This window comes from Rutidosis leptorrhynchoides, chromosome 9 (assembly GCF_046630445.1).
Source record: "Rutidosis leptorrhynchoides isolate AG116_Rl617_1_P2 chromosome 9, CSIRO_AGI_Rlap_v1, whole genome shotgun sequence".
Lineage (NCBI taxonomy): Eukaryota > Viridiplantae > Streptophyta > Magnoliopsida > Asterales > Asteraceae > Rutidosis > Rutidosis leptorrhynchoides.
Window position 1 is genome coordinate 154,205,789 of NC_092341.1, and position 72,089 is coordinate 154,277,877.

Here is a 72,089-nt window from a genome sequence, read left to right on the forward strand (position 1 = left end):
CCAAGGTCTAGTTTAGCGTATAGTGAATATGGCATTAGATTTATACTAGCACCTAAGTCTGCCAATGCTTCTATTGAACTAAGACTACCCAGAAAACATGGAATTGTGAAACTTCCTGGATCAGATAGTTTTTCTGGTATCTTATTCAACAGCACTGCTGAACAATTAGCATTCATGGTAACAGCCGAGAGTTCTTCCATTTTCTTTCTATTTTAGCATATCTAGGCATTCCTGAAATCACATCAATGAATGGAAGATTTACATTTATCTGTTTAAACATATCCAAGAATTTAGATTGCTCGGCTTCAAGTTTCTCTTTCTTCATTTTACTCGGGTAAGGAAGTGGTGGTTGGTATGGTTTAACATAAGGTTTAGCCTTAACTGTGTTATCTTCATTAACCTTTTCAACTACCGGTTCTTTTTCCTTATCTTGATCAGGTTGTGGTTCTTGTGGAGTAGGAATAGCTTCATCAGAAGTTACAGGTATTTCAGGTGGTTTAAGTGTTGTACCACTTCTTGTGGTAATGGCTTTAGCTGTTTCATTCCGGGGGTTAGCATTTGTATCACTAGGTAGACTTCCCGGTTTTCTTTCACCTATTAACCTTGCTAGGTTACTTACTTCTTGTTCCAGATTTTGAATAGAAGCTTGTTGATTTCTAAATGCTTGAGCATTTTGTTCATTAGTTTGTTTCTGAGATGTGAAAAACTGCGTTTGAGTTTCAACTAGCTTCGTCATCATATCTTCTAAATTCGGCTTTTTATCATCGGTTTGTTGTGGTGGTTTGTTTTGAAAATTAGGTCTTTGCTGGTTGTAAGTATTATTGGATAATTGTTGATTGCTAGGACCTTGTTGGTTGTTGTATGAAATATTTCGGTTATAATTCTGGTTTTGATTGTAAATCGGTCTTGGCGGTTGATAATTATTCTGATAATTATTTCCAGGCCTTTGGTTTATGTATGAAATATTCTCTCTTTGTTCCATTGTTAATTCAATACTGAGACAATCTTTTGTCAAATGTGGTCCTCCACACTGCTCACAACTAATTCGTATTGAGTGAATATCTTTAGTCATCTTTTCCATTCGTCTCTCAACAGCATCTATCTTTGCGGAAATGGAATCTAAGTCATGGCTAGAATCGGCTCTAGCTGCTTTAGATGATCTAACGATATCTTTTTCTTGGTGCCACTCATGTGAGTGGGAAGCAGTGTTATCAATAATTTTGTAAGCATCAGTTTCGGTTTTCTTCATAATAGAACCACCAGCTGCTATATCTATGTCTTTCCTTGTAGTGATGTCGCATCCTTGGTAGAATATTTGTACTATTTGACAGGTATCTAAACCATGTTGCGGACATCCTCTTAAAAACTTTCCAAATCTAGTCCACGCCTCATATAGAGTTTCATTTGGCTTCTGTGTAAACGTAACAATTTCTGCTTGAAGTCTTACGGCTTTAGATGCAGGAAAGAATTGTTTAAGAAATTTTTCAACTAAAACGTCCCATGTATCAATCGCCCCTTCAGGTAACGATTCCAACCAATCTTTGGCTTCTCCTTTTAAAGTCCAGGGAAATAACATGAGATATATCTGTTCATCCTCCACTTCTCGGATTTTAAATAGTGTGCAGATCCTATTAAAGGTACGAAGATGTTCATTTGGATCTTCCTTCAGCGCACCACTAAATTGGCATTGATTAGTCACCATGTGTAGAATTTGTCCTTTGATTTCATAATCTGGCGCATTAATGTCTGGATGAGTAATTGCGTGACCTTGGCCAGTGCGTTTAGCTCTCATTCGGTCTTCCATACTTAAAGGTTCCAGATTCTCCATAATTGAATTTGTTGAATCGGAATCACTAGAGGATTCTGATTTAATGGTTCGTTCCTCAACAATCTCTGTTTGAATGATTGGTGGTTCCGGAGGAAAATTTAATGGTTCAGGATCTATGAATCGTCCCTGAATATTCTCCGGATTCTCAATTGTGAGGTCGGGTTCAAAAAAAGGATTATCGGAAATTTGAACTGGAGTACTTGGTCGACTGGATGACGATTCTAAAGAAAAATCAACGGCAGTAATATTTGCTAAATGTCTTGATCTAGTTACAGGTGGTGAACGCACAAAAGGTGGTGAACGTCTTGCTCAGTGCATTCACTGAATATCCTATTAGTTTTTAAAAGGAAAGAAAAATTATAATAAGTTATCCAATCAATAGACTTTTCTAATTTTGCCCACGTTTCGAATAGCCAAAAGATGCAGCAGAGGGGCAGGATTCGTTTGGTCTCAATATAATTGAGGACTGTTTGTGTAGTGACCCGAACTTTTCCATGTTTATATATATCAATTGAGATTGATATTTACATGATTAAATGTTTCCAACATGTTAAGCAATCAAACTTGTTAAGACTTGATTAATTGAAACAGGTTTCATATAGACAATTGACCACCCAAGTTGACCGGTGATTCACGAACGTTAAAACTTGTAAAAACTATATAATGACATATATATGGATATATATATAATTAACATGATACTATGATAAGTAAACATATCATTAAGTATATTAACAATGAACTACATATGTAAAAACAAGACTACTAACTTAATGATTTTTAAACGAGACATATATGTAACGATTATCGTTGTAAAGACATTTAATGTATATATATCATATTAAGAGATATTCATACATGATAATATCATGATAATATAATAATTTAAAATCTCATTTGATATTATAAACATTGGGTTAACAACATTTAACAAGATCGTTAACCTAAAGGTTTCAAAACAACACTTACATGTAACGACTAACGATGACTTAACGACTCAGTTAAAATGTATATACATGTAGTGTTTTAATATGCATTTATACACTTTTGAAAGACTTCAATACACTTATCAAAATACTTCTACTTAACAAAAATGCTTACAATTACATCCTCGTTCAGTTTCATCAACAATTCTACTCGTATGCACCCGTATTCGTACTCGTACAATACACGGCTTTTAGATGTATGTACTATTGGTATATACACTTCAATGATCAGCTCTTAGTAGCCCATGTGAGTCACCTAACACATGTGGGAACCATCATTTGGCAACTAGCATGAAATATCTCATAAAATTACAAAAATATGAGTAATCATTCATGACTTATTTACATGAAAACAAAATTACATATCCTTTATATCTAATCCATACACCAACGACCAAAAACACCTACAAACACTTGCATTCTTCAATTTTCTTTATCTAATTGATCTCTCTCAAGTTCTATCTTCAAGTTCTAAGTGTTCTTCATATATTCTACAAGTTCTAGTTACATAAAATCAAGAATACTTTCAAGTTTGCTAGCTCACTTCCAATCTTGTAAGGTGATCATCCAACCTCAAGAAATCTTTGTTTCTTACAGTAGGTTATCATTTTAATACAAGGTAATAATCATATTCAAACTTTGGTTCAATTTCTATAACTATAACAATCTTATTTCAAGTGATGATCTTACTTGAACTTGTTTTCGTGTCATGATTTTGCTTCAAGAACTTCGAGCCATCCAAGGATCCATTGAAGCTAGATCCATTTTTCTCTTTTCCAGTAGGTTTATCCAAGGAACTTAAGGTAGTAATGATGTTCATAACATCATTCGATTCATACATATAAAGCTATCTTATTCGAAGGTTTAAACTTGTAATCACTAGAACATAGTTTAGTTAATTCTAAACTTGTTCGCAAACAAAAGTTAATCCTTCTAACTTGACTTTTAAAATCAACTAAACACATGTTCTATATCTATATGATATTCTAACTTAATGATTTAAAACCTGGAAACACGAAAAATACCGTAAAACCGGATTTACGCCGTCGTAGTAACACCGCGGGCTGTTTTGGGTTAGTTAATTAAAAACTATGATAAACTTTGATTTAAAAGTTGTTATTCTGAGAAAATGATTTTTATTATGAACATGAAACTATATCCAAAAATTATGGTTAAACTCAAAGTGGAAGTATGTTTTCTAAAATGGTCATCTAGACGTCGTTCTTTCGACTGAAATGACTACCTTTACAAAAATGACTTGTAACTTATTTTTCCGACTATAAACCTATACTTTTTCTGTTTAGATTCATAAAATAGAGTTCAATATGAAACCATAGCAATTTGATTCACTCAAAACGGATTTAAAATGAAGAAGTTATGGGTAAAACAAGATTGGATAATTTTTCTCATTTTAGCTACGTGAAAATTGGTAACAAATCTATTCCAACCATAACTTAATCAACTTGTATTGTATATTATGTAATCTTGAGATACCATAGACACGTATACAATGTTTCGACCTATCATGTCGACACATCTATATATATTTCGGAACAACCATAGACACTCTATATGTGAATGTTGGAGTTAGCTATACAGGGTTGAGATTGATTCCAAAATATATATAGTTTGAGTTGTGATCAATACTGAGATACGTATACACTGGGTCGTGGATTGATTCAAGATAATATTTATCGATTTATTTTTGTACATCTAACTGTGGACAACTAGTTGTAGGTTACTAACGAGGACAGCTGACTTAATAAACTTAAAACATCAAAATATATTAAAAGTGTTGTAAATATATTTTGAACATACTTTGATATATATATGTATATATTGTTATAGGTTCGTGAATCAACCAGTGGCCAAGTCTTACTTCCCGACGAAGTAAAAATCTGTGAAAGTGAGTTATAGTCCCACTTTTAAAATCTAATATTTTTGGGATGAGAATACATGCAGATTTTATAAATGATTTACAAAATAGACACAAGTACGTGAAACTACATTCTATGGTTGAATTATCGAAATCGAATATGCCCCTTTTTATTAAGTCTGGTAATCTAAGAATTAGGGAACAGACACCCTAATTGACGCGAATCCTAAAGATAGATCTATTGGGCCTAACAAACCCCATCCAAAGTACCGGATGCTTTAGTACTTCGAAATTTATATCATATCCGAAGGGTGTCCCGGAATGATGGGGATATTCTTATATATGCATCTTGTTAATGTCGGTTACCAGGTGTTCACCATATGAATGATTTTTATCTCTATGTATGGGATGTGTATTGAAATATGAAATCTTGTGGTCTATTATTATGATTTGATATATATAGGTTAAACCTATAACTCACCAACATTTTTGTTGACGTTTTAAGCATGTTTATTCTCAGGTGATTATTAAGAGCTTCCGCTGTCGCATACTTAAATAAGGACAAGATTTGGAGTCCATGCTTGTATGATATTGTGTAAAAACTGCATTCAAGAAACTTATTTTGTTGTAACATATTTGTATTGTAAACCATTATGTAATGGTCGTGTGTAAACAGGATATTTTAGATTATCATTATTTGATAATCTACGTAAAGCTTTTTAAAACCTTTATCTATGAAATAAAGGTTATGGTTTGTTTTAAAAATGAATGCAGTCTTTGAAAAACGTCTCATATAGAGGTCAAAACCTCGCAACGAAATCAATTAATATGGAACGTTTTTAATCAATAAGAACGGGACATTTCAGTTGGTATCCGAGCGTTGGTCTTAGAGAACCAGAAAATTTGCATTAGTGTGTCTTATCGAGTATGTTAGGATGCATTAATGAGTCTGGACTTCGACCGTGTCTTCTTTAAAAATGATTGCCTAACATTTTTGTTGGAAACTATATATTATTAACATGTATATATTATGTGATATATTAATCTCTTAACATGTTTGATATTGTGTGATAGATGTCTACCTCTAGCACAAATCCCATTGACTCACCTAATAATAACGAAGATTCAAATATATATTGGACTGATTCACAAGTTCCCGAAGAGGAACCGGAAGAAGAATCAGAACCGGAAGAGGAGGAACCGGAGGAGGAAATAGAACCGGTGGGGGAAATAATAAAACGGTTAAGTAAAAGAAAATCCTCAACCAACCGACCAAGGTTAATTATGGTCAATGGTGTTTCCGCCAAGGAAGCAAAATATTGGGAGGATTACCAATTCTCCGATGAATCGGATTTCGACGAGAATTCCGATGATGTTATAGAAATTACTCCAACTGAATTTAAAAAGGCAAAAGAAAATAATAAGGGAAAGGGCATAAAAATAGAGAAATCTAATTCCAACCCCGATGAACTTTATATGTATCGTCAACCCCCAAAGTCCTTAAGTTGTAACAATGACCCGGGAACCTCTAAACCACCAGGTTTTTCTAAACCAATGTGGATAACGACGGCTCGTATTAGGGGAACATCATATATCCCTAGAAACTTGGCAAAACGAACCAAAACCGAACAAGAAGAAACGAGCGAGTCGGAATAAGATAGTTATATTCGTGTGGTGTAATATATGTAATATAGTGTGCTTATGCTTTATGATATATGTAAAAATTGCTTGTATTAATAAGTATTTTTTTTTATGAATCTAACTCTTGTCTATTTTACAGTATAAAAACACAAAATGGATAGACAACCCAATATTTTAAGAGACCTACCCGGAGACATGATTGATGAAATCTTGTCTAGAGTCGGTCAGAATTCCTCGGCACAACTATTTAAGGCGAGATCAGTTTGTAAGACATTCGAAGAACGTTCCAAGAATGCCTTGGTTTATAAAAGGCTTTCGTTCGGAAGATGGGGGATATCACATTGGGAAATCCATAAGTTACGATGTGTTTACTTTGACGCATATATTGCGGGGAACCCAAATGCTATTTTACGCAACGGGTTAAGAAATTATTTTGACTCAGTATATCCGAATATAGGACTTCGTGATTTAGAAAAAGCGGCTAACATGCAACATAAAGAAGCATGTTATGCTTACGGGTTAGTAATGTTCGCTTCTCACCAAAGTGAGAACAAGAACATCGGGCTACAACTATTAAACAAAACGTTCCCACAAGTGACGGAGTGGGTAATTGGGGTAAGAAATGAGGTTTTTAGGTTATTACGAGACTGTTGGTCATTACGTAACCCTCGTCCCTTTGACGACGTTACAACACGCTGTCTTATCAACGGCCATAACGGTTATGTTCCACAAGACCAAGGATGGGAAGTAATCCTAGTAAAACCAGAATACATGACTTGTTTCTGGACGTATGAATTACGTGTCTTTATTGCCTTTGCTGAACGACTTGTGTACTAGCTAGAATTATCTTCACAACCATCTTGTATCAAATTTATTGTGTGCTATATTTCATGCTATATGTAAAATAAGCGGTATTTTAAGTTTGTAAAATATTGTGTAAAAGTTTGAACGCGAAATATTATTATAATCAGTTTTTCATATAGAATTGTAGTAGTTGAATTGTATATTAGCTACTAAGTATGAACTTAACGGGTAGGTACTACCCGAATTTAAACTTATAAAACGCTAATATGAAGAAAAAGCTTTTATAAATGAGTTCATATTATGCTACTAAATACTATTAACTACTCTTAATATTCTGTATGATTAACTTGTTCCATTTGACTATTTTGAAGGAAATGGCACCGACTACTCGACACACCGTGAATATGAATGAAGAGGAATTCCGTACTTTTCTAGCTTCAAACATAGCCGCAGTACAGGCTGCGCTACATACCAACAATAACCTTGGATCTAGCAGTACAGGAAATCGTGTAGGATGCACCTACAAAGAATTTACTGCCTGCAAACCTTTGGAATTTGATGGAACCGAAGGACCGATCGGATTGAAACGGTAGACCGAGAAGGTCGAATCGGTGTTTGCCATAAGTAAGTGTACTGAAGAGGACAAAGTGAAGTACGCTACGCATACCTTCACAGGTTCTGCGTTAACATGGTGGAATACCTATCTAGAGCAAGTGGGACAAGACGATGCGTACGCACTACCGTGGTCAGCATTCAAGCACTTGATGAACGAGAAGTACCGTCCCAGAACCGAGGTCAATAAGCTCAAGACAGAACTTAGAGGGTCATGAACCCAAGGATTTGATATTACCACATACGAAAGACGATTCACAGAATTGTGCCTATTATGTCCGGGAGCATTCGAAGATGAGGAAGAGAAGATCGACGCGTTTGTGAAAGGATTACCGGAAAGAATCCAAGAAGATATAAGTTCACACGAGCCCGCCTCCATACAACAGGCATGTAGAATGGCTCACAAACTAGTGAACCAGATTGAAGAAAGAATTAAAGAACAGACTGCTGAAGAGGCCAATGTGAAGCAAGTCAAAAGAAAGTGGGAGGAAAACGGTGATAAGAATCACCAATACAACAACAACAGCAATTACAACAATAATCGCAACAATTATCCCAACAATCGCAACATCAATCGCAACTACAACAAACGGCCCAACAACAACCACAACAACAACAACAGCAACTACAACAATCATCCCAACAACAATAATAACTGCAATAACAACAACAATCAGAAGCAGCTATGCCAAAGGTATGAAAAGTATCACTCGGGGTTCTGCACCAAATTTTGCAACAAGTGTAAAAGAAATGGTCATAGCGCGGCGAAGTGTGAGGTCTACGGACCAGGGGTTAATAGAACGAAAGGAACAAATGGTGTCGGAACGAGTAATGGCGGAGCAAGTAGTGTCGGAGCAAGTTATGCCAATGTAGTTTGTTATAAATGTGGAAAACTGGGCCACATTATTAGAAATTGCCCGAACCAGGAGAACACGAATGGACAAGGTCGCGGAAGAGTTTTCAATATTAATGCGGCAGAGGCACAAGAAGACCCGGAGCTTGTTACGGGTACGTTTCTTATTGATAATAAATCTGCTTACGTTTTATTTGATTCGGGTGCTGATAGAAGCTATATGAGTAGAGATTTTTGTGCTAAATTAAGTTGTCCATTGACGCCTTTGGATAGTAAATTTTTACTCGAATTAGCAAATGGTAAATTAATTTCAGCAGATAATATATGTCGGAATCGAGAAATTAAACTGGTTAGCGAAACATTTAAGATTGATTTGATACCAGTAGAGTTAGGGAGTTTTGATGTGATAATCGGTATGGACTGGTTGAAAGAAGTGAAAGCAGAGATCGTTTGTTACAAAAATGCAATTCGCATTATACGAGAAAAAGGAAAACCCTTAATGGTGTACGGAGAAAAGGGCAACACGAAGCTACATCTTATTAGTAATTTGAAGGCACAAAAACTAATAAGAAAAGGTTGCTATGCTGTTCTAGCACATGTCGAGAAAGTACAAACTGAAGAAAAGAGCATCAATGATGTTCCCATTGCAAAAGAATTTCCCGATGTATTTCCGAAAGAATTACCGGGATTACCCCCACATCGATCCGTTGAATTTCAAATAGATCTTGTACCAGGAGCTGCACCAATAGCTCGTGCTCCTTACAGACTCGCACCCAGCGAGATGAAAGAACTGCAAAGCCAATTACAAGAACTTTTAGAGCGTGGTTTCATTCGACCAAGCACATCACCGTGGGGAGCTCCTGTTTTGTTTGTCAAGAAGAAAGATGGTACATTCAGGTTGTGTATCGACTACCGAGAGTTGAACAAACTTACCATCAAGAACCGCTACCCACTACCGAGAATCGACGACTTATTTGATCAACTACAAGGCTCGTCTGTTTATTCAAAGATTGACTTACGTTCCGGGTATCATCAAATGCGGGTGAAAGAAGATGATATTCCAAAGACTGCTTTCAGAACACGTTACGGTCATTACGAGTTTATGGTCATGCCATTTGGTTTAACTAATGCACCAGCTATGTTCATGGACCTTATGAACCGAGTGTGTGGACCATACCTTGACAAGTTTGTCATTGTTTTCATTGATGACATACTTATTTACTCAAAGAATGACTAAGAACACGGTGAACATTTGATAAAGGTGTTAGAAGTATTGAGGAAGGAAGAATTGTACGCTAAGTTTTCAAAGTGTGCATTTTGGTTGGAAGAAGTTCAATTCCTCGGTCACATAGTGAACAAAGAAGGTATTAAGGTGGATCCGGCAAAGATAGAAACTGTTGAAAAGTGGGAAACCCCAAAAACTCCGAAACACATACGCCAGTTTTTAGGACTAGCTGGTTACTACAGAAGGTTCATCCAAGACTTTTCCAGAATAGCAAAACCCTTGACTGCATTAACGCATAAAGGGAAGAAATTTGAATGGAATGATGAACAAGAGAAAGCGTTTCAGTTATTGAAGAAAAAGCTAACTACGGCACCTATATTGTCATTGCCTGAAGGGAATGATGATTTGTGATTTATTGTGACGCATCAAAGCAAGGTCTCGGTTGTGTATTAATGCAACGAACGAAGGTGATTGCTTATGCGTCTAGACAATTGAAGATTCACGAACAGAATTATACGACGCATGATTTGGAATTAGGCGCGGTTGTTTTTGCATTAAAGACTTGGAGGCACTACTTATATGGGGTCAAAAGTATTATATATACTGACCACAAAAGTTTTCAACACATATTTAATCAGAAACAACTGAATATGAGGCAGCGTAGGTGGATTGAATTGTTGAATGATTACGACTTTGAGATTCGTTACCACCCGGGGAAGGCAAATGTGGTAGCCGATGCCTTGAGCAGGAAGGACAGAGAACCCATTCGAGTAAAATCTATGAATATAATGATTCATAATAACCTTACTACTCAAATAAAGGAGGCACAACAAGGAGTTTTAAAAGAGGGAAATTTAAAGGATGAAATACCCAAAGGATCGGAGAAGCATCTTAATATTCAGGAAGATGGAACCCGGTATAGGGCTGAAAGGATTTGGGTACCAAAATTTGGAGATATGAGAGAAATGGTACTTAGAGAAGCTCATAAAACCAGATACTCAATACATCCTGGAACGGGGAAGATGTACAAGGATCTCAAGAAACATTTTTGGTGGCCGGGTATGAAAGCCGATGTTGCTAAATACGTAGGAGAATGTTTGACGTGTTCTAAGGTCAAAGCTGAGCATCAGAAACCATCAGGTCTACTTCAACAACCCAAAATCCCGGAATGGAAATGGGAAAACATTACCATGGATTTCATCACTAAATTGCCAAGGACTGCAAGTGGTTTTGATACTATTTGGGTAATAGTTGATCGTCTCACCAAATCAGCACACTTCCTGCCAATAAGAGAAGATGACAAGATGGAGAAGTTAGCACGACTGTATTTGAAGGAAGTTGTCTCCAGACATGGAATACCAATCTCTATTATCTCTGATAGGGATGGCAGATTTATTTCAAGATTCTGGCAGACATTACAGCAAGCATTAGGAACTCGTCTAGACATGAGTACTGCCTATCATCCACAAACTGATGGGCAGAGCGAAAGGACGATACAAACGCTTGAAGACATGCTACGAGCATGTGTTATTGATTTCGGAAACAGTTGGGATCGACATCTACCATTAGCAGAATTTTCCTACAACAACAGCTACCATTCAAGCATTGAGATGGCGCCGTTTGAAGCACTTTATGGTAGAAAGTGCAGGTCTCCGATTTGTTGGAGTGAAGTGGGGGATAGACAGATTACGGGTCCGGAGATTATACAAGAAACTACCGAGAAGATCATCCAAATTCAACAACGGTTGAAAACCGCCCAAAGTCGACAAAAGAGCTACGCTGACATTAAAAGAAAAGATATAGAATTTGAAATTGGAGAGATGGTCATGCTTAAAGTTGCACCTTGGAAAGGCGTTGTTCGATTTGGTAAACGAGGGAAATTAAATCCAAGGTATATTGGACCATTCAAGATTATTGATCGTGTCGGACCAGTAGCTTACCGACTTGAGTTACCTCAACAACTCGCGGCTGTACATAACACTTTCCACGTCTCGAATTTGAAGAAATGTTTTGCTAAAGAAGATGTCACTATTCCATTAGATGAAATCCAAATCAATGAAAAACTTCAATTCATCGAAGAACCCGTCGAAATAATGGATCGTGAGGTTAAAAGACTTAAGCAAAACAAGATACCAATTGTTAAGGTTCGATGGAATGCTCGTAGAGGACCCGAGTTCACCTGGGAGCGTGAAGATCAGATGAATAAGAAATACCCGCATCTATTTCCAGAAGATTCGTAAACACCTTCAACAGCTTAAAATTTCGGGACGAAATTTATTTAACGGGTAGGTACTGTAGTGACCCGAACCTTTCCATGTTTATATATATCAATTGAGATTGATATTTACATGATTAAATGTTTCCAACATGTTAAGCAATCAAACTTGTTAAGACTTGATTAATTGAAACAGGTTTCATATAGACAATTGACCACCCAAGTTGACCGGTGATTCACGAACGTTAAAACTTGTAAAAACTATATGATGACATATATATGGATATATATATAATTAACATGATACTATGATAAGTAAACATATCATTAAGTATATTAACAATGAACTACATATGTAAAAACAAGACTACTAACTTAATGATTTTTAAACGAGACATATATGTAACGATTATCGTTGTAAAGACATTTAATGTATATATATCATATTAAGAGATATTGATACATTATAATATCATGATAATATAATAATTTAAAATCTCATTTGATATTATAAACATTGGGTTAACAACATTTAACAAGATCGTTAACCTAAAGGTTTCAAAACAACACTTACATGTAACGACTAACGATGACTTAACGACTCAGTTAAAATGTATATACATGTAGTGTTTTAATATGTATTTATACACTTTTGAAAGACTTCAATACACTTATCAAAATACTTCTACTTAACAAAAATGCTTACAATTACATCCTCGTTCAGTTTCATCAACAATTCTACTCGTATGCACCCGTATTCGTACTCGTACAATACACAGCTTTTAGATGTATGTACTATTGGTATATACACTCCAATGATCAGCTCTTAGCAGCCCATGTGAGTCACCTAACACATGTGGGAACCATCATTTGGCAACTAGCATGAAATATCTCATAAAATTACAAAAATATGAGTAATCATTCATGACTTATTTACATGAAAACAAAATTACATATCCTTTATATCTAATCCATACACCAACGACCAAAAACACCTACAAACACTTGCATTCTTCAATTTTCTTCATCTAATTGATCTCTCTCAAGTTCTATCTTCAAGTTCTAAGTGTTCTTCATATATTCTACAAGTTCTAGTTACATAAAATCAAGAATACTTTCAAGTTTGCTAGCTCACTTCCAATCTTGTAAGGTGATCATCCAACCTCAAGAAATCTTTGTTTCTTACAGTAGGTTATCATTCTAATACAAGGTAATAATCATATTCAAACTTTGGTTCAATTTCTATAACTATAACAATCTTATTTCAAGTGATGATCTTACTTGAACTTGTTTTCGTGTCATGATTTTGCTTCAAGAACTTCGAGCCATCCAAGGATCCATTGAAGCTAGATCCATTTTTCTCTTTTCCAGTAGGTTTATCCAAGGAACTTAAGGTAGTAATGATGTTCATAACATCATTCGATTCATACATATAAAGCTATCTTATTCGAAGGTTTAAACTTGTAATCACTAGAACATAGTTTAGTTAATTCTAAACTTGTTCGCAAACAAAAGTTAATCCTTCTAACTTGACTTTTAAAATCAAATAAACACATGTTCTATATCTATATGATATTCTAACTTAATGATTTAAAACCTGGAAACACGAAAAATACCGTAAAACCGGATTTACGCCGTCGTAGTAACACCGCGGGCTGTTTTGGGTTAGTTAATTAAAAACTATGATAAACTTTGATTTAAAAGTTGTTATTCTAAGAAAATGATTTTTATTATGAACATGAAACTATATCCAAAAATTATGGTTAAACTCAAAGTGGAAGTATGTTTTCTAAAATAGTCATCTAGACGTCGTTCTTTCGACTGAAATGACTACCTTTACAAAAACGACTTGTAACTTATTTTTCCGACTATAAACCTATACTTTTTCTGTTTAGATTCATAAAATAGAGTTCAATATGACACCATAGCAATTTGATTCACTCAAAACGGATTTAAAATGAAGAAGTTATGGGTAAAACAAGATTGGATAATTTTTCTCATTTTAGCTACGTGAAAATTGATAACAAATCTATTCCAACCATAACTTAATCAACTTGTATTGTATATTATGTAATCTTGAGATACCATAGACACGTATACAATGTTTCGACCTATCATGTCGACACATCTATATATATTTCGGAACAACCATAGACACTCTATATGTGAATGTTGGAGTTAGCTATACAGGGTTGAGGTTGATTCCAAAATATATATAGTTTGAGTTGTGATCAATACTGAGATACGTATACACTGGGTCGTGGATTGATTCAAGATAATATTTATCGATTTATTTTTGTACATCTAACTGTGGACAACTAGTTGTAGGTTACTAACGAGGACAGCTGACTTAATAAACTTAAAACATCAAAATATATTAAAAGTGTTGTAAATATATTTTGAACATACTTTGATATATATGTATATATTGTTATAGGTTCGTGAATCAACCAGTGGCCAAGTCTTACTTCCCGACGAAGTAAAAATCTGTGAAAGTGAGTTATAGTCCCACTTTTAAAATCTAATATTTTTGGGATGAGAATACATGCAGATTTTATAAATGATTTACAAAATAGACACAAGTACGTGAAACTACATTCTATGGTTGAATTATCGAAATCGAATATGCCCCTTTTTATTAAGTCTGGTAATCTAAGAATTAGGGAACAGACACCCTAATTGACGCGAATCCTAAAGATAGATCTATTGGGCCTAACAAACCCCATCCAAAGTACCGGATGCTTTAGTACTTCGAAATTTATATCATATCCGAAGGGTGTCCCGGAATGATGGGGATATTCTTATATATGCATCTTGTTAATGCCGGTTACTAGGTGTTCACCATATGAATGATTTTTATCTCTATGTATGGGATGTGTATTGAAATATGAAATCTTGTGGTCTATTATTATGATTTGATATATATAGGTTAAACCTATAACTCACCAACATTTTTGTTGACGTTTTAAGCATGTTTATTCTCAGGTGATTATTAAGAGCTTCCGCTGTCGCATACTTAAATAAGGACAAGATTTGGAGTCCATGCTTGTATGATATTGTGTAAAAACTGCATTCAAGAAACTTATTTTGTTGTAACATATTTGTATTGTAAACCATTATGTAATGGTCGTGTGTAAACAGGATATTTTAGATTATCATTATTTGATAATCTACGTAAAGCTTTTTAAAACCTTTATCTATGAAATAAAGGTTATGGTTTGTTTTAAAAATGAATGCAGTCTTTGAAAAACGTCTCATATAGAGGTCAAAACCTCGCAACGAAATCAATTAATATGGAACGTTTTTAATCAATAAGAACGGGACATTTCAGTTTGGCTCCAATAACCCGGTCCACGTACAAATCCAACTATTACTACGAACCAGAAAATTTTGATGTCTATCAATTTAACTACTTAAAATAAATTTTCATAATTTTAAGAAATTTAGATAAGAAGTAGAAAAAAAATCTATGTCCTAAAACTAGAATAGCGAGAAATAAGAAAGAAAAAGAGTTCGTCGAAAAAGGTCGAAAAAGAAAAATGGTTTGAAAAATAAAAGGTGACGGAAAAATAAAAGAAACTTATAACACTTAAAAACACTCGACTAACCTAACCTTATTACTACAACTAACTTAAAATTATAATCGCAAATTGAGATTACTAATTGGAATGATAATTGATACATAGGTAAAAGTCGTCTAAAAAATATTAAAGCTTACAGGAAAAACTAAATCCCAAATGGAAATAACTTAAAAAGAAACTAAAACTTAAAAAGGCGTCGCAAAATTCTAAAGTACCTAAATCTTAGTCTAAAGAAAAAGCACTTAAGTGATTTTACGGCAAAGCCTAAAAATCTAGAAATAAAAATAACTATGGCAAAAACTAAGTTTAAAACTAAATATGAGCGAAAAATACAAATATTACGCTAAAACAATTAAAAAGGGACAAAATATAAAAATATACAAAAAGTTGTAAAAAGTTACAAATTTTTATAAAAATATTATTTTTATATTATTTATTTATTAAAACTATTAATTTTATATTTTATTTAAACTAATTTAACTAAATAAAACAAATAAATAAAAACTAAACTAAACAATATAATATAAATAAACTAATTAGGGTTTAAAATTAATTAAAATTAATAAAACCCGTAATTAATGCGAATTAGGGTTCCTGTGTACCCGTGTCAGGTCTGCTCCGCGAGTCGCGGTATTCGATGCTTCAAACTCCGTGAGTCGCGGGGTTTCAAAATTCAACTCAGGTACAGTTTTGAAATTCGACGCGTTTTTCTTTTTTATTTTTTTATTTTATATTTTCTATTTTATATTTTCTGTTTTAAAATCTAAAATATTTATATAATAAAAACTTATATTTTAAAAACTAGAATAAAAATAGAACTACTTTATAATTTTATAAATAAAAATCTTAAAACTAGATTTATATATATATTTTTTTCGGTTTTTTTTTTATGTTTTAAATAAAAACAAAATACTTAAATAAAACTTATATAAAAATAAAGAAACTTTATAAAACTTAAATATTTAACAAAATCTTAAAAATACTTATATTTTTGTTTTTCTTTTTATATTTTCGAATATTCAAAACGTATTTTTATAAAAACGAATTTTAATAAAAGTAAACTAAAAATCTTTTTTTTTTTAATTAGCGTTGCGCTTCCGGCTTTTAAGCTAGATTGTTCCCCGGCAGCGGCGCCAAAAATAATTGATGTTTGAGCAGAGTGGTATAAAATACTATTAAATTTTACAAGGAAATACTATTAAATACGATACAATTTTACACAAGATATTTATTTATTTAGAGAATAGATATACTTAAACCTTGCTACAACACTTATAGGCAGTGTACCTAATCGTACAGTAGTGTAGTCTTTAGTAAGTCCGGTTCGTTCCACAGGGAAAATCTTTAAACAAAGCTTAACGCTATATTAGTTTACTTTTATAAAAATACAAATATATATATAAGTAATATTATTGTTATAAAGGGGGGTTTTTACCGTTTAATGACCGGTTTGTCGATTTTAAAACTTTAGTCGCAGTTAAAACCAAATGTAAAATAATAAATAAATACAAGACTTAATTTAAAGCGTAAAGTAAATAACGATAATGAAATTGCGAATAATAAAAGTGTGATAAAATAAACTTGCGATAATTAAAAAGTACGATAATTAAAAGTGCAATTAAATACAATAACAATAAAAATGCGATAATTAGAAGTGCAATTAAATATAAAATAAAGGAAATTAAATATGAAATAAAAGAATTATGCTTATTTAAACTTCCGTAATCATGATGTTTGACGTGTTGATTTTAGTTTTATGCCCATGGTTAATTGTCCTTTGTCCTGGATTATTTAATATGTCCATACGGATTTGTTCATAATAGTCCATCAGTCATAAATATAAAGAGCGAAAGCCTTCGTCAAATTATTCTTATTCCCGAAGTCAAATATTCCAACTAATTGGGGATTCGAATTGTAACAAGGTTTTAATACTTTGTTTAATGAATACACCAGGTTATCGACTGCGTGTAAACCAAGGTTTTACTACTTTGTTAACAATTACACCAATTACCCTTGAATGTAATTCACCCCTGTTTCAACAAGTCTATTAACTATTAATCCAGTTCCGAATCCGGTATAATGAATAATTATTGGTATTTATAGATATCCCGCCCACCGTACCCAGTCAAGCGTATGTGGTTATATATAAATACGTCGAATTATAAGTTTGTATATTAAATTAACAAGGTATTGTTTAGTTAATATAAAACCCATTAATAACCCATAGTCTAATTTCCACAAGTGTCGTTCTTTTATCCAAACCCCAATTATGGTACAAAGCCCAATTACCCAATTTTAGTAATTAGCCCAACATCATGATTACTTCGGATTTAAATAAGCATAATAATAACTTAGCTACGAGACATTAATGTAAAAAGGTTGAACATAACTTACAATGATTAAAAATAGCGTAGCGTTACACGGACAGAATTTCGACTTATACCCTTACAACATTCGCTAACATACCCTTATTATTAGGATTAAAATTAAAATTAAAATTAAAATTAAAATTAAAATATAAATATAAATATATACGTTTAGATAGATGGATGGATATATATTATATGTTTTTGCGATCAGAATTCGTTTGCTTTTATAGGGGGTTTCAGTTTTTGGGGCTCCGCGACTCGCGGCCCATTCCCTCTTCAAACTCCACGAGTCGCGGAGTTTGTTTTTACAGCTCACCCACATTTGGCTCTTTGTTTGCCGACGATTTATTTTATAAATATAATATATATATATATATAATTAATATAATTAATTATATTATATTATATTTATATACATAGTTAACTTGTAATTTTTAGTCCGTTGCGTCGAGCGTTGAGAGTTGACTCTGGTCCCGGTTCCGGATTTTCGAACGTCCTTGCGTACAATTTAATATCTTGTACTTTGCGTTTTGAATCTTGTACTCTTGTAATTTCGAGACGTTTCTTATCAATAATTGGAACCTCTTTGATTGTCTTTTGTACTTTTGAGCTTTTTGATCGTTTGCGTCTTCAATTCGTCGAATCTGTCTTTTGTCTTCACCTTTTATTATTTAAACGAATATCACTTGTAAATAGAACAATTGCAACTAAAAGCTTGTCTTTCTTGAGGAATAATGCTATGAAATATATGTTCGTTTTTAGCATTATCACCATTTCTTTTACACTTGTTGCAAAATTTGGTGCAGAACCCCGAGTGATACTTTTCACACCTTTGGCATAGCTGCTTCTGATTATTGTTGTTGTTTCGATTGTTATTGTTGTTGGGATGATTGTTGTAGTTGCTGTTGTTGTTGTTGTTGTTGTTGTTGGGCCGTTTGTTGTAGTTGCGATTGATGTTGCGATTGTTGGGATAGTTGTTGCGATTATTGTTGTAATTGCTGCTGTTGTTGTATTGGTGATTCTTATCACCGTTTTCCTCCCACTTTCTTTTAACTTGCTTCACATTGGCCTCTTCAGCCGCCCGTTCTTTAATTCTTTCCTCAATCTGGTTCACTAGTTTGTGAGCCATTCTACATGCCTGTTGTATGGAGGCGTACTCGTGTGAACTTATATCTTCTTGGATTCTTTCCGGTAATCCTTTCACAAACACGTCAATCTTCTCTTCCTCATCTTCGAACGCTCCCGGACACAATAGGCACAATTCTGTGAATCGTCTTTCATACGTGGTAATATCAAATCCTTGGGTTCGTAACCCTCTAAGTTCTGTCTTGAGCTTATTGACCTCGGTTCTGGGACGGTACTTCTCGTTTATCAAGTGCTTGAATGCTGACCATGGTAGTGCGTAAGCATCATCTTGTCCCACTTGCTCTAGATAGGTATTCCACCATGTTAACGCAGTACCTGTGAAGGTATGCGTAGCGTACTTCACTTTGTCCTCTTCAGTACACTTACTTATGGCAAACACCGATTCGACCTTCTCGGTCCACCGTTTCAATCCGATCGGTCCTTCGGTTCCATCAAATTCCAAAGGTTTGCAGGCAGTGAATTTTTTGTAGGTGCATCCTACACGATTTCCTATACTGCTAGATCCAAGGTTATTGTTGGTATGTAGCGCTGCCTGTACTGCGGCTATGTTTGAAGCAAGAAAGGCACGAAGTTCCTCTTCGCTCATATTCAATGTGTGTCGAGTAGTTGGTGCCATTTCCTTCAAAATAGTCAAATGAAACAAGTTAATCATACAGAATATTAAGAGTAGTCAATAGTATCTCGTAGCATAACATGAACTCATTTATAAAAGCTTTTTCTTCATATTAGCGTTTTATAAGTTTAAATTCGGGTAGTACCTACCCGTTAAGTTCATACTTAGTAGCTAATATACAATTCAACTACTACAATTCTATATGAAAAACTGATTATAATAATATTTCGCGTTCAAACTTTTACACAATATTTTACAAACTTACAATACCGCTTATTTTACATATAGCATGAAATATAGCACACATTAAATTTGATACAAGATGGTTGTGAAGATAATTCTAGCTAGTACACAAGTCGTTCAGCAAAGGCAATAAAGACACGTAATTTATACGTCCAGAAACAAGTCATGCATTCTGGTTTTACTAGGACTACTTCCCATCCTTGGTCTTGTGGAACATAACCGTTATGGCCGTTGATAAGACAGCGTGTTGTAACGTCGTCAAAGGGACGAGGGTTACGTAATGTCCAATAGTCCTGTAACAATCTAAAAACCTCATTTCTTACCCCAATTACCGACTCCGTCACTTGTGGGAACGTTTTGTTTAATAGTTGTAGCCCGATGTTCTTGTTCTCACTTTGGTGAGAAGCGGACATTACTAACCCGTAAGCATAACATGCTTCTTTATGTTGCATGTTAGCCGCTTTTTCTAAATCACGAAGTCCTATATTCGGATATATTGAGTCAAAATAATTTCTTAACCCGTTGCGTAAAATAGCATTTGGGTTCCCCGCAATATATGCGTCAAAGTAAACACATCGTAACTTATGGATTTCCCAATGTGATATCCCCCATCTTTCGAACGAAAGCCTTTTATAAACCAAGGCATTCTTTGAACGTTCTTCGAATGTCTTACAAACTGATCTCGCCTTAAATAGTTGTGCCGAAGAATTCTGACCGACTCTAGATAAGATTTCATCAATCATGTCTCCGGGTAGGTCTCTTAAAATATTGGGTTGTCTATCCATTTTGTGTTTTTATACTGTAAAATAGACAAGAGTTAGATTCATAAAAAAAAATTACTTATTAATACAAGCAATTTTTACATATATCATAAAGCATAAGCACACTATATTACATATATTACACCACACTTATACAACTATCTTATTCCGACTCGCTCGTTTCTTCTTCTTCAGTTTTGGTTCGTTTTGCCAAGTTTCTAGGGATAAATGATGTTCCCCTAATATGAGCCGTCGTTTTCCACATTGGTTTAGAAAAACCTGGTGGTTTAGAGGTTCCCGGGTTATTGTCACAACTTAAGAAATACGGGTGTTGACGATACATATAAAGTTCATCGAGTTTGGAAACAAATTTCTCTATTTTTATACCCTTTCTCTTATTGTTCTCTTTTGCCTTATTAAATTGTGTTGGGGTAATTTCTATAACATCATCGGAATCCTTGTCGGGATCCGATTCATCGAAGAATTGGTAATCCTCCCAATACTTTGCTTCCTTGGCGGAAACACCATTGACCATAATTAACTTTGGTCGGTTGGTTGAGGATTTTCTTCTACTTAACCGTTTTATTATTTCCCCCACTGGTTCTATTTCTTCTTCCGGTTCCGACTCTTCTTCCGGTTCCTCTTCGGGAACTTGTGAATCAGTCCACGAATCATTCCAATTTACATTTGACTCTTCATTATTATTAGGTGAGTCAATGGGACTTGTTCTAGAGGTAGACATCTATCACATAATATCAAACACGTTAAGAGATTAATATATCACATAATATTCACATGTTAAAAATATATAGTTTCCAACAAAATTTGTTAAGCAATCATTTTTCAAGTAAACACGGTCGAAGTCCAGACTCACTAATGCATCCTAACAAACTCGATAAGACACACTAATACAAATTTCTGGTTCTCTAAGACCAACGCTCGGATACCAACTGAAATGTCCCGTTCTTATTGATTAAAAACGTTCCATATTAATTGATTTCATTGCGAGGTTTTGACCTCTATATGAGACGTTTTTCAAAGACTGCATTCATTTTAAAACAAACCATAACCTTTATTTTATCAATAAAGGTTTAAAAAGCTTTACGTAGATTATCAAATAATGATAATCTAAAATATCATGTTTACACGCGACCATTACATAATGGTTTACAATACAAATATGTTACAACGAAATAAGTTTCTTGAATGCAGTTTTTACACAATATCATACAAGCATGGACTCCAAATCTCGTCCTTATTTAAGTATGCGACAGCGGAAGCTCTTAATAATCACCTGAGAATAAACATGTTTAAGACGTCAACAAAAAATGTTGGTGAGTTATAGGTTTAACCTATATATTATCAAATCATAATAATAGACCACAAGATTTCATATTTCAATACACATCCCATACATAGAGATAAAAATCATTCATATGGTGAACACCTGGTAACCGACATTAACAAGATGCATATTTAAGAATATCCCCATCATTCCGGGACACCCTTCGGATATGATATAAATTTTGAAGTCCTAAAGCATCCAGTACTTTGGATGGGGTTTGTTAGGCCCAATAGATCTATCTTTAGGATTCGCGTCAATTAGGGTGTCTGTTCCCTAATTCTTAGATTACCAGACTTAATAAAAAGGGGCATATTCGATTTCGATAATTCAACCATAAAATGTAGTTTCACGTACTTGTGTCTATTTTGTAAATTATTTATAAAACCTGCATGTATTCTCATCCCAAAAATATTAGATTTTAAAAGTGGGACTATAACTCACTTTCACAGATTTTTTACTTCGTCGGGAAGTAAGACTTAGCCACTGGTCGATTCACGAGCCTATAACAAATATGTACATATATATCAAAGTATGTTCAAAATATATTTACAACACTTTTAATACATTTTGATGTTTTAAGTTTATTAAGTCAGCTGTCCTCGTTAGTAACCTACAACTAGTTGTCCACAGTTAGATGTATAGAAATAAATCGATATATATTATCTTGAATCAATCCACGACCCAGTGTATACATATCTCAGTATTGATCACAACTCAAACTATATATATTTTGGAATCAACCTCAACCCTGTATAGCTAACTCCAACATTCACATATAGAGTGTCTATGGTTGTTCCGAAATATATATAGATGTGTCGACATGATAGGTTGAAACATTGTATACGTATCTATGGTATCTCAAGATTACATAATATACAATACAAGTTGATTAAGTTAAGGTTGGAATAGATTTGTTACCAATTTTCACGTAGCTAAAATGAGTAGTTTTTACCAATTTTGTTTTGCTCGCCATTTCTTCATTTCTAATCCGTTTTGAGTGATTTAAGCGGCCACGGTTTCGTATTGAACTTGAATTTATGAAACTAAACAGAAAAGATATAGGTTTATAGTCGGAAATACAAGTTACAAGTCGTTTTTGAAAGCCGTCGAAAGAACGACATCTTGATGACTGTTTTGAAAAACATACTTTCACTTTGAGTTTAACCATGATTTTTGGATATGGTTTCATGTTCATAAGAAAAATCATTTTCCCAGAAGTATAGCTTTTAAATCAAAGTTTTTCATAGTTTTTAATTATCCAAACCAAAACAGCCCCCGGTTGTAACTACGACGGCGTAAATCCGGTTTTACGGTGTTTATCGTGTTTTCGGGTTTTAAATCATTAAGTTAGCATATCATATAGATATAGATCATGTGTATAGTTTATTTTAAAATTGTAGTTAGAAGGATTAACTTTATTTGCGAACAAGTTTAGAATTAACTAAACTATGTTCTAGTGATTACTAGTTTACCACTTCGAATATGATAGCTTTTTATGTATGAATCGAATGATGTTATGAACATCATTACTACCTTAAGTTCCTTGGATAAACCTACTGGAAAAGAGAAAAATGGATATAGCTTCAACGGATCCTTGGATGGCTCGAAGTTCTTGAAGCAGAATCATGACACGAAAACAAGTTCAAGTAAGATCATCACTTGAAATAAGATTGTTATAGTTATAGAAATTGAACCAAAGTTTGAATATGATTATTACCTTGTATTAGAATGATAACCTACTGTAAGAAACAAAGATTTCTTGAGGTTGGATGATCACCTTACAAGATTGAAAGTGAGCTAGCAAACTTAAAAGTATTCTTGATTTTATGTAACTAGAACTTGTAGAATTTATGAAGAACACTTAGAACTTGAAGTTAGAACTTGAGAGAGATCAATTAGATGAAGAAAATTGAAGAATGAAAGTGTTTGTAGGTGTTTTTGGTCGTTGGTGTATGGATTAGATATAAAGGATATGTAATTTTGTTTTCATGTAAATAAGTCATGAATGATTACTCATATTTTTGTAATTTTATGAGATATTTCATGTTAGTTGCCAAATGATGGTTCCCACATGTGTTAGGTGACTCACATGGGCTGCTAAGAGCTGATCATTGGAGTGTATATATCAATAGTACATACATCTAAAAGCTGTGTATTGTACGAGTACGAATACGGGTGCATACGAGTAGAATTGTTGATGAAACTGAACGAGGATGTAATTGTAAGAATTTTTGTTAAGTATAAGTATTTTGATAAGTGTCTTGAAGTCTTTCAAAAGTGTATGAATACATATTAAAACACTACATGTATATACATTTTAACTGAGTCATTAAGTCATCGTTAGTCGTTACATGTAAGTGTTGTTTTGAGACCTTTAGGTTAACGATCTTGTTAAATGTTGTTAACCCAAAGTTTATAATATCAAATGAGATTTTAAATTATTATATTATCATGATATTATGATATGTTAATATATCTTAATATGATATATACATTTAAATGTCGTTACAACGATAATCGTTACATATATGTCTCGTTTCGAAATCCTTAAGTTAGTAGTCTTGTTTTTACTTATGTAGTTCATTGTTAATACACTTAATGATATATTTAATTATCATATTATCATGTTATATATAATATAACAATGTATTAGTATGCTTCATATATATTTAGTAAGACGTGGTTATAACGATAATCGTTATATGTATCGTTTCGAGTTTCATACGTCAATAGTCTCCTTTTTAAGTATATAACTTATTGTTACTATTTTTAATGAGATACTTGATGATCATTATATCATGTTAAACATATATATTTATTCATTTATGTATCATCATGTCATATACAACTTATAGCGTTCGTGAATCATTGGTCAAACTGGGTAATCAGACGTTTACAAAATTTCCGTTTCAATTAACCAAGTCTTAACAAGTTTGATTGCTTAACATGTTGGAAACATTTAATCATGTAAATATAGTTTTCATTAAACATATAATCATAGAAAGGTTCGGAAAAGTTCGGGTCACTACAGGGGGTTCGGCCGAATGGCCCAAGTGTGTGTGTGTGTGTGTGTGTGTGGGGGGGGGGGGGTGGTTCTGGGCTCTCGTTTTGCAATTCCGTGTAATCGTGGTCCGTTTTAAGTGTCGTTTAGTCGTACCGAAGGCCCGGAACGCTAAACCGATCGTTAAACTCAACCAAAAGTTAATTTATTAAAAACCCAATAAATTAATTATTTTTGAAAAGTTAATAATTAATAAATTAATTATTAAAATAAACCCGAGCGTTTCGTTGCTCAAAAAGCAGTTATCAAAATCGTATCGTTTTAATCGTATTTCATTATCCGAAATATTTATTTGAATTAGTATCAACCCATATTAATTATTATAACCCTCCAAAGGTCAAGTACGCATTTATTACACATAAACACATAAAAGTCAAATAATCGCCGTTAAATAAACTAACAGAAAGTTAACGAAAGTAACGGAAAAAGCAGGGTTGTTACAGAGACTATGGCCGGATGTAAGTCCCTACTGATGGACTATCAAGAGAAGGATGGTCCAGTTGTTACTTATAGAGATAATTTAAGAGATTACACCAAGGGTTTTGGCACTTCAACTAATGGGAATGTCACTTTCACAAATGTGGCAAATATCGTTAGGCTTAAACACAATCTAATCAACATAAGCCAACTGACAAACAAAAGAAAGAATGTCCAATTTAGAAGGAAATTTGGTAATATTTTTGAAAGGACATGGAAACCATTGTTGACTGCAAAATATTTTGAAAACATGTATCAAAATGACATAAATAAAGCTGTCACAACAACTGATACTTGTTTATACTCGTTGTCTGCACACAACCATAAGTTGTTATGGCACAAGAGACTCTCACATCTAAACTTCAAAGATATTCATAAACTCTCAAGTAGATGTTTCGTGTCAAGGTTACCCACAATGTCTTATGTGAAGGACATATTATGTCCTGTTTGAGAAAATGGAAAGCATAACCGAACATCTTTCAAGTCCAAGAAGATCTCATTTGTTGAGCAACCATTTCACTTGCCCCAAATGGATCTTTTTGATCCTGCAACATTGTCAGCTGTTGTGGGAAGAGATTCACACTTGTCAATGTTGATAAGTACTCTAAGAATACTTGGGTATTTTTCTTAAAGCAAAAGAGTGAAGTTGTTGATAAAATTATTAATATTGTAAAAAGAATGGCACTACTGAATTGACAGCTGGTGTATCAGCTTAGAAGTAATCATCAACCAATTACAGTGTTGTGGTGTATCAGCTTAGAAGTAATCATCAACCAATTACAGTGTTGTGTGTAAACACAAGGAAGCTCATAAAAGCAAAAGTCTAAAGAATACCAAGGGTAAGGAGTCTGCTACTGAGTCATCCATGGCTCAGATACTAGATGAAAAGCTAGACAAGCTACTACCAGTTGTTACAAACAACCAGCAACAGAATCAGATTTTTAACCCGTCACTTCCAACCAGCACAAACAACCACAGGAAAGGCTACGGTGCTATATTTATGGTAACAAACATCATAAGGCACATTCCTATGTAAAAGAATACACTGATAGTCTGCTTGTTCCTATACCTGTGACTCAATCTGATGGTCCTTAAAACCAGCAGAAAGGAAGATAAAGTCATCTAAGATGACTGGATGAGTTCTCAAAAATAAATTAATCACTTATTGTTGTCCAAGGCATTCAAAACAAATATGGTATCTCGATAGTGGTTGTTCGAGACTATGACCGGATGTAAGTCCCTACTGATGGACTATCAAGAGAAGGATGGTCTAGCTGTTACTTATAGAGATAATTTAAGAGGTTACATCAAGAGTTTTGGCACTTTAACTAATGGGAATGTCACTTTCACAAATGTGGCAAGTGGCAAATATCGTTAGACTTAAACACAATCTAATCAACATAAGCCAAATGACAAAAAAAAAAAAAAAAAAAAAAAAAAAAAAAAAAAAGAATGTCCAATTTAGAAGGAAAATTGATAATATTTTTGAAAGGACATGGAAACCATTGCAGACTGCAAAATATTTTGAGAACATGTATCAAATTGACATGAATAAAGCTGTCACAAAAACTGATACTTGTTTCTACTCATTGTCTGCAGACAACCCTAAGTTGTTATGGCACAAGAGACTCTCACATCTAAACTTCAAAGATATTCATAAACTCTCAAGTAGATGTTTCGTGTCAGGGTTACCCACAATGTCTTATGTGAAGGACATACTATGTCCTGGTTGAGAAAAAGGAAAGCATAACCGAATATCTTTCAAGTCCAAAAAGATCTCATTTGACGAGCAACCATTTCACTTGCTCCACATGAATCTTTTTGGTCCTGCAACATTGTCAGCTGTAGTGGGAAGAGATTCACACTTGTCAATGTTATACTTGAGTATTTTTCTTGAAGCAAAAGAGTGAAGTTGTTGATGAAATTATTAATATTGTCAAAAGAATGGAACTACTGAATTGACAGCCGGTGAAGCAACTTAGAAGTGATCATAGTACGGAATTCAAAAATTCTACACTTCAAGAATTTTGTGCTAGCAAAGGTCTTTCACATGACCTTTTTGCTTAAAAATTTTTACCGGACAGAAGTCGTCAACACTGCATTAGATCTTTGATAGTTAAACGTAATTCACGACGATGTTGACAGTACCATCAAAGGTTGGGAAACACCCTAGAGACCTTCCCAAAGCGCATTAGTGTTGACAGTACCATCAAATGTTGAAAACTCACTACTTGGAAGGAGAATCAAACCAAGATTGGCAGTACCCTTATCCCACCCCATGCCACTTATGCCAAACTTCAGCGGTTGGCAAATCCCTGAATTGTTTTATATTGAGGTAGTGTAACATCTGGAGCAATATATGATTTTGATAATAAAAGTTAAATATGTTATAAATATCATCGTGAGGTTTTGTTTACATATATCACCAAAACAAGTCATTTAGTATAACCAGAAGTATTCCAAAATGATAATGGCCACAATCCCAAAACTAGATCACAAAAAGTAAGGAAACCGAAAGGCTGCAAATTAAGATTGTTGGTCGAAGATATAAAGATCAGATAATCAAAATCCACACAAAAAGCTAACTTCAAACCTCTATTATTAAAAAAATACGCCTATGAATGCATCCGAGTGTGGGAGTAGGTACTATTTGAGATTTTACATCATCAATGAATGTTTAGCCAACTATAGGCGTTGTCGAGTCAGATACGTCCTCAACTTGTTCATGTTCATCTTTTTCCGTTGCAGTATTAATATGAATTGAGCTTGTTTCTTCATTCCTAGGTTGAGAAACAGAGTCGTCTTGTTGAAGTGCATCCTTATCTGATGCAAAAGTTGACCCTTTTTCTTCATTCCCGGATTGAAAAGTAGAAAACTCTTCGTCTTTTTCACGTTGATCGTCATCTGATGGAGTAGTTAGATATGTAGAATGAGGGGCAGAAACGTCATTATCTTGTTCATGTTCGTCCTTTTCTGATACAGCATTACTATGAGCTGACTCGTCTACTTCATTCCTAGATAAGTTTTCGAATTTTTCATGTTCATCTTTCTCGTCATTCTGAGGAGAATTAGAGATTTGAGCAGACAAGTTATCATCTTGTTCACGTTCATCGTTCTCCACTTCAACATTGTCAGATTGAGAAGTCAAGTGTTGAGCCGATAAGTCATCCTCAGGTGGGTCCCGTTCATCTTTCTCTAACTCATTACTATTGGTTGAGCCTCTTTCTTCATTCACAGTATCAGAAACAGTCTGTTGATCAGACAAGTCCTCTTGTTCATGTTCATCAATAAGAGTTGACCCTTTCTCTTCAGATTGTTGACCAAGAATGTCGTCATCTTGTTCATGTTCATCTTTTTCTTCATTCCCAGATTGAGATGATGATAACTTCTCGTTTTGCTCACTTTCATCTTTATCCAATGCAATGTTACTATGAGTTGATTCTTTTTCTTCATTATCGGATTCAGAGCTGGACGAGGATTTGGAGCTTTCCTCGACCATATCGAGCAGCACTTTATCTATATGACTTAATATATCTCCATCCGTCTCCTCCTCATTTTCACCACCTGATTTATCATCACGATTTTCATTACTCTCTGGTTCTCGAGAAAGATCATATTCATAATCATCATCCTCATCCTCATCTTCATCTTCATCATCCGTTTCATCTTCATCATCCTCCTCATCTTCATACTGATCGACATTAGATTGAGAGTCACGTTCTTGGAGATTTTGAAGTTGGGCAACTTCAGTGAACATGGTATTCTCTTCCCCTTCATCTTCATCTTCACTCGAGCTAGTGCTTGTCGTGCTGCTTGAGCTTTTGTCACCTGAACCGACACCTTCGGTAGATTTACGTTCGTTTGTCGCGGCAGGAATAGATTGGAAAGTGTCCCAGTCATCTTCCTCTTCTTCTTCTTCTTCCTCTTCCTCCACGTTGACATTTGTGGCGGCTGATGGAGGCAATATTTGATGTTTGGATTCTTCTATTTGTGATGGCATCTTGATCACTAAAGGTGATATCGAGGATTTAGTTGGGGTCGAAATCTGGTCTTGCGTTACAGATGCACGGATTATATCCTGAATGTAGAAAATATGGTTGTCAGGATACTTCAATTTTTATGTTTAAGTATTTGGGATAAATTTAAAAATAACAACCTACATTTACCCTTTTACTGTTTATAACAATTTTTGTGTCAAGTATTTGGGATTCAAAAATTTTACCTGAAGTTTCTGCCTTCGAGAAACAGGCATTGATAGTAACGCATCCTTGAAGTAGACTGCAGAAGCTTGACTCTGAGCAAGCTGAGAAACAAGCCTCATAGATGCAGCTCTTAGTTCTTTGACCTCCTATCATTAAAAACACATTGATATTTGGTGAAATGATGCAAAAAGAGAGGTGACAACTTGGGCGGGTTGAGTAACCGTAAAAGCACCCATTTTTAAGTAGCAGTCAGTCCAGGTTAACCGATGACCCAGAAAACCCTCTCGTGTCAGTTCTTAATAAACATCATAAATAACTAGTGTGTCAATTTTATTATTAAAATATACTATTACAATAATTATTCTCATTAATTCCTGGTGTTGAGACTATTCATGCATTAAAAGCTACACACGGGCTGCTGGACGACCTCTGCTCGGCTAATAAGTGCAACCCAAACGACCCAAATAAACCCATTTCCAAGTACACGGGTTGAAATTGCCACCTGACAATATAAATGAAAGCAGGACAAAACTTTTAGCTAGACCTGTTACCTGAGATAAATCATTTTCTGAAGCCAGCAAAACCATGACAATTGCTTCAAGAAGCAAACTCATTAAACTTCTCTGAGATTCTACATCTTTAGAAGATGTATGCAAAAGCATCAACAGTTTCAAACAATCTCCGATAACTGTTATTGCTTCCCTATTAAGGGGTTTCTGTCATAAAATAACAACGTTGTGTTCATTAGAATGAATGAACTGTAAAAAAAACTAAAATGTGGGGGGAAGTTAATTAACCAATTTGATACCTTCAACGATGTCTTGATAACCCCGAACACATCATTAAGAAGTTCCCCAATAAAGAATGTTAAGAAAGTGTTGGTATCAGAATTAGAGTCTCGTACTACACCAATTAGCGTTTGCAGGGTGACAGCCTGGATCTGCATGTAGGGAAAAGACGTAGGATTTATTATCTATGGTTGTCATTGATATTATAACGACTGATTACAGGTGTTGTCTATTCTGACCTGTATGTATTGATCATTAAGAACCTCATGGAAAGAACGGGTGCATTGACGTAGGATGCTATAAAATATAGGTTTACTCTCTTGATTATTACTAATAAGATCGATTTCATAAGCTAATTTAGCACATGTAACAATTTGCACAAGAGAGAACGCAAGCTTCTTTTGTGGCAATTTAGACGATCCTGTCATCTTATCTTCCAGTAGATGGATACTCTTGATACAGTCATTGGTTAGATTAACATTCATGTTCAAACAAGCCCGGGTTACAGTTCTTAAATAACAAAGACTATCATCATCCAGTGTAGATTTTTCTGTCAGAAAACAACCATTTGTCATTCAAATACAGAGATAGATTTTCTGAAAAAAACTTAAAATTTTATGTATAAGAAACAAATAGTAAGACTCACCATCAACATGCCGTTTCAGCATGACAACCAAAGATTGAACATAATCAAAAGGTTTCAACAAGCATGTGTCATTTGAGGCTTGTCCAATGCACTTATATCCAATAATGAGAAATGCCAATGCTAATTGTAGTTGCTTCTGCATAGAAAATGATATTAGTACACTTCAAACAGAATAAAGATAATAAATAACAGAATGATTAATTATGCAGCACAATAAGGAAAACTATATGAGAAAAAGGTTCTATATAAAATCTACAATATATAAAGTGAATAACCTTGGGTCTTAGACGCATGAAAAGATTTGTTGCTGATGTAAGAGAGAGAGATATTTTATCCTCCCAGTTTGAGTGACTCAACGGTGATACATTGGCACTGGCACAAAGCAAAACAATCATACAAGTATTCCTGTAAATAACTACATGAACTAATAAATGTTTTAAGCAAAACAATCATACAAGTATTCCTGTAAATAACTACATGAACTAATAAATGTTTTAAGTACCTTTGTAGAAACTTGAAAATGAAGGACAAGCAAAGTTCAACAGCCTGATACGCAAAATCTTCAGCTTCAAAGAAATCTCCAGGGCAGTTCTGAAAAATCTGAATAAAAGCACATGTGAGAAACTTTTACTCATGTGCAAGTATACAAACTATTAAAGATGTAACAGAATTAAAAAATCTACAAATTCAAGGTAATCTCATTTGTAGTAAAAAAAAAAAGAAAAAAAAAAAAAAAAGAAAAAAAAAAAAAAAAGAAAAGAAAGCTAAACAACTAAACGTGAAAACGATAAAGATAGATAAATATGTATGGGACAATGATTTCGACAGATATCTTTGCGAACAAAGGGTAAAGACAGGAATCTAAAGCAAGTACCTTTAGCTTCATCATGTGGATCTGACAATTTAATCCAAAACGGTCATAATCTTTCTAAGGGAAAAATACATTCAAATGAGTTCATTTTCGCCCAAGGTGTATTTTATTGCATAAAACCTATGAAACTATATCATTTACAAGATTACATTGTTGTTGAAATAATAACAAAGAACTCACAAGCAAACGACACATAAACAACCAAATATATCAAAGATAAAGAGTGTTTTGGGTCAACCCAACGTAACCGTTTTTTAGTATTTATCAGTACCAAAACATATACTTGTCTTTGACCTTTCAGCCAACCCACCTAAGCAGTTATATCATATTGTATCTACAGCAATACTAATAAATAAATATTATCTTATTCAAGTACTGGAGACGGGGGCTTTTGCTGATATTTACCTGTGATAGAACTGAAATTGCATGACTATCCAATATATCCTCCATGAATATATAGTATGAAAAAACCTACATCAACAAAGTTTAACCTTGATCAAGAATGTATAGAATGGTTGTGGAAATTGGCATTGGATAAAAAAATCACGAAGAATGTTCAATGGACATAAACATAAACATAAACATCAATGTTAAAAGAACACCAAAATGATGGATAAGTCACCTGCAGCAGCTCTCTACATAGATCAATAGAAAGAAATCCAATCCGAAAGAACTTTTCAGAAGAAAGAAACCCGAAAACTGGTAAAATGAAATCATAAAACTTCATAGCTAGAGAATGTTTGTCGGCAACTGGTGACTCACTGCCAAAGTTGGATTTTATGTTATTCAACGGGATGATGATGTCATCAGGAGTAGCATGTTGTCCTTGGAAGAGAACAAGTAAAGAAAAGCTCCATAGAAACTGAAAATCTTGCTGTTTAAGCTCCACCATATTGTAGCCAGAGAAAAACGGGCTTTTGGATGTATTTTCTGCTGATGTTCTAGAAGATTCACTTGCATTACCATCCACTGGAACTGCATCAAGGGAAACTGCTTGCAAGATGAACGGCCAGGATTCTTCTAAACATTGTTTCAACTTTTTGGCAACCAGAGATGACTGAATTCCATCAAGAAATGGTTTCCACTGGAGAAAGAAAAAATTGTCATACGCATTGAAACTTTATGTGCACTGCTGACTCAAAATACAATAAGTCATAAACTGGTATGGCTTACATGTATATGGGGACGTGTTCGTAAGCATACATAACTGTAATCTTTCAGCAGTGAAAGCCAATACGTTCCCAATGTAATTGAATTTTTGGAGAATAACGGTAATAGACCTAAATACTCATCTGGGATGCTCTGTTTTCTCCTTAGGAATGCATATGTGTAACATTTGAGAGACGCATGGGCAGTTAAAAGCCTTATCTTGATCTAGATAAAAGCAGAGAGAATAGATATATTATAGTTTAGAACAAAGCTTTTTCTTAGAGATAATTATAAGTGGAAGAAGAGGTTTATACCTTACATGAAACCCATTCAGCAAATGATGGATAATAAAGATCTTTAAAGTCCTCAAGGGGTTGCGATATCAACGCGAATATTCGTTTAACTGCCACTTGATCACTGCTGATCATACCACTTGTCAATATCTGCAAATTAATCTATCATTTCACCCTCTCGAAGAAAAAAAAAATAGTAGAAATGTAGAAAGTTTGTGTATTGAACCTTAGAAGCCAGCAGTAGACCTGCTTCCAAAAGAATAGGTCCAGCTGATGTATCCAATGCAGTACGAAGAGCAGAAACAAACTGGGCCTGAACAATTATAAGATGTCAGGATTTATGTAAATAACATTCAGAAAAAAATATAATTTCTAAATATAGAATTTTTTATCATAGTCATCTCCATACTTGGTTTTGTTCTAATAAAAGATGTCCAGGAAGCTCAGGGTCTGGTATCTTGCCAAACTGCAAGTCATATAAAACAGAACTTTTAACGCCAAAATATTCTTCACATGAATATTCTAAAAGTGGTAAAAGCTCAGTAAAACATTAGTGAGTGATCAACATAAAACTCTCTAGATCACAGATGTGTACCTTGTCCAGAATAGTACTTAGAAGTCCCACACCAACTGGACGCATGTTCTCAAATTGAATAGTGCTTATCTACATATAATATGAATAACATTACTAATAGGTTCAATGCAATATCAACATGATATCACAATTAGATATATTATATATTATTATTCACCTGGTAAGCAAGAGATATAAGCTCTTGAACCTGGATGACTAACCAGTCACCAGATACCAGCTCATGGGCTGGTTGGCTTCTTGCCAATGATAGATCAAAATGAGCAGAATTCTTTCCAACAGCATCTGGTAAATGACTCAAGCACCTGATTCCATTAATTAATATACGAGGTTTAAACCAATCCTAAATTGAAAAATGACCAGCAGAGAACTAGATATTGATTAGAAATATGATTTATAGTTATTAATTAGACACATACTCTGCAGCAAATACTCTAGTTCGATATCTGAGGTGCTTGTTAGTGGCAAAGTTAATAGGAGGTGATCCACTAGAGTTAGAAACCATGTTTTCGTCATCTTCTCCAAAAGATGTGTCCTGATCAGGGCCACTGACAGGTTCATCTTCCGATTCTTTGTTGATTATGGTATTTCCACTTGATGTAGCAAGAACCTTGGTGAATAAAATACACAATGATTTAAAACCAAAGAAATAAATAAGATAAGATATATATCTGAAAGAAGCATTTTATACTAAGCCTCATTGTGGCTGTTATGATTAGACAAATTATATAAGAAAACATAAATGTATAATGAAAATGATGAAAAATATATCCTTCGTTTGGTACTTTGTTAAAAAATGATTATCACACAATCCGACATATAAGTCTTATATACAAAATACGATTAACATTTGTGCTATTACTTTAAATAGACGTAGTGTTTTGATGGCATTCGATTTGATTTTTTTAGAACAAAACAAAAATCTTGTACGATGTTCAAAATCGAAAACCCAAGTATGAAGGAGGAGCAAGTGTATACCAGGTTACGGCATATCGATAGCCACCTAGATGGAAATGACGGGCATGATGCATAAAGCAGACGCATAATTGTGGATTTAACCAAATTCCCAATCCTGTGGAAACAAGAATATATTTTAATGTTAGTCACAAAAAATAAGATTGGAATAATACCTTGTTTATATTTATTATGCTGCAGACTAATTTTACAAAAACATTATAGAACATAATTTACAATATGGAAGTAATGCCAATACAGTCAATCTAAGATTTAGTTACTATTGGCTATATAAGTGTTACTGTTACCTATTATCAGATACTTAGAAGTTGAAACAGAAACAAAGGCAGAAACCAATAAAAATATTATTCTTGCTATTAGGTTTAAACAGCGCTATATCAAATATAAGCAATAGAGTAATATAAACTACGTTCTTGCAATTAAAACTAGTAAAAGATGCTCTTTTCCCTTATAAGCTATCATCTTGTAGATTATTATTATTATTATTTTTTTTTTTAATTTTTTTTTTTTTTTTTGCTAATTCACTAGCTCCGAGGAATATAAAGACAAGAAAAAAAAGGTTAGATCAAATCTGGATAGGTCACCGACCATATCAGAGTGATCGTCAGGGACTCAAGGTAGATGTAGATATGAATGCCATTCATGTCCCATTGATCAAGTTGTTTCGAATTGAAGTTATATCTAACAATCTTCATATTAACTGGAAGTTCAAACCTTATATCTTAATAAATCCAAATTTCCATACAACTTCCTGATGACCTTAAAGATTTTATTGGAATGAGAGGATACATACTCAGTATCGGTTTCCTCATCTAGCATGCGGAAAAAGTTTTCTTCTATTTGCTCATTGATAATGGAATCCTGCAAAGTACAACAGTAAATAGAAATAATCAGAAAAGAACAAATTAACAATTCCAAACAGATCCTTATTAGGAGGTCCCAAACATGAGTTTGCATGCTCACTGTTAAAATTAGGATCAATATTAGTCTTAACCTTATTCTGTTTCCTAGTATATTAGTTTCCCAGTTTATTTGATTTCTTTCTAATTAATTGTTTCCTAATTTGCTAGTCATGTATCCAGTTTATAAATAGAGGTGTTAACCTCTTATTGAATAACACGTGAGTTTACTATCGAATCTGTCACACTCTCAATATTACACTGGTAATGGAACACCACTTAAAATCAAGAAGAGATCACATCGATTTTTTTTATGAAAATCTTTCATTCCCCATTATACCAGCTAGTAAGATACGTATTTGTATTTTAGTTACAATACCATGATAACGGTGTTTATGTCAATAATAACTAATCTAAAAGTTACAACTGAACAAAGACATGAACAATAAGATTGAAAGCAAGATGTCTCAGAAGTATGAAAGTATTATGTACCGGATCCTTTTCAATGAGATGCCTTAGAGTGGACACAGCAAGATGTCTCAAAGTTGGCTGTCAAAAAGAAGAAACTTTTTCAGGACCCACAAATGTATAGTGGAAGAACTTTGAAAGTCGAGACGACCCCAACACAAATACCTGTCTCGATGAAAGAGTTAATAGGAGAACTTTCACATGAGAATGAACTGTCACTGCTTGGGGAGCAAAGAGCACAAGTTGTTGCGTAAAGCGAACACTCCTAAAATTTCGAAAAAGAATACCTTAATAACATGCTTAGAAACTATAATCATTCTTAAGAAACTGACAGTATATGAATAGCAATGTTGCTTACTCGAGAAGTGTTGCTGTTTCTTGCTGTGAGCTTATCTCTGCAATTACAGACTGTACAACAAAGAACATTATTCTTGAGCTGTACTATTCACGTATAATAGAGAAATGCCACATTCGAGATGATTGTAATTAAAAGAGAGATGATAAGGCTCTGAAAAACATACCTTACAACGAGAAAAGAATATACTTCCAGGGTGAAGTTCGGGACCAAGAACAGCAACTATCGCATTTATGAGACGTCCAACTCCTTGTTGAAGTACGACCCATCCATTCTCCTCTGACAAAAGGATATCCATAGCAAGGCCAAGTGTTGCCTGCAAGTAATTAAAACAAACAATAACCACTACTGAATAATAACAAAGAGATCATTTTTTTCTAGAAAGTTTATACTCTCTTTTTTAACCATCACAAGATAGCCCAGCGGCCCTGAGATCCTTGCAAACAAGGTTGCAAAAATCGCGACTCGGGGAGTACTAGGTAGGGACTTTTTAGAGAATACTCGGCAACTTGGGAAGTACTAGGATGTTGACTAAGTTTGTCTTTGAACAATTATGATCGACTTTTGACCAATATTGACTATATTTCGAGCATTCCTCGAGTTTTGATCAATTTACCAAGTAATCCCGAGTTTTGATCAACTTTGACCGAGTTTGACCAAGTACTTCCCAAGTACTCCCCGAACTGCAAAAACCGAGGGAAGGGAAGGGTTTAGAAATGATCACAGGCTGTTCTAGATAGGACGTGTACATTAGAGTAGAAAATACTACTCCCCTTCCCGAATAACCCGAATAGGAGAAAATCTCATAACTAAATTTTTACACCTCTAATTTATGTCTGACACTAGAGAGGAGGGAAAATGCAAAAGCACAAAAAGAAAATACCTGAACTTGTGATACATAGGACAAGCCAGCAGCTTCTATAGTTAAAAGAAGCCCATGCAAAGCCCACGCTTGCAAGCTAGCTTTTGAACTCTTAGCTAGTGATGAGATGGAGTTCACAGTTGATGGTACTAAACTTGATAACGCCATTCCTCCTGCGCTGCAGACAACATGACAATGATGAATTCTTACAAAAATAATACATAGATTATTATGTTTTTGATAATGACAAGGGTCTCATAAAATATGTAATACAAGTTCTCTAAGAACTAAATAAGAGAAAAAGGAAAGGAGTAGTAACTAGGGGCAGAAGATAAAGATTATGCAAATGCTTTTCCAAAAGAGTAGCATACCTGCGGTGAATGCAACCAAGGGCAAGAGCAATTGATCCAGCATAGTTGGGATCTGTAACCCCATTTATATCATTAAGTAGTGATCTAGTCTGGTCAAAACAAACAAAAAAAACAATTAGAATATAGGACATGCTACAAAAAAAATAAAAATAACAATAACTGTATGCTTTAAAAATCTACCAATCTGGCAGTAAAAATGTCGTTTCCAAGGCGAGCTAGTAACCCAAGACCTTCGGATGATGCTCTGCGTTGTGATTCACAGATGCCACCCTCAGCTAGAATACTCTGTCAACGATACAAGTCAAATTTAACCAATTAAAAGATTATCTCATAAGCTTCTGGATAATCATGAGATAAGAAAGCAAAATGTAAAAGTTAACAATAAAGAACCTGAAAGATCCCCTGAACACCATTTAAAATCTCCGTTTCTAGTGGTTGGGATCGTAATGTAAGCATGGCCTAAAAATTTATGAAGCAATGAACCCATGTTAGAACTGTTTATACTGCTTCCGTATTGTATGTATGTTTGTGAACCAAAAAGAGTATTAGCACCTTCAATCCAGAAAGCAATCCCACGCATACGTTTGTGACACTGATTGAATGTAAAGCATGTTTCTTTCCAGTTTTTAGACACTGTTCCAGTATGCCAAGAAGTGATAATATCTCACTACTATCCTGAGATAACATGCAGAGTAAGATAAAACTACAATCTAAGAATCATTGACAACCAGTTCAAAAAAAAAAAAAGAGAGAGATGAATTCCCCAAATAAAGCACTACCTGAGTAGCAAACATGACCCCAAAGCAAAGGAGCATTTGGTTCACCAGCATCTTGCTAGTGGTCTCTGGCTGCATATTCAACCAATAAATGTAGCAAATATAAGTACTTTACTAAAGGACACGTTTACTAATCTAAGAGTAAAGCCAAAACAGACAACTTGAAGACCATTACAGTTACCCAAGAAGCTATATCAGATAACAAACTAAAACAATAACAGTTAGATCAACGAGTGTGTCAGGTGGACACTATACACGTGTATTTTGGAGAATCTAGAAGTGCATTGTACATCAATGGTTTGGCCAGCCAATGAAACAAGATTCAAATCATATGTAACCTTTTCCAATTAAATCAGAAAATTTATTTACTTCAGAGAATAACTCATTCTACCTGAGGAAAACTGGGGAGCTCATTTTCCCATACGCAAGGCAAAACACCATCTTTTCCACCTTGAAATGCCCGTAGTTCATCTTCAAACCAGTCTCTATGTGCCAACAAGAATGAACAACATTGAAATAAATTCAAAGATAAGAGTTTGCACATGAGTAGCAGAATCATGTGGGAATCAAATATACAGTAACTAAATATACAAACAAAAAAAATACATGTAGTGTATATATAGTGATAGTATAAGATTGAAGGAAGTAAAATACCTTCCTGGAATCCAGGGACCTAGGCATGCATCCCTGCTGTCCAGAAGTATCCTCAAGTAGGAACTTTCTTCATACTTTGATGCTTCTCTATTTTCAAGTCCAAAATCACCAAAGACATGTATTTCATAAATATGACATTACATAAAAAAATATATATATTTTAAAATTGTGTATTAAAATTAAACTGCTTTTACCTAAAGGGACTTGTGCATATTTGAATAATTTGAGGGTGGTCACTCTTAAATGCCCTTGGATCATAAATGGACTGATAGGCGATTAGTGTTCTGCTGATGAATATGTCGATAGAAGGCTTCACATCATTCGCCTTGGTTGATAAGGAGGGAATATAGGATAATGCTCTGTTTATCATCATATATTGTGTTTGGAGAATTACATATTAGAATACATTTTGATTTGAAAAAAAAAGAAAAAAAAAAAAAAAAAATCATGATGAATAATTCTAATCATACCGATTCAGGTATAACAGCACTGGTTGGAGCAATATTCCCTTGTTCACGGCATCTTGAGAAACAAAACATTTTATAAATGCAACTAACGCGTCAACTGCAGCAGACCACACTCTAAAAAGAGGAACACGAGCAAACCTTAATATGACAACTAATATTCAATTTAAAATGGTATGTAAACATAATGACTGGAGCCAGGAAGTTTCTAGTTCCACGTGTATGTTGACATAAAGTATACGTCTATTCTTAGAAGATTCTTAGAATAGTTCTACAGACACATGATTGTATACATGTATACATAACGTCAAGGCATGGATTATCCTTAAAGTATATAATGATCAGTCAAAGATGAAAAACTGAATGTGGATTGTAAGGTGTTTATATGATCTAAATGCAATGTTTAAATATCAGTAATCATTAGTTATTATAGTGCAACAGCAAAGCTCTTAGATAAAGAAATGTACAATCAATGGAAGATTTCTTATGACAGATTTTAGAATCTACTTAAAAAACTAATATACAAGAAAGGAGCTGATGGTTGATTGTTGTTAGAGTGATGTAGTGTAGTTTGTTTATCACTTATAATATCATATTTTGCTGATCGATAAATGTTAGTTAACTACATTATCACTAAACCCTATACTTGAATCTAATTTTATGGTTCGACTATCTTCTGGCACATTTGTGTATCAATCCATATCAGTTTGGCTATTTTCCAAACTCCTTAACTGAACTCACTTCAAATAAGTCAAAGTTAATACCTAGGAGTAGACCATCCAATGTATAGTTCCAGGCAGTGGAAAAGGTGGTAAAAAACATGCTAACAACAGACCGGAAGACACCACTAAAACAGCACTCTCGAAGAAGTAGGCTAACCTTATTTTAGAAGACAGATCTTCTGTTGGATTTATTTGATGATCTTGAACACGACTAAAGACATCAGACCATAAAGAAAGAATATCAAACACCTGGTCTTCCATCTCCTGTACAATTCAAATAGCACCTCTAAGAGTCAAGAACTATTATAATAGTATTAAAAAAATTATTAAAAAATAAAGAAAAAAAAAAAACAAGAACAACCTCCTTTGGCATGGAAGACAACAAGGATGATAGAAGTAACCATCCAGCTTCTTTTTCAACTGTTGAAACCAAAGGGTTGTGACTACCTTCTGTAAGCATTTTCCTAGCAACATCAAGCATTGTTCTAGGCAATCTATACATAAAAACAAGTAAACATGACAGTTATTTCAGTATCATAAAATGTTAATCAAGTAACTGATCTTTATTATAAGTAATGAATATGACAAAAAAATTTCTTTTAGTTCATTCTATATAGATATATTATAAGTACTTGTATCTTCATAAAGAATTTCAAAATATTAGGTATGCCATTACTTGCTTCGAGTTGACATCAAGCTGGCATACATGCCAGGAGTTCAATTAATATGATAATTAACACAAGGTGACAATCGTTAAATGTTGCTAATCAAATGTTACCTGGCTGGATAACCAAGAGGTAACTTTGGAGAAACAGATGCAAGTGCAGCCAAAACTGTAGCTTGTCCACTTAAAGAATCAAGCTCAAGAATCAAATTGTTTCCCTATATACCATTGTGAGAATAAAATACATAAATATTAAAGAATTTAACTATAACATGCTAGAGTTAACACCAATACAAAACTCTTGCAGACCTACAGAATTATGCATCTGCTTACAATATATAGGACTTTTGGTATATCAAATTACAAAATAAGAGCATGTCCTGATATGAAAGCAATATCCTTACAATGACCACACAATAAACAGGTTCTTATCAAATACCAATAAGTTGGAATATGCACAAATTCATCATGATGGCCTCACAATATAATAGTGGTTAATTTATCTTCATCATACATAACACATTGTATATTCTTTTTTAAAATACAGTTACCATATATACAGCAAGCAGTTAGAAGTTAAAGAAACTCTTTCCTGCAACATAAAAGTATTCCAAGAAACCTGACGAAAGCATGAGATAGTAAAAGAAAACAAAACCAAAACAGAACAGAAATAACATAAGAACATAAACAGTTCAGCTCAACAAGTTACAAAGATCATGCATTTTTATCAATCAAAAGCATATCCAACCAACCAACCAATATTGCAGTACGTTAGAGTTCATCTTGAAAAAAAAAACTAGATATATTTCATTCTTTCACGAAGATAAACAGACAATATGTCTATCATGTCATACCTTCTCAAATGCCACATTTTCTCTTAGTGCCTTTAGTGTAGTAACCCCATAATTAACCAAGCCACCAACACATGTAGGATCAATCTCCGCCAGAGAACGTAAAGTCAAGGCGGACTCGGCACGTACCTAGCAATCACGTCGGATCAAAATATATGATTATTTGAAAATATGATATGAATTCATGTTCAAATAAAAACTAAAAAAGAATAAAATAAACATAAATAACATACAAGTGGTGACGAATTAGACAATGCTGCTACAGCTGTATCATCGAGAACCTCCTTGAATTCTGCTGGAACCTGTAAATGAAAAGAAAAACTGAAGCAAGCTATTGTAATAGTGTATGGGAAATTCATGAACGTATATGAGTGTCTTGATCGTTTACAACAAGCACAAATATGTGAACAGCCTTATTTCAGAAGATGTCATAAGAAAATACAAAACGACACCTTGGGATACATCTTACCTCTCCTAAAGTTTTCAGGGTGTAAGATAAAGTGCGCAAAGCAGCAATTTTCATTGAAGGACTAGCATCATTGGACAGGAGCTGCAATTAAGAACTCACACCAAGTCATTATAACTACCCAGATAAAGGAAGTGTAATAAGTGATGAGACATGATCATTTTACCTGTTTTCCAAGATTAACCGAAAACACTCTTTGTGTAGGTTCAGTCATTTGATCAATTACACCAACCCTTAGGATATAAAAAACACATGCCTTCAAGATAAACAAATCATACATTAGTAAGTTGATTGATTCGGCCAATTGAAAACTCTTGGTGTAGTACAACAACAACAACAACAACAACAGTACCCAATACCACTTGAGTGGTGTATGGGGGAGGTGAGATGTAGACAATCCTTCCTTTATCCGAGAATAAAAACAAGTCATTTCTCCACCCAGAAAAGTAGAGAAAGTCATCCCTCTCTTTATTCGGCGGATAAAGAGATTGCTTCCGAGTGGACCTCCGGCCTTTTTTTTTTTTTTTTTAAAAAAAATAATAATATGTAGAATTGCTTAATTGCCTGGTCCTACGATTTACATAGCCTAATCTTCCTAAGAAAGTGTTAGAAAAAATATGTATCAAGTAGGCAAAGAACTCTGTGTAAAAGCATTTAACAGCAGTTTGGAACTGACCTAAGGTTGATTTAACACAGATTCACTCATTTAAATGAAAAATAGTCAGCTTGACAACAAAACTAGACACTTTAAGCACAAATACTGAATCTGATAGGTGCTAATAGTTAATGAGTACCATAACTATTTATTTTTCTTTCTCACCTATTATATGTGTACTTCCAGTTATTATATACCATGTAATCACATAAAAAGGAACAAAGAGAAGGCTACAAGAATGATAAGAAATACCAATGATTGTGCATCTACAAAAGAATCTGCGCGGAGCATATCCATAATCTGCACAAGGAAAGTCTGGAGCTCGGTATCTGGATGCATATACTTAAGACGCATGGCCTGAAATGGAATCCAAGAAATAATTAAAGCATTACTCGTTAAGAGCAAACTATACCAAAAACAGTATAGATGTTGAAAAAGATCTGGTTGTCAATTCTTACAATTAGCACAAATCAAATGAATGTTGAAAAATTGAACCATCTAATTACTCAAACCTAATACTCATTAAAATACACCTAAGTTATTCAATTACTCTTTGATTACAACGTTCGATTAACTCTAGTAAAATGTCCATGTAACAGCAATTCACCAAATAACTGAACTGGGCATCCATATGAAATACATAGATCATTGTATTCTATCCAAACTCCGTGGTAATGGTCTATTTATCAATCTACCTTAAGAACCTACCTAAAAAATTTGGACGTAAGCTGAAGATTTGATTGTCAACCTTATATTTACTGCAAATCAATAAACATTATAAAAAGTTCAACCATCTAAACAAGATAGGTAACACTATAAATTCCAGATAGACCAAGTTTAGAGGGTTTTAGCAAAAAGTGCAATATCTTTTTGATTAGTTCTCTAAGTTAAAAGAAAATCAGGATCAGGAATATATAAGCCATGGACTAGTAAAGAATGAGAGAATGGAAGACATGACAGCAACATAGATGAACAGCATCAGACTTTAATCCTGAAACCTACCAACAGACTATAACATACCTGTAAGAAAAACACCCATGATAAGGTTAGGCCAACTCGCAAGTCCTTTGAACGGGGTCCACTGGCTGCAAAAAAAAACCACATTTATCAAAATGCAATATGAAAATATTTAAACATACAGATACATTTGTGTGTCTACATACTATATATACATATCATGAAAACCCGCTTGAGTTCATATCATAACGTCCTTTTACAAATATAACTGTTTCTGCTAAAGCAATTTTTGTCATTATCCATTTTGAGTTTACGATTTGCTTTACTTTTATTTCCTTAAAGAGTTCCTTAAGTAAAATGCCTAATTTATAACAGAATGACCTTTAGTGAAGGGCAATATAAGATGCTTTTGCAAACTCCCCTCGAGTTTTTTTGGAATAGCCTGGCCTTTCCCCTTTGGTTGCACCTAGATAAATAATGACATGTGAGATGCCTATGATAAAACAAAAACCAAAATACGGTAAAAACAATCAAAGAGACACAATTTTTGTAAACCAGATGGTATAAACCTGTGCATGTGGATTCATTCCAAGAGCCAGTAACGCTCCCAAAGCATCAGCAAAGGCATCCCGAACAGACGATTCGCGATCTTCAAGAGCCTTATAAGATACATTATATCAGATATGAAATATTTATCCTACAGACTACACAAGAGAAACTAGGAAAAGTGTTAAATTGTAGAGATTGACTATTGTCTAGATGGTGTAGACTTTAGCTGTCGCCTACGAAAGCGGAAGTACAAGAACACTTAAAGCCTCTGTGGGTCCCATTCTCCATACAGTGGGCGGAGATCAATAAAATTCATAACCCACCCCATATAGGATATCAGTTAAATCTAGCCTCTAAAGATATCTCCTATGTAATTTACCCTACATCAAAATCAATAAATTATATATCTAATGTATCTGTGAATTAAACAAACGACACTGTTCTGGCTCAACCATATAACTTCTCATGTGAATTCTTAGTTTTTGTACATGATTTATCTTAAGGGTCATCGTTCATGTGTGTGTGTGTGTGTGTGTGTGTGTGTGTGAATAGTCACTTATACATACATGGTGAGAGTTTGAGTATTGATTTATTATAATAAAGGACTCGAGAAAGTTTTACCTTGACACAGTGAGTAGCAGTATTTTCAAGCTCTGCGGGCCCTAGACCTGGGCCTCCAATATCAGCAAAAGCCTTCAAGCATCTTGCAGCTGCTTTTCTGACAATAAATGATTTATCTCCAATCCCAAACTTCATAATTATACGAAATGCTTCTGCATACGCCGGAAACGATCCGTTTCCACCAGAACCCTCCAAAGCATTCCTTAGCATCTGTAGAGCCTCTCGTCTCACATAATCCTAAACATTAAGCAGTAAAAGACCAAGTGTAAGAGGAAAAACAGCCACAAAAACATTACCCAATAATACTAAAGAAGCCAGACAGTAAAGAAAAAAAGGCCGAACACTAAGGAAAAACGCTTCATGAGCTCAACTGAAGTAGACTCATGATAAAACAAAAGAATAAAATGCAACTGCATTAGTAGTCTTCTAAACTCTCATAATATAAACAATCATCACGTTTCTCCATACATGATGTTATAATAGCTGGTTTAGTTTTACGGGTCATGATCATGATCCTTCATAACATTATTTCACACGTATAAAAGGGTGTACGCCTGGAAGGGGTGAAGGGATAAAAGAGAATATCTATATATTATTAGTATTATATATGTCTTACGGAATGAAAGTTAGATCGTGTCTATGTTTTCGTAATAGCAAATATTTTGTAGTGGTCAAACATTAATAACTATATCAACTTACGCCATCTTGTAAATGACAAAGCATGATGCCTGTGTACCTTTTGGTAACTGCTAAGATGGCTACTTGCTACTTCTGGACTTCTATACTTTTTATATGTGGCATTAAAAGCTTAATAACCGGCAAACCAAACCGGCCCATAATGGGTTGCCTATCCATAATGTGAGGGCCATAAACGACAATGGTTGAGGGAAATGGGGGTGAGCCATGAGCCCGCTATAGGGGTGACCGGACTCAAACTTGTTACCTTGAGATATGTGGAACAAAGATTCCCAACCCATTACTTTTTCCTTCAGTTTTTGGTCTTCCAAAGAATGTCAACTTTTAACCAATATGAGGTTTCCTTTCTATGATATTCTCTTTTTCTAGGATATCTCATCCTACCTTTGAAGTTCTACTATCCTCACTACTATGTACACAACTAGTACTTATGGAATTTTCTCCTATGATCACATTTTTGTTAACGTCACAATGCAATTCATTTACACATAATATAAATTTTGCTTGAACCCCAACAAGTAAGTAAAGATAAGAATTAATCATACATGTTGCGTAAAGCATTTTGCATCACTTATGGTGAATGTGCTTTAGACAAATACTGCAAGAGAAGAGAGAAAGAAATTTTCTTTACAGTTACCTCAGAAAACTTCATCAATTTTGCTACAATACTAGTAGTTCCAAGCAAACCAGCTGTGATCTTTCTCCCAAATAGCCGATATAGCTCACCCAAGCATTGCGCCGCACCTGTATTCTTGCACAAATATAAGAATTACAACGAATAATGTCAAATTAAATCAAATCATGCGCATCAACTTGACAGGACCAATAAGAAAGTCTTGGAGACTAAAACATATTTTTAAGGAGTAGTATAAACAACCATTTAAATGGCATATACAACTAGCCATCTGCAACTTTACAACAACAATACCAACCAGCAAACACAATGAAACTTTTACTTTTATGATGCAACATGAAATACAAATCAGGTTCTCTTAATATATTTATATATGCATTAAAAAATGATCTACCCTATATGAAGCTACAGTTTCATACCTCAATGGCCTTGATATTGTCAATATATAACACCTATTAGAATAATGTACTATTTATCGTGTATCCAGTGTAACTATCAGAAACATAACCAATAGGATATAACCTAAACTGTGTATCAAAAACAGAAATGCATATCAAATTCAAGTTGAAATAAATGGACACACCAGCCATTCGCAGAGGCTCGCTTTTCTTTCCATCGGACAGAAACCCTTGCAGACTGCTCACTCTTGAGTATATTGAAATATTATCCCCCTTAAAGATGATTTTACCCATGGCAGCAGATGCCAGATGACGCACAGGACGCCTTGCACCAAGAACGAGTAAAGAAAATAGTGCATCCTCACATTTCCTTTGCCACAACAGTACAGACTCCTGAAAACTCAAATTAACTTAATTACATCTTGAATTTAAAAACTTGAATTCCGATCATCATTCTTCTACCTTATAATAACATCCAAAACCCTAGAATATTACAAAGTTCTATTCATGAGAATTAGTAGGTTAAAAATTGAATTCCTAAAGTATTAACACTCAACTCAGTGTAGATAATTATCATAAATATCCTAAAAAAGTAATAATAACAGATTTGGTATGATAAATCAGACCTTAGGTTCTTCATGAATAGATGAAATGAGATCTGAAAGAAGATCGAAACAAAGAAGAGGATCAGGAAGGTTGTGAGATGCGGAAGCGACTATGGATTCCAATTGTGCGACTAACACTCCGAATCGAGATAAAGGAACGTTTTCTCGTACGTAATTCTTCGCCATTTCTAACAGATTTAATCTACTTGAGTCTTGTTATTGAAATTGATACAATACGTACCATTATAGGGTACAAGTATCGGTGACTGTGAATATATATATAAAAGGTTTATACCTAAGTCAGAAACTTTAAAAAAGAAAAATCGATTTGAAGTATGAGCTATAGTAGTGATGGCAGCAGATCGAGCAAATGTGTGGGTCGATGTGCGTGTGTTTGGAGGAGGAAGAAGAGTGTCCTAATTCTTAGATCCAACTAGTTTGGCAAGCTTGCTTTGCGTAGTTTCTCACCCTGATTACATTAATAATTACATATTACATAACTAATCATTCAGAAAGTAATTACTTATCATTTTTTTTGTTTTCTCGAGGAAGAATCAAAAATATTTTTTTTTTGAAAGACAAGTAGAATTTCATTAAAAACACGAAAGAGATACACGAGATAGCATGCTTTTGCGATCCTTACAACAATGGATCACTCAAGCCACGAGAATCTTAAAACAGAAAACGTTTGCGAATAAAGAAAATTACAACAGTTGCAAAGAACGCAACTTGCAACACACTCTAGAGTTGTCGAGGAAGAATCAAAAATAGTTATGTAATTGATTTGTAATAAGCGTGAAAGTAATTATTCATCATTTTTTGTTTTACTTTTCGTCTTGTCGAGAGAAAAGATCCAAATACTCAATCAATAAAGTGAGACGTACATCAACGATTGGTAAACAATAATAAATTGGAAAATTATGTGATTGATTTAATAATAATAATAATAATAATAATAATAATAATAATAATAATAATAATAATAATATATAATAATAATAATAATAATAAATAGTTATTAGATAGTAAAAAATTGTGTGGGCGATTTATAATGAATTAGATGTTTTATGGGTAAATTATGAAATGTGAAAAGTTTGTGGTAAGTTTATAAAAATAATGAAATTAACTTTTATAAAGAATGTGGTTGAATTGTAAAAAATAAAAAGTTTGAGGAAAGTTTGTAAAGCTTCTAAAGTTTCCTATTCATTTTCAGTATCTCTTTTAGATATATAGATATAACTAGTTGTGGAGCCCTCGCTTCGCGCCGGGGGCTCCGTTTTGGATGCGAGTTAAAAAAAGTCTTGATCTATTTTGTAAAAAAGAATTTTTTTCGACATCTAACATTGATAGGTTGTTCCTTTTGTGAAAGTTGCTTCTTTTAGCGTTGGTTTTTTTTTAAGTTAGTTGATCTATTTTGTAAAAAATAATGTTTTTCGACATCTTTTGGTAGCATTGAAGGGTTGTTCAGTTTATGAAAGTTGCCTCTTTTATCGTTGAGGAAGAAAAGAGAGAAGAAAAAAAAAGTTAGTTGTTTTTTTTGTAAAATTGAATTTTTTTCGACATCTTTTGGTAACATTGAAGGGTTGGTTCTTTTACAAAGGTTGCTTATTTTATCGTTGGGGACAAAAAAAAGGTGAAATGACAAAAATACCCTGGTTACTATTGGTGAATAGTGAAACAGTGTTTTGTCTATTAGTATGTATAGAAATTTCTGCAGCTTATTTTGTTTTTCTTGACAATATTACGCGATTAGTCCCTAAACTTTGCTGAAAACTTCGAATCAGGGACTAAAGTTTCATTTTTTTACTTGGTTGACCTTAAACTTTCCACTAATTACGTCGTTGGTCCCTGTGAATAACAAATGACGAGGCATCCCCGTTAAGTGAATACACGTGCCTTTCACGTGAGTAGGGATGGCAAAAAAGCCCGAACCCGACGGGGAAAATCGAAACCCGACACAATTGAGTCGGGTCTGGTCCGGGTCTGGGTTTAAATAAAGACCCGTCTACCCGGCCCGTTTACCCGGCCCGTATACCCGCATAATAATTAATAATAATAATAATAATAATAATAACAATAATAATTAAAAATGAATAATAACAAAAATTAAATTAAAAAATATGTTGATTAAAAGGTCAATATGAATTTATATATTTATTTATCGTCTATCAACTTCACATTTTCATCTGCATTCAAATCAAGAATATGATTTATAAAAATATTTAAAAATTGATAGTGATAATAATTGAAAATAGGAAATAATATATACTGTACAAATATACACATATAAATAAAGCATATAATTTACAGAGTTATAGATTGTATATGCTTTTGGTAGTGTATTTATTTGCTAAAAAAAAAAGTAAACGGGTACCCGTTTACCCGTCGGGTATTTGGTCCGGGTTTGGGACTAGTTTTCCTTATCGGGTCCGGATCCGAGATTACTCAAACCCGGCCCAAACCCGGCCCGATGCCATGCCTAAACGTTAGAGCTTTTTTGTCTTTTTCAACCATTCCATATGCTACGTAAACCCTAGTAAACTTCAGTCATTTAAAACATGTAAAACACTTCATTTTCTCATCTAGATCACCAATTCCTTCCCCAAAAATCCCTAACTTTCACTTCATCTTATTTTTTTCAGTCGAATCTAAACATGGTGGAAATATTATTTTCAATTCGAGGTGAAGAAGACGCGGTTTATTTCGAACAAATATATGGTATGTTATTTTGTTGTTAATTTCTTTTTTTCTAATTTCTGTCAAATATTTGTTTCGATATACCTGAATTTCAAAATAATACGTTCGATTTTTGCAGATGAATACGATGGATATTTTACAATTAAACTACATTGTAACAACCCAATTTTTTATTAAGTGTTATTTTATTGTAGGTAGGGTTAAAATGGTAATTTAGGTTAAATACCCACTTGAATAAAAAGTGGCAGAAACTTTTCTTCTTATTTATGGAAGTTTCAAGAGAAATTTATAGAGAGAGTAGTAGAGAGAGGGAGTGATGGTTTGGAGGAGATCAAGCAAGAACACACCAAATTTCTTCATGCAAGTTCAATTGTGGGTGTAATCAACCTAGTTAACACTTGCTAGCACTTTTGGAGCTCTTGATTCTCCTTGTTTTCTTCATCTTCTTGGTAGTTTTAGGGGGTTTTATAACGATAACATTAAGGTATGAAATTATATGTCTTAAATTCGTAATTTACATGTTTAGATTGTATGTTTAGTGTTTGAATTGAGGTTTTCAACTTCATAAAAATTCTAATTCGAAATTAGTAAGTTAGGGTTTATGGATTTATTTTGGGTAAGATGATGGGTTTTGTATAAATGGAGACTTTTTGTAGGTAAACTGTTTAATTAAGATTTTGGGAAGGGTATTGAGTTTCGACTTGTAATTACTAGCGATTTTGATAATCAAGGTTGTGATTTGTAATGGTAAGCATGCAATGGTAACTTTTAGTTAATGTTTTCTTGACTAAGTCTTGAAATATGCATTTTGACTAAGTTTGACTATGATGTAATCTGTGTGTGTGAGTTAAATTTTTTACTAGTATGTGGTTTGGAAAGACTTGTAGTAATAAGTCTTAAGATTTGCTAAATGTTGTCAAAAGTGTGTTTTGTGGGGTTTAAAAGATAAACTCTAAGTGCATTTAACTTTGTTTAACTAAATGGGTTTAGTGAATTAAAATGAGTGAACCCTCGTATGGTTTGTCTTGTTGACCAAATGTGATGAATTATGATGAAATTGAGTTTGCTAATGAATTAAGAATACTTATGAATATTAATTCTTGTGTTTTGTTAAAGAAGTCAAAATGGGTTTTATGGGTTAAATTGAGTTATTGAAATGGGAAGACTTATGGTTATAAGTCATGGGCCTAGTCAAAAGATGTTAGAGATGTTATTGAGGGTTTAATGATGAACCCTAGATAATTGGTCTTGAAAGACATGATGATTATGTTGTGATGTGCTTATGTGTATGCTTGTATACTAGGTTGATTTGCTTGGAAGTTGATTATGGATCATGCTTTGTTGAAGTTGAAAGTTTTGCATAGACTTATTGCTTAATTGTGCTTAGTTTTGATAATCTCCCAACCAAGGTAACTACAATAAATATGTACATGTATGTGTATGCGTTTAGGGCGTCCGGGACGTCAGGTATATTGTTTAATTTTGGAGGAGTCCTTAGGACAATGGTTACCTACTTAACATTATACGTTAAGTTTGAGGTCATGCATCCGGGATGCTGGTGGGGCCTCTAGGTGTGCTTGGTACGGGGAACACCAGAGTGTCCAATTTGGTACTTCTGTGTATTGTTGGAAGTCTCTATATTAGTGTTCGGTACGGGGTACTTCTGGAGCCGGCATCCGGGATGCTTAGGAGGTTTGTATCATGAAGATATGTGATAACTCCTAAATTATACAATATTTTGATAATATTTTAAGGAGTTATCTTAGTATTTTAAAGTCATTTTAATCCTAAAATACACTAAAATGGGTAAAATGAGGAAAAATGTAATTCTAATAATTTTATTGAAGTTATGTATCAAACAGGATCAAAAATAAGTAAAAACTACAGAAATCAAGATGAAGCCACCGGCCTGGCATCCTGAAGCTGCCGGCTTGGTGATAAAGTTCCAGAAGGTTCTAGAACTCTGCAGAAAATGCCAGAATCATTGAAGCAGCCGGCTTTCAACTGAAGCCACCAGTTTTAAAACTGTTTCATGCACTTAATGTGATGACCCAAAAATTTCAGACTTTAATGATTCCGGCACGATAAGCAAAGTCTATTAAACCGAGTCTCAAAATGTTGGAATTATTTTTCATGAATGCATTTGACCTTAAATATTCCTGACGATTCACGAACAATTAGTTACAAATAAATATATTTAGATACATAAATAAGTGTGTGTATATATATATATGAGTATATATATATATATATATATATATATATATATATATATATATATATATATATATATATATATATATATATATATATATATATATATATATATGTATAAACAAAAATATATATAATACGTTAAAATAATAAAATACAATTTAATCAATTGAAATTAAAAATGTAAACAAATGAACAGAATAATTAAGTTACTATGAATATATATATTTAGGAAATCCATATATAAGTAATAGTTATATATAGTAATATATATATATATATATATATATATATATATATATATATATATATATATATATATATATATATATATATATATATATAATTTATAAATATTCAAAATTTGATACGAGATATTAGGTAGTACATATATTACATACTATAATTACTACATCAAATTAATTACAAGTTAAAAAAAAATTAATAATTGCTATACTAATGTTATTATTACTTCCATTATTATTATTATTAACATTAATATTAATATCATTATTTGTTAAATTATTATTTTCATTATATATTATATGAATATGAAAGTTAATACATATAAGATGTTATAAATACTAATATACTATTATAAATATTAATATCATTATTACTATAATTAGTAGTAAAAATTATAACTTTAATTATTACTACTTATTAGTATTATTGTATTACTAGTTATTTCTGCTATTATTATTAATAACATGATCATTAAAATTATTATTAAGATAATTATATTATTATTATTATCTTTGTTACTAATATTATTTACTCTTTAGTAATAAAAGTATCACTATAAAACTAACATTTATATATATATTGTTATAACTGATATTAGCATTAATAAAATTATGAATTTAATTATTTATTTATTATTAGTATTATTTGATATTATTATCATTAATTAATTCTATTATTATTATTATTAATTTATTAACAGAATATTAATTATTTATATACATATTCAATTAACTACTAATATAAATTAAGTTTAATGTATAAAAATCTGCTCACAGGAACGAATATGTTATATATCCACATCAAAACTGTAGTATCTGTTTGTTTCTATCTCCAATTTGCTAATGTCATCTGCTGTAGATCGTACAAAGTAGATGGAAAAAGTGTTATCTGTTTATATATTTTATGTTTTCCTTTCCATGATCGACTTAATTTTGTTCCCATGTTGTTACCCATCTAAATCACCTCCTAATGCAAACAAATTCGATTGATTATTGATATAGCATCACTCCACAACTGGTACATTATACAATCTTTTACTGCAAATCGAAAAATATAAACAAAATCAAAAGGAACTGAACCGGTTCCTCTGTACGTCTATTTTTTATCCAAAAACTCACAATCGAATGAATTATCAAGATATAAAAATACCATCGTGTTAGGAATCATTTATATCAACTGTCAGTAAGATTTCAATCTTTAATTTCTTCATTTGATTTTAAATTTTGAAGTCAAAGTTTTTAAATAAAAAAAGTCAACCAGTGTTCTTTGATCAAATTCGATTTCGTGTTTATGTTTCAAGATCAATTGAAGTTTGAGAAAGTTTTTACGATCGATTTGAAATGTATTATGTGTTTTAACTTTTGTCTAAAACGTTAGTATAAAAGGAATAAAAAAAAATTTCTTTATTTTCATAGCAGCGACGAAGCAAGCTGGGTCTGTTCTTGCTGAATTTTTTTTCTTTCGATTTCTAATTACCACCATTCATTTACCAGTGATTATTTATTACTACTGAATAATTTAAATAAGTGTAAAAATCTAATGGAGAAGGTTTGATCTTTGGCTGATTTTCGATTTAAAGATGAAGAAGAAAATGGAAATAATTTAAAATGGGTTTTATATGAATGGTTTCGGTACTTAATCAGAAAGACAAGCCAGCCCAGCTGGTTTAATGTGTTACGATTTAGCAAGAGGTCGCAGGTTCGAGTCCCGTATCGGGCAATTAATTCTTTTTAATGCTACAAATGTATAATTTAATATTATTATTATTTCTATTTCTATTATTATTATTATTATTATTATTATTATTATTAATTATTATTATTATTATTATTATTATTATTATTATGATTATGATTATCATTATTATTGTTATTGTTATTGTTATTGTTATTGTTATAGTTATTGTTATTATTAAATAATATAATTATTATTACTACTAATATCATAAGTATATAGATAGATAAACATTAGGGACCATATTATCATTAATATTAATAAGTATCATTAATATTATTATTATCAAAATAGTATTAATATCAATATTAGGGTTATGATTATTATTATTATCATAAATATTTCTATCATTTAAAATTAATATTTGTATCATTTTATGAATGATAACATTATTATTAGTATTATTATGAGTATTATAATTATTATTAGAAATACAATTATCATTATAAGTATCATGATCAGTATTATTATTATTACCATTATAATTATGATTATCTATATTATAATAAGTGTTATTAATATGTAATTACTAAAATCATTATGATAAGTATCATTAACCGAACAATTTATATTTTATAGTTATTATTATAAATATCATTATTAATATCGTTAATATAATTATTAACAATAATACCTTATTTAGTAACATTAAGTCTTATGATTATTATCATTTTTATCGTAGTATTACTAAAATTACTATTTTTAACAAACAAATGATATATACATATATAAAAATACATTTAATACATATAACATAATGAAAAGTAATATTTTATATAACAAAATGAATAAATGAAATATATATATTATTAATATAAAAAGTATATAACTAATAAATTTATATATATATATTATTCGATTACAACTATGTATATTAATAAATATACAATTGATATAGGTTCGTGAATCCAAGGTCAACCCTGCATTGTTCAATATAGTCATATGTATTTTTACTACAAAATACAATAGGTGAGTTTCATTTGCCTTTTTTACCCTTTATATTTTTGGGCTGAGAATACATGCACAATTTTTATAAATGTTTTACGAAATAGACACAAGTAATCGAAACTACATTATACGGTTGAATGATCAAAGCCGAATATGCCCCTTTTTGTTTGGTAGCCTAAGAATTAGGGAACATCACTAATTTTGAGAATTAGTGCACGCCTAATTGACGCGAATCCTAAAGATAGATCTATTGGGCCTAACGAACCCCATCCAAAGTACCGGATGCTTTAGTACTTCGAATTCGTTTTTATCATGTCCGAAGGATTTCCCGAAATGATAGGGGATATTCTTATATGCATCTTGTTAATGTCGGTTACTAGGTGTTCACCATATGAATGATTATTTTTGTCTCTATGCATGGGACGTATATTTATGAGAACTGAAAATGAAAATCTTGTGGTCTATTAAAATGATGGAAATGATTATTTATGTTAAACTAATGAACTCACCAACCTTTTGGTTGACACTTGAAAGCATGTTTATTCTCAGGTATTAAAGAAATCTTCCGCTGTGCATTTGCTCACTTTAGAGATATTACTTGGAGTCATTCATGACATATTTCAAAAGATGTTGCATTCGAGTCGTTGAGTTCATCAAGATTATTATTAAGTCAATTATAGTTGGATATATTATGAAATGGTATGCATGCTATCAACTTTCGATGTAATGAAAGTTTGTCTTTTAAAAACGAATGCAATATTTGTAAAATGTATCATATAGAGGTCAAGTACCTCGCGATGTAACCAAATGTAATGTATTCGTCCAGATTGATTAGGACGGGTCATTAGAGTTGGTATCAGAGCGGTGGTCTTAGCGAACCAGGTCTTGCATTAGTGTGTCTAACTGATAGATGTTTAGATGCATTAGTGAGTCTGGACTTCGACCGTCTCTGCATGTCAAAAGTTTTGCTTATCATTTAGTGTCAAAAATTATTTGCTTATCATCCTTAAAGTCTAGACACGTCTTACTGCCTCTATTGCATAGACAGTGTATAGACAAAATTCATATCTTAGCGTATTTATTATTGTTACCTTTGCCTGACAAGCTTCCGTAGATTCCTCCGTAACTTATGGGATTTTAGTATGATATATGCATATGTAAATTATGTATTGTAGGGTACTAATCTACACCCTATAATCTATTTCTTATTGAAAATCCTTCATTTGATCGTACGATATGGATCCCTCAACCAGTTCGAATTCCTCAGATTCCGACAGTTATTCCGACACGGATATTCACCTAAGCTCCGGAAGCAGCGTCACCAGAATGAATCAACCAATCATCCATCCCCAATTCATCTGATGGGTTCGTAGTCGACTTAATCAATGGAGATGCGAAGAAGGCGATCCCTTCCACCAACCGAATTCACCTCTTGGCGAAGAACCTGAAGTACTTACCGGAGAACCTATCCGAAACACCATTTTCAGCCTCATTTCCAGAGTAGCTTGACACGATTATATTCTATCCACAATTCTAAACCTTATTCATCTGCTCGTCCCGACCGACAATCATCCCGGAATAATAGAAGAAGTCAACGAACTTCGCACTCGAGTAATCAATTTGGAGAATATGGTGCAAAATTTACCAGCTTCAGCAACATCACCGGCACCAACAGTACCATCAATAACAACACCAGTATCATCAACAATCCATGCCTCGACGTCTCATTCTATACCTCGAGTATAATCATCGTTCTACGTATCGTTATACATCATTTATCCTCGTTCGACATGGCGATTATGTAATCTCTAAAGTTTTGGAAATTATTCATTCCAGTTCCAACCGAAAATCAGATGAGATTAATATTATATTAACTCATTAAATCCATGATTATATCTGAAGAAAATATATATGTATATATATTTTCATAAGGATTGTAATTAAAATTTTTTTTTTGTATAAACTATTAATGGTGAAAATATTTTAACGGGTAGGTAATACCCGAGGAATATTTAAATTTCACATTAATAAGTACACTGTACATTCTATGAATCTGATTCAACGGTCATTTACTATCCTACTTACATCCACAGATATACGAATCCGTTCACCGCAAAATAACTATTTTCATTCAATTTCATATTTGAATTTTGATCTATCAGAATCCAACAAGTGGCATAATGAAGAAAACATTGGACAAAATAAAATTTGTTAGAAACAAACGAATTAACTATGAGAAATTCTATTAAGAATCCACGCTAACAAAATCCTAGCTAACTGTTCCTAGCTAACTGTTAATTCCGTATTACCTTTTATTTATCGCAATTTATTTATCGCATTTTGTTTATCGCAATTTTAATTCTCGCAGTTTTATTTATCGTCATTTAATTTATGTTATTTATTTTACGCACTTTAAATATCGGGACATGTATACAAGGTTTTGACATATCATATCGACACATCTATATATATTATTTAGAATAACCATAGACACTCTATATGCAGTAATGCTGGAGTTAGCTATACAGGATTGAGGTTGATTCTATAATAATATATATAGTTTGAGTTGTGATCGAGTGTGAGACATGTACACGGGTCACGATACGTATTAATTAATTCGAATATTATATATTAAATTATATATGAATTATTGGACTGTTAACTGTGGACTATCGACTGTGGACTAATGACATTGGACAATTAAAATGAATTAAAATATTAATTATAACATATGAAACTAAACATTTCTTCAAGTTTGCCACTTGATTTCATCTTAAACCTCATTTGTATCTCGACGATTACAATCTGCATTCAAACCTTTCATGATTCTTGAAAACACCTCAATCGAGAGGATGAACCAACCACACTTCATCTACAGAAAGAAAAGATTGATGCGTATAGTTATGCACCTGAAAACTCTCGAAAACTGAATAAACGTTTAACGCGTAGCTGTGCTAATTCCTTTAGCGTTATTATTACCGAAAATAACTTTGCAATCTCTTTCCAAATTAGCCAATTTTGTCACAGCTCCAACAACTCAACTTCGATTTTTCATTCGAAACAACCTTATTATAACCTTGATATATATGTGTGCTCTTTTATGGTTACCGGGGAACCTTTTATATGCCACCATATTACCAGCAGACGTACCAGAAACTTCGTTGCTCCTTGGCTTAAATCTCTCCGACAAATCACTATATTTATCTATTGAAGTCTTATCATGAACTCATCGGCATCTTGTAACGAGAATTGCCATACCAATTACCGAGAATCAACAATCAATATATCGGATCTCGCAGCATGTCTACAGTAACAGTTATATGTATAACATTTATCTTTTAGAATTATGGTCTTTCATTCTGAAATTCTGAACAGCACTCAGTCTACCAATCAATACCCTGAATGTTGAAAAAGCTTAATGAAGCAGCAGAAACTGTAGACAACCGTAAACGACCTTAATTGTCGGAAGTTTAATGATAAAGAATAGTATGTTGGAAAAGCTCAGAAAAGTTGGAACTGGAAAACGGATTGAGCTAACCACGAAGGAGACCAAGGACAAATACAAGGGCCATACCCTATATTCAAATAATCCAATTAAATCTGGATCCGTTGTGTAACGACCCGGATTTTTCTGATCGTTTTATACTTATGAGATTAATATTTACATAAATTAAACCTTACCAACATGATAAGCAATCCAAATTGTTGAGACTTATGTTTTTGAAAAGAGTTTTGCACAACGTTTGACCGTCCAATTTAACCGATGATATCACGAACTATATAACACACGATAATTATACGATTATGTATATATACATATCTATACATATTTAACATGATTTAAGGATGGTTTAACGTCCCATTGTGTACTAACAACAATGAGTTATAGGTATATTTTGAGATCACTAAATTAAGTTTTCAAAACGATAACTATATGTAACATTCTTTGACATATAAACTTATAATCTATAATGTGTTGGTGATTTATGTCACCAATATGATTTAAGTGTAATGGGATTAATTTGTTAACCAAAATAATCTTGATAAATAGCGAACAAGTTTGGGAAAGTGTGGAGTGCACACTTGTTTGAACTTATCTTGATCATGACGGGGGTTCGGGGGCAGCGCCCCCGATAGCGAGGTCCAAGGGGTGGCAACCCCTGGCGGGGTCCAAGGGGCAGAGCCCCTGGCTGGGGTCGAGCTGCCAGGTCAGCTTGGAAATTTTTTTTGGGCTAGCATTGCTTTATTAAAAATGTCTTAAAATTTTATTTTGGCCCAGTTTGACCCAAAATAAAAGCCCGGTTTTGAGCCTCTTTTACAGTTATAAACCCATCCATATTTGAATTCTTGTTCCGTTTCCTCAAAATTTCTACAAGTATATCTAGGGTATATGTAACCGTATCATACCCAGCTTCTATACGTATTTACTATTAGTATATACCAACAATAAACTCCAATGATCAGCCACTAGACATGATGTTACATGTGGGAACCAACCATTTAATCTCATGTATGACTTATATGCAAGAAAACAAACTAAATCTCTTATATATCCATCCCATAATCACATCATTTTGCACACACACACACACACATATAATTTCATTTCCAATTTTCTTTCAAGTTAATTCACTCCCTAATCTCTCTTCATGTACCTACTCAAGAACGTATCAATATAGTCATCCGATTTCAAGGAGATTACTTCCAATCTTTCAATCCCACTCCACCACTCTTTTGATTCCAAGATTTTTCTTATCTTTTCCAGTAGCTTTATCCAAGTAACCTGAGGTAGTAACCTTATTCATAATCTTATTCGATTCATATTTATATAGCTATCTTATTTTGAGTTATAAATTATAACAACAAGAACATAGTTTGAATGATTTCAAAGTTGTTCGCAAACTAAATAGATCCTTCTAACTTGACTTTTAAAATACTTCAAGACCTGTAATATATCATAATGATATGCTAACTTAACAAGATACAACTTGTTTTTACAAAGAACACCTTAAAACAAAATCGGGTATCTGAAGCTAGTTTAGCTACGAAATTAATTGGAGTAAAACTAAACTAATCATATTTTTGCTAATTAATATGATATTTTATATATATTTACTTATGATTTGATTTTATATATTTCAGGACCACCCGTAAACAACACGAGAAGATTAATCATAAGACCTCATGATTGTACGTAACACGTCATTTGACAACACGGTACTTTATGTACGCAACACGTCATTTGACAACATGGTACCATGGGTCGAGATTAATTCTGATCAATACGAATAAGATGGGGTCTTTATTTATTTTATTGAGCAACTAATTGTGGACCATTAACAACAGACTGCTAACTACGGACTAAGAAAATATTAAAAGTATTATAAGTATATATATATATGTAACGATTACTTGAAAAGAAAATATGTTGATATATTATATATATGGTTAGGTTCGTGATATCTATCGGAGACCAAGTCGTGTTAAATACCTTCAAGGCAAAAGTGAGTATATAGTCCCACTTTTAAACTCTAAATATTTTGGGATGAGAATACATGCATTTTATGATTTACGTTATGGACACAAGTGATTAAAAATATATATTCTACGTTGAGTTGTACCACTGGCATACTTCCCTGTAACTTGGTAACTACTATTTACATGAGGTATTGTAAACGCGAATCCTGTTGATAGATCTATCGGGCCTGACAACCCCAACCGGACTGGACGACCAGTATTCAACGGTTGCACAGTACTTCGTTTCGGTAACTACACTTGGTACGGTGTAGTAAGATTTCATAATAAATGGAATATGCGACGTTGATTAAATGGTAAGTATGGTTATCAAGTGCTCAACAACTTAGAATATTTTTATTAAAACGTTTATATATGAAATCTTGTGGTCTATATTTATAACGTTGCCGGCATTAAACCTATATCTCACCAGCTTTATGTTGACGTTTTAAGCATGTTTATTCTCAGGTGATAACTAAAAGCTTCCGCTGCAACATGTTGAATTTAAGCAAGATCTTGAGTATGCATATTTGTGTCAAAAATAAAACTGCATATCGGAGAAGTTGTAATGTAAAATACGTTGGAAATCGTGTTGCTATCTGTAGTGACCCGAACTTTTCCATGTTTATATATACTAATTGAGATTGATATTTACATGATTAAATGTTTCCAACATGTTAAGCAATCAAACTTGTTAAGACTTGATTAATTGAAATATGTTTCATATAGACAATTGACCACCCAAGTTGACCGGCGATTCACGAATGTTAAAACTTGTAAAAATGACATGATGATATATATATGGATATACATATGGTTAACATGAGATTATGATAAGTAAGTATCTCCATAAGTATATTAACAATGAGTTATATACATATAAACAAGACTACTAACTTAAGGATTTCGAAACGAGACATATATGTAACGATTATCGTTGTAACGACATTTAAATGTATATATATCATATTAAGATATATTAATATATCATAATATCATGATAATATAATAATTTAACATCTCATTAGATATAATAAACAATGGGTTAACAACATTAATTGAGATCGTTAACTTAAAGGTTTCAAAACAACACTTACATGTAACGACTAACGATGACTTAACGACTCAGTTAAAATGTATATACATGTAGTGTATTTAGATGTATTAAAATACTTTTGGAAGACTTCAAGACATATATCAAAACACTCATACTTAACGAAAATGGTTACAGTTACTTTCCCATTCTTTTCTTTCATCAAGAATTCTAGTCGTATTCTTACCCGTATTATACACAGCTTCAAAACGTACTTACTATGGGTATATACCAATAGGAACTAGCATGGGATTCCACTCTTGATTATGTCATGTATGACTAATCAATTTTAACTTCTACCATGAGCTAGTCAACTAACTAGAACTCTTTTTAACCCCACTCACCACTCACCAATTACCACTCATCATTCACTCCATTTCACTTCCAATTCTCTTTCTAATTCTCTCTCAACACACACACACTATTATGAACGTATTTTTCCAGTAGTTAATCATCATCTTCATCAAAAATCACTTAAAGAATCAAGCTATAATCAACATAGGAAGAACACTTCAAGAACACTTTAAAAATCCCTCCAAGTTTACTAATTTACTTCCAAGCTTTCTAATCCATTCCAAGTAATCATCTAAGATCAAGAAACCTTTGTTATATACAGTAGGTTATCTTTCTTATTCAAGGTAATATTCATATTCAAACTTTGATTCAATTTCTATAACTATAAACTATCTTAATTCGAGTAAAAATCTTACTTGAACTTGTTTTTGTGTCATGATCCTACTTCAAGAACTTTCAAGCCATCCAAGATCCTTTGAAGCTAGATCATTTCTTGTCACTTACAGTAGGTTTACCTACTAAACTTGAGGTAGTAATGATGTTCATAACATCATTCGATTCATATATATAAAACTATCTTATTCGAAGGTTTAAACTCGTAATCACTAGAACATAGTTTAGTTAATTCTAAACTTGTTCGCAAACAAAAGTTAATCCTTCTAACTTGACTTTTAAAATTAACTAAAAACATGTTATATATCTATATGATATGCTAACTTAATGATTTAAAACCTGGAAACACGAAAAACACCGTAAAACGTGATTTACGCCGTCGTAGTAACACCGCGGGCTGTTTTGGGTTAGTTAATTAAAAACTATGATAAACTTTGATTTAAAAGTTGTTATTCTGAGAAAATGATTTTTATTATGAACATGAAACTATATCCAAAAATTATGGTTAAACTCAAAGTGGAAGTATGTTTTCTAAAATGGTCATCTAGACGTCGTTCTTTCGACTGAAATGACTACCTTTACAAAAATGACTTGTAACTTATTTTTTCGACTATAAACCTATACTTTTTCTATTTAGATTCATAAAATAGAGTTCAATATGAAACCATAGCAAATTGATTCACTCAAAACGGATTTAAAATGAAGAAGTTATGGGTAAAACAAGATTGGATAATTTTTCTCATTTTAGCTACGTGAAAATTGGTAACAAATCTATTCCAACCATAACTTAATCAACTTGTATTGTATATTATGTAATCTTGAGATACCATAGACACGTATACAATGTTTCGACCTATCATGTCGACACATCTATATATATTTCGGAACAACCATAGACACTCTATATGTGAATGTTGGAGTTAGCTATACAGGGTTGAGGTTGATTCCAAAATATATATAGTTTGAGTTGTGATCAATACTGAGATACGTATATACTGGGTCGTAGATTGATTCAAGATAATATTTATCGATTTATTTCTGTACATCTAACTGTGGACAACTAGTTGTAGGTTACTAACGAGGACAGCTGACTTAATAAACTTAAAACATCAAAATATATTAAAAGTGTTGTAAATATATTTTGAACATACTTTAATATATATGTATATATTGTTATAGGTTCGTGAATCAACAGTGGCCAAGTCTTACTTCTCGACGAAGTAAAAATCTGTGAAGGTGAGTTATAGTCCCACTTTTAAAATCTAATATTTTTGGGATGAGAATACATGCAGGTTTTATAAATGATTTACAAAATAGACACAAGTACGTGAAACTACATTCTATGGTTGAATTATCGAAATCGAATATGCCCCATTTTATTAAGTCTGGTAATCTAAGAATTAGGGAACAGACACCCTAATTGGCGCGAATCCTAAAGATAGATCTATTGGGCCTAACAAACCCCATCCAAAGTACCAGATGCTTTAGTACTTCGAAATTTATATCATATCCGAAGGGTGTCCCGGAATGATGGGGATATTCTTATATATGCATCTTGTTAATGTCGGTTACCAGGTGTTCACCATATGAATGATTTTTATCTCTATGTATGGGATGTGTATTGAAATATGAAATCTTGTGGTCTATTGTTACGATTTGATATATATAGGTTAAACCTATAACTCACCAACATTTTTGTTGACGTTTAAAGCATGTTTATTCTCAGGTAAATATTAAGAGCTTCCGCTGTTGCATACTAAAATAAGGACAAGATTTGGAGTCCATGTTTGTATGATATTGTGTAAAAACTGCATTCAAGAAACTGATTTCGATGTAACATATTTGTATTGTAAACCATTATGTAATGGTCGTGTGTAAACAGGATATTTTAGATTATCATTATTTGATAATCTACTTAAAGCTTTTTAAACCTTTATTTATGAAATAAAGGTTATGGTTTGTTTTAAAAATGAATGCAGTCTTTGAAAAACGTCTCATATAGAGGTCAAAACCTCGCAACGAAATCAATTAATATGGAACGTTTTTAATCAATAAGAACGGGACATTTCAGTTGGTATCCGAGCGTTGGTCTTAGAGAACCAGAATTTTGCATTAGTGTGTCTTATCGAGTTTGTTAGGATGCATTAGTGAGTCTGGACTTCGACCGTGTTTACTTGAAAAATGATTGCTTAACAAATTTTGTTGGAAACTATATATTTTTAACATGTGAATATTATGTGATATATTAATCTCTTAACGCGTTTGATATTATGTGATAGATGTCTACCTCTAGAACAAGTCCCATTGACTCACCTAATAATAATGAAGAGTCAAATGTAAATTGGAATGATTCGTGGACTGATTCACAAGTTCCCGAAGAGGAACCGGAAGAAGAGTCGGAACCAGAAGAAGAATCGGAACCGGAAGAAGAATCGGAACGGGATGAAGAAATAGAACCGGTGGGGGAAATAATAAAACGGTTAAGTAAAAGAAAATCCTCAACCAACCGACCAAGGTTAATTATGGTCAATGGTGTTTCCGCTAAGGAAGCAAAATATTGGGAGGATTACCAATTCTCCGATGAATCGGATTCTGACGAGAATTCTGATGATGTTATAGAAATTACCCCAACTGAATTTAAAAAGGCAAAAGAAAATAATAAGGGAAAGGGCATAAAAATAGAGAAATCTAATTCTAACCCCGATGAACTTTATATGTATCATCAACCCCCGAAGTCCTTAAGTTGTAACAATGACCCGGGAACCTCTAAACCACCAGGTTTTTCTAAACCAATGTGGAAAACGACGGCTCGTATTAGGGGAACATCATATATCCCTAGAAACTTGGCAAAACGAACCAAAACCGAAGAAGAAGAAACAAGCGAGTCGGAATAAGATAGTTGTATTCGTGTGGTGTAATATATGTAATATAGTGTGCTTATGCTTTATGATATATGTAAAAATTGCTTGTATTAATAAGTATTTTTTTTTATGAATCTAACTCTTGTCTATTTTACAGTATAAAAACACAAAATGGATAGACAACCCAATATTTTAAGAGACCTACCAGGAGACATGATTGATGAAATCTTGTCTAAAGTCGGTCAGAATTCTTCGGCACAACTATTTAAGGCGAGATCAGTTTGTAAGACATTCGAAGAACGTTCCAAGAATGCCTTGGTTTATAAAAGGCTTTCGTTCGAAAGATGGGGGATATCACATTGGGAAATCCATAAGTTACGATGTGTTTACTTTGACGCATATATTGCGGGGAACCCAAATGCTATTTTACGCAATGGGTTAAGAAATTATTTTGACTCAATATATCCGAATATTGGACTTCGTGATTTAGAAAAAGCGGCTAACATGCAACATAAAGAAGCATGTTATGCTTACGGATTAGTAATGTTCGCTTCTCACCAAAGTGAGAACAAGAACATCGGCCTACAACTATTAAACAAAACGTTCCCACAAGTGACGGAGTCGGTAATTGGGGTAAGAAATGAGGTTTTTAGATTGTTACGGGACTGTTGGACATTACGTAACCCTCGTCCCTTTGACGACGTTACAACACGCTGTCTTATCAACGGCCATAATGGTTATGTTCCACAAGACCAAGGATGGGAAGTAATCCTAGTAAAACCAGAATGCACGACTTGTTTCTGGACGTATGAATTACGTGTCTTTATTGCCTTTGCTGAACGACTTGTGTACTAGCTAGAATTATCTTCACAACCATCTTGTATCAAATTTATTGTGTGCTATATTTCATGCTATATGTAAAATAAGCGGTATTGTAAGTTTGTAAAATATCGTGTAAAAGTTTGAACGCGAAATATTATTATAATCAGTTTTTCATATAGAATTGTAGTAGTTGAATTGTATATTAGCTACTAAGTATGAACTTAACAGGTAGGTACTACCCGAATTTAAACTTATAAAACGCTAATATGAAGAAAAAGCTTTTATAAATGAGTTCATATTATGCTACGAAATACTATTAACTACTCTTAATATTCTGTATGATTAACTTGTTCCATTTGACTATTTTAAAGGAAATGGCACCGACTACTCGACACACCGTGAATATGAATGAAGAGCAATTCCGTACTTTTCTAGCTTCAAACATAGCCGCAGTACAGGATGCGCTACATACCAACAATAACCTTGGATCTAGCAGTACAGGAAATCGTGTAGGATGCACCTACAAAGAATTCACTGCCTGCAAACCTTTGGAATTTGATGGAACCGAAGGACAGATCGGATTGAAATGGTGGACCGAGAAGGTCGAATCGGTGTTTGCCATAAGTAAGTGTACTGAAGAGGACAAAGTAAAGTACGCTACGCATACCTTCACAGGTTCTGCGTTAACATGGTGGAATACCTATCTAGAGCAAGTGGGACAAGACGATGCGTACGCACTACCGTGGTCAGCATTCAAGCACTTGATGAACGAGAAGTACCGTCCCAGAACCGAGGTCAATAAGCTCAAGACAGAACTTAGAGGGTTACGAACCCAAGGATTTGATATTACCACGTACGAAAGACGATTCACAGAATTATACCTATTGTGTCCGGGAGCATTCGAAGATGAGGAAGAGAAGATCGACGTGTTTGTGAAAGGATTACCGGAAAGAATCCAAGAAGATATAAGTTCACACGAGCCCGCCTCCATACAACAGGCATGTAGAATGGCTCACAAACTAGTGAACCAGATTGAAGAAAGAATTAAAGAACAGACTGCTGATGAGGCCAATGTGAAGCAAGTCAAAAGAAAGTGGGAGGAAAACGGTGATAAGAATCACCAATACAACAACAACAGCAATTACAACAATAATCGCAACAATTATCCCAACAATCGCAACATCAATCGCAACTACAACAAATGGCCCAACAACAACAACAACAACAACAACAACAACAATCATCCCAACAACAATAATAACCGCAACAACAACAACAATCAGAAGCAGCTATGCCAAAGGTGTGAAAAGTATCACTCGGGGTTCTGCACCAAATTTTGCAACAAGTGTAAAAGAAATGGTCATAGCGCGGCGAAGTGTGATGTCTACGGACCAGGGGTTAATAGAACGAAAGGAACAAATGGTGTCGGAACGAGTAATGGCGGAGCAAGTAGTGTCGGAGCAAGTTATGCCAATGTAGTTTGTTATAAATGTGGAAAACCAGGCCACATTATTAGAAATTGCCCGAACCAGGAGAACACGAATGGACAAGGCCGCGGAAGAGTTTTCAATATTAATGCGGCAGAGGCACAGGAAGACCCGGAGTTTGTTACGGGTACGTTTCTTATTGACAATAAATCTGCTTACGTTTTATTTTGATTCGGGTGCGGATAGAAGCTATATGAGTAGAGATTTTTGTGTTAAATTAAGTTGTCCATTGACGCCTTTGGATAGTAAATTTTTACTCGAATTAACAAATGGTAAATTAATTTCAGCAGATAATATATGTCGGAATCGAGAAATTAAACTGGTTAGCGAAACATTTAAGATTGACTTGATACCAGTAGAGTTAGGGAGTTTTGATGTGATAATCGGTATGGACAGGTTGAAAGAAGTGAAAGCAGAGATCGTTTGTTACAAAAATGCAATTCGCATTATACGAGAAAAAGGAAAACCCTTAATGGTGTACGGAGAAAAGGGCAACACGAAGCTACATCTTATTAGTAATTTGAAGGACAAAAACTAATAAGAAAAGGTTGCTATGCTGTTCTAGCACACGTCGAGAAAGTACAAACTGAAGAAAAGAGCATCAATGATGTTCCCGTCGCAAAAGAATTTCCCGATGTATTTTCGAAAGAATTACCGGGATTACCCCCACATTGATCCGTTGAATTTCAAATAGATCTTGTACCAGGAGCTGCACCAATAGTTCGTGCTCCTTATAGACTCGCACCCAGCGAGATGAAAGAACTGCAAAGCCAATTACAAGAACTTTTAGAGCATGGTTTCATTCGACCAAGCACATCACCGTGGGGAGCTCCTGTTTTGTTTGTCAAGAAGAAAGATGGTACATTCAGGTTGTGTATCGACTACCGAGAGTTGAACAAACTTACCATCAAGAACCGCTACCCACTACCAAGAATCGACGACTTATTTGATCAACTAGAAGGCTCGTCTGTTTATTCAAAGATTGACTTACGTTCCGGGTATCATCAAATGCGGGTGAAAGAAGATGATATTCCAAAGACTGCTTTCAGAACACGTTACGGTCATTACGAGTTTATGGTCATGCCATTTGGTTTAACTAATGCACCAGTTGTGTTCATGGACCTTATGAACCGAGTGTGTGGACCATACCTTGACAAGTTTGTCATTGTTTTCATTGATGACATACTTATTTACTCAAAGAATGACCAAGAACACGGTGAACATTTGAGAAAGGTGTTAGAAGTATTGAGGAAGGAAGAATTGTACGCTAAATTTTCAAAGTGTGCATTTTGGTTGGAAGAAGTTCAATTCCTCGGTCACATAGTGAACAAAAAAGGTATTAAGGTGGATCCGGCAAAGATAGAAACTGTTGAAAAGTGGGAAACCCCGAAAACTCCGAAACACATACGCCAGTTTTTATGACTAGCTGGTTACTACAGAAGGTTCATCCAAGACTTTTCCAGAATAGCAAAACCCTTGACTGCATTAACGCATAAAGGGAAGAAATTTGAATGGAAGGATGAACAAGAGAAAGCGTTTCAGTTATTGAAGAAAAAGCTAACTACGGCACCTATATTGTCATTGCCTGAAGGGAATGATGATTTTGTGATTTATTGTGACGCATCAAAGCAAGGTCTCGGTTGTGTATTAATGCAACGAACGAAGGTGATTGCTTATGCGTCTAGACAATTGAAGATTCACGAGCAAAATTATACGACGCATGATTTGGAATTAGGCGCGGTTGTTTTTGCATTAAAGACTTGGAGGCACTACTTATATGGGGTCAAAAGTATTATATATACCGACCACAAAAGTCTTCAACACATATTTAATCAGAAACAACTGAATATGAGGCAGCGTAGGTGGATTGAATTGTTGAATGATTACGACTTTGAGATTCGTTACCACCCGGGGAAGGCAAATGTGGTAGCCGATGCCTTGAGCAGGAAGGACAGAGAACCCATTCGAGTAAAATCTATGAATATAATGATTCATAATAACCTTACTACTCAAATAAAGGAGGCGCAACAAGGAGTTTTAAAAGAAGGAAATTTAAAGGATGAAATACCCAAAGGATCGGAGCAGCATCTTAATATTCGGGAAGACGGAACCCGGTATAGGACTGAAAGGATTTGGGTACCAAAATTTGGAGATATGAGAGAAATGGTACTTAGAGAAGCTCATAAAACCAGATACTCAATACATCCTGGAACGGGGAAGATGTACAAGGATCTCAAGAAACATTTTTGGTGGCCGGGTATGAAAGCCGATGTTGCTAAATACGTAGGAGAATGTTTGATGTGTTCTAAGGTCAAAGCTGAGCATCAGAAACCATCAGGTCTACTTTAACAACCCGAAATCCCAGAATGGAAATGGGAAAACATTACCATGGATTTCATCACTAAATTGCCAAGGACTGCAAGTGGTTTTGATACTATTTGGGTAATAGTTGATCGTCTCACCAAATCAGCACACTTCCTGCCAATAAGAGAAGATGACAAGATGGAGAAGTTAGCACGACTGTATTTGAAGGAAGTCGTCTCCAGACATGGAATACCAATCTCTATTATCTCTGATAGGGATGGCAGATTTATTTCAAGATTCTGGCAGACATTACAGCAAGCATTAGGAACTCGTCTAGACATGAGTACTGCCTATCATCCATAAACTGGTGGGCAGAGCGAAAGGACGATACAAACGCTTGAAGACATGCTACGAGCATGTGTTATTGATTTCGGAAACAGTTGGGATCGACATCTACCGTTAGCAGAATTTTCCTACAACAACAGCTACCATTCAAGCATTGAGATGGCGCCGTTTGAAGCACTTTATGGTAGAAAGTGCAGGTCTCCGATTTATTGGAGTGAAGTGGGGGATAGACAGATTACGGGTCCGGAGATTATACAAGAAACTACCTAGAAGATCATCCAAATTCAACAACGGTTGAAAACCGCCCAAAGTCGACAAAAGAGCTACGCTGACATTAAAAGAAAAGATATAGAATTTGAAATTGGAGAGATGGTCATGCTTAAAGTTGCACCTTGGAAAGGCGTTGTTCGATTTGGTAAACGAGGGAAATTAAATCCAAGGTATATTGGACCATTCAAGATTATTGATCGTGTCGGACCAGTAGCTTACCGACTTGAGTTACCTCAACAGCTCGCGGCTGTACATAACACTTTCCACGTCTCGAATTTGAAGAAATGTTTTGCAAAAGAAGATCTCACTATTCCGTTAGATGAAATCCAAATCAACGAAAAACTCCAATTCATCGAAGAACCCGTCGAAATAATGGATCGTGAGGTTAAAAGACTTAAGCAAAACTAGATACCAATTGTTAAGGTTCGATGGAATGCTCGTAGAGGACCCGAGTTCACCTGGGAGCGTGAAGATCAGATGAAGAAGAAATACCCGCATCTATTTCCAGAAGATTCGTCAACACCTTCAACAGCTTAAAATTTCGGGACGAAATTTATTTAACGGGTAGGTACTGTAGTGACCCGAACTTTTCCATGTTTATATATATTAATTGAGATTGATATTTACATGATTAAATGTTTCCAACATGTTAAGCAATCAAACTTGTTAAGACTTGATTAATTGAAATATGTTTCATATAGACAATTGACCACCTAAGTTAACCGGCGATTCACGAACGTTAAAACTTGTAAAAACGACATGACGATATATATATGGATATACATATGGTTAACATGAGATTATGATAAGTAAGTATCTCCATAAGTATATTAACAATGAGTTATATACATATAAACAAGACTACTAACTTAAGGATTTCGAAACGAGACATATATGTAACGATTATCGTTGTAACGACATTTAAATGTATATATATCATATTAAGATATATTAATATATCATAATATCATGATAATATAATAATTTAACATCTCATTATATATAATAAACAATGGGTTAACAACATTAATTGAGATCGTTAACTTAA

General features: G+C 33.6%; 1 protein-coding gene across 1 annotated transcript; it reads right to left on the reverse strand.

Moving 5' to 3' along the window:
- Positions 1 to 28,043: 28,043 nt before the first annotated feature.
- On the reverse strand, positions 28,044 to 48,078 carry LOC139866652 (protein SWEETIE). The gene is made up of 48 exons (XM_071854939.1): positions 47,841 to 48,078; positions 47,400 to 47,607; positions 46,820 to 46,926; positions 45,487 to 45,723; positions 44,886 to 44,975; positions 44,698 to 44,782; positions 44,380 to 44,444; positions 43,612 to 43,716; positions 42,871 to 42,960; positions 42,708 to 42,788; positions 42,472 to 42,540; positions 42,242 to 42,367; positions 41,502 to 41,605; positions 41,085 to 41,217; positions 40,881 to 40,987; positions 40,008 to 40,118; positions 39,732 to 39,896; positions 39,538 to 39,624; positions 39,275 to 39,368; positions 38,887 to 38,955; positions 38,660 to 38,782; positions 38,498 to 38,566; positions 38,288 to 38,392; positions 38,108 to 38,196; positions 37,758 to 37,914; positions 37,041 to 37,190; positions 36,878 to 36,927; positions 36,685 to 36,784; positions 36,544 to 36,600; positions 35,946 to 36,013; positions 35,156 to 35,249; positions 34,597 to 34,787; positions 34,338 to 34,482; positions 34,181 to 34,249; positions 33,995 to 34,051; positions 33,812 to 33,898; positions 33,607 to 33,735; positions 33,317 to 33,517; positions 32,766 to 33,227; positions 32,549 to 32,614; positions 31,775 to 31,872; positions 31,548 to 31,644; positions 31,273 to 31,408; positions 30,866 to 31,176; positions 30,647 to 30,778; positions 30,390 to 30,554; positions 29,859 to 29,984; positions 28,044 to 29,714 (listed from the first exon to the last, which is right to left on the reverse strand). The coding sequence occupies exons 1-48, from the start codon at positions 48,003 to 48,005 to the stop codon at positions 28,314 to 28,316; spliced, it is 7,233 nt and encodes a 2,410-aa protein (XP_071711040.1). The 5' UTR covers positions 48,006 to 48,078; the 3' UTR covers positions 28,044 to 28,313.
- Positions 48,079 to 72,089: the final 24,011 nt, after the last annotated feature.

Bases quoted from the DNA above. Each gene is read 5' to 3' on its own strand.
- LOC139866652 (XM_071854939.1), bottom strand. From the start codon at position 48,005: ATGGCGAAGAATTACGTACGAGAAAACGTTCCTTTATCTCGATTCGGA. The intron at 44,783-44,885 runs GTTTATACCATC...TTATTTATCTAG, and splicing joins GAATGAATCCACATGCACAG to GTGCAACCAAAGGGGAAAGG. The intron at 39,625-39,731 runs GTAAAAGCAGTT...ACTTGAAAATAG, and splicing joins ATATGCACAAGTCCCTTTAG to AGAAGCATCAAAGTATGAAG.